Consider the following 57492-nt stretch of genomic DNA (forward strand, 5'->3'; position numbering starts at 1 on the left):
GCCAACCCAGGAATCGCTGTAACATTTTCTCATTCCAACTGATATTTTTAATAATCTGTATTACCTTTCTGATTTCAATCACAGGATATACTCAGTACAAAACTTGAAAGAGACATAGGCACTAAAGAAAAATACAGAATATATATATCCACTTTTACTATGAAAGTTTTCAGAGAAAAGTTAGATGGCACAGTGAACAATGTATATAGGCTCCATCTATATTCAATGTTAATTTTGCTTTTTTTTCTTCCGTTATTATTTGCTGAGCCACTTAAAAGTTGTAGGGGGCTTCCCTGGTGGCTCAGTGTTTGAGAGTCTGCCTGCCGATGCAGGGGACACGGGTTCGTGCCCCGGTCCGGGAAGATCCCACATGCCGCGGAGCGGCTGGGCCCGTGAGCCACGGGCCCTGAGCCTGTGCGTCCGGAGCCTGTGCTCCGCAACGGGAGAGGCCACAACAGTGAGAGGCCCGAGTACCGCAAAAAAAAAAAAAAAAAAAAAAAAAAAAAGTTGTAGGTATTCTGAGCTTCATCTCTAACGTCACAAAAATAAGGACAATGGTCTATATAAGAACATTACCATAGCTAAGAAAATAATTCCATTATCACCTTATTCCACTTTCAAATTTCCAGTTGTCACAAGAATTTAGTCATTTATTTTGCACTTGAGTTCTAGAATATCACACATTCTATACTTGTCCAATTATTTCCTCTTAATGTTTAATTTGTTCCTGTACCCCTTCTATTTCCTGTCAGTTGGAAGTCTAGACGCTATATTCAAGTTACCTTCTGGCGGGGGGGGGGGGGTGTCTAGGTGGTGGTGTGTTCTTTGAATCAACATCTCATCAGTAAGCACATACCAGGTTGTCCCATTAGTGATGCTACGTTTGATCACTTGATTACAGTGATGACAGATCAGTCCATTGTCAAGACTGAGCTTTTCCCTTTCGCGAGGTTTTTATACAGCAACATTTGAGCACTCTGCAAAGATTCTGTTCCTCAGGAGCCTTTTACTAAAGGTTTTGATATCCACTGATGATCTTTGCCTGATCAGTTATTTCGTTAATGGTTCACGCTCTATATTAAAACACTGAATCCTTTCATGGTACATGCCAAGTACGTGGAATGATCTTTGGGACAATGGACTCTCTAGGTAAACTTGAGTCGCCAGACTGCTCCCAATGAGGCTGGAAGATGGTTTGTCAGACTGTATTTCAGGCTGGAGCTGCCACGGATACACCCTTGTTGAGCCTTGCTTCCACCCCGCCCACTAAGAAGACCCATGTGGGAAAACCATGAATACAAGGCCAGATCTAAAGTATCTCCACTCTCCAAGGACATGAGAACAGCTTGAATCTTAGTCTAGTTGAACAAGACACTGTAGTCAGACCTGCTTTGCTGGTAAACCCAGATTTTATAAAAACAAGTAGATAACGGACAGAAACTGCTGGAAAAGTGGTCACAGAGCTGTTGCAAAGATGAACACCACTGCTCTGCTCAGATAGAAACACACCTCTACAGATCCAACGGGCATTTAATGCCACATACATTCAAATGGGAAAGAAAAAACGAAAGAACATCACAAAATGCCAGAAATACATTGTTGACAATTGTGTCTAAAAAGGCAGGGTGAAGGCTGAGGTTTTAAGGAATGGAGAGACTTTCAAATTTTCTCCAGAAAGTACAAATTTTCTGTAGAGCTCTTTGGAACGCAAAATTTCAAAATGGGAGATGATCATCAGGGACCAAACAGTTAACCAAAACTTGCTTCTGAGAGGTGGTATTCCAGAAGATCTCATTTTTATGTTACACAGCTCTGTAATTTTGAAATTTATTTTTCTGGAGGAAAATGAAACCTCCAAAAAAAATCTAGAGGCCAAGTGAACCTCACAGGGTCATAGAGTTGTGGGTGGGAATCTAGCCTGCTTGTAGTTGTCGTATCTGAAGAATGGAAGCCAGTTCATCCTGGAGGCATCAAGCAGCATGCTCCTGCAGGCTGAGTCTTGTTCACCACGATTTTTCTGAAGGCTTTGATTACATGATGAATTTACAAATGACGCTGATGAGGAGTAAACTGGATGGCAGAGTAAGAATTACACAAAGTGGAACAATACAGTGAATTATCAACTTGAAATTTGGCTGACTGTGGCCAAAAACACCAAAGGCAGAGGTACAGAATTGAGCAAACAGCTTCATGGGTTTCTGTTACCCAAAAACTTCAGGCACATCTGTGTGATAGCGGCCTAAAGGCCAAGGCCTTCCGAGGTCCGAGACAGAGATGTGAGTGCTGCCCCTTCAGCACTGGTGTGGCCACAGCTGCTGGCCAGAGTTGGGTCCTGAATGGTACAATGCAAGAAGGGATTTGGATGACCTGGGGACAACCCAGAGTGGAGGAAAGGCTTTCCCCGTGGAGTCTCAAATTGAAGGCTCCAAGTTACTGGGGCCGAGCAAATATCACTTAAATGTTCTCAATAGAAGGCCAACTGTTTACAATCCAAATGCGATTAAAAGCTTTCTTTCAGGGGCTTCCCTGGTGGCGCAGTGGTTGAGAATCCGCCTGCCAATGCAGAGGACATGGGTTCGTGCCCCGGTCCGGGAAGATCCCACATGCCGCGGAGCGGCTGGGCCCGTGAGCCATGGCCACTGAACCTGCGCATTCGGAGCCTGTACTCCGCAACGGGAGAGGCCACAACAGTGAGAGGCCCGCGTACCACACACACACACACAAAAAGCAAGTTTTCTTTCAGAACATATTCACCTATGGTAAACGGCAGAGGTCTTGTAACCTCCACGTCCGTTTCTGAGTTAATTTTCTAAAAGCAAAGACTACAGCATGCCTACAGCAAATACAACATATAAACCCAGCAGAAACGTGAACTGTGCAGGCATGTATAACAAGTATGCAGATGCCATTTATTTGGTCCATAAGTACAGTATAGTCGTATTTGAGTTTTACAAAACATCAAATATAAATAACCTGAAACTGGAACAATACACAAAATTGGCTTCTTACACAGACATACCAGGCAGTACAAGCTGAAAACTTGAGTAAATTAACAACTGTTTTACATTAATATACATAGTGCCAGTTAACATTTAAAAACAAGTTTCAATGCATAGCACTTGATACTTCTTTGAATCTGTTTCAGTCAATTAAGAGTATGAAAATGGTTAGATCTAGGCTAAAAATAATTCTTCTTCTAACCAAAAATAAAGGCATAATATTTATAACCAGGTATCAACTTTACTAAACCACAATATTGTAAAACTGTTAAATGATACCTAAGGGTATTTACATTAAAAAGGCAACATGCATTGTGTTGTTCCATCTCATGACTGGTTATGCACACACTTTGTTCAAAGGGTTTTAAAACTATATTCCTACTTTCAATACAGCATACTGCAATGTTTCTAATAGTTCTAGCAAAATGAATGCTTTCAAAGGGAGCAGAATCATCTTCAAGTCACTGGTGTCAATTTTTTCCCTTTGGAACAAAGGACATAACAAATAACCTGGTTCTGCCCAGAAGGCCTACTGCAGTAAGAGGGTTCTGTTCAGAGGCATTTCCGTTCAATCTAATGCTATAACATCATCAAGCTCCTCTGTCTGCTCTGTGCGTGACTTTTTCGCACTGACATTCTCTTTCTCATCTAATTTCCTCTTGCGACTTCTTTCTTCTTCACTGATGTCGGCATTATTTGAGGGACCTTCTTCATCTGAATCAACTATGAGCACATCATCTTGCTCTTGTGCTTATTTCAGAAAAAAAGGGAAAAAATGGTTAAAAGTGGGGGGTTACTAGCAGCTCACTAAAATTTTACGTATGTGAAAAACTAACTCTTCTAATATACACCAAACTTTAGAATGGCTACCCTTAGGACTTTGGCTTTATACATTACATATTTCCATAGTGTTTAAATGTTTTGTTACAAGCACCTCTTTCTTTTTCAATCAAAACAAAAATTTTAACCAAAACAAAAATTTTAACAAGCATTATATAATTCAAAGGAGTTGTTACAGTTCCTTGTTTCTACTTCTCCAACAGAAAAGAGGAGGGTGAATATCCTAATATTCGCAGCAGTGGTGGTAATAAACAACATATACATAGCACTTACAACGTGCCAGGAACTGTTCTGAGCCCTTTACATTTACAATTCATTTATTCATCACAACCACCGTATAAAGAAGATAACATTATTATCCATTTTCCAGAAAAGGAAACTGAGGCACAGAGACTTGCCCACGGTCACACAGTAGCAGAGGATGAGGTCAGGATTCAAACCCGCAGAGTGGGGCTCTACAGTGTAATGCACTTAACCCTAAACTATGGTTGGTTTTGTGTCACCCATCCCCTACCGCTCTACTAAATCAAAGGCAGAACACCTACCTTACTCATTGCTAGAGCCTCCAAAACCTACCCACAGCAGTGCATCAATAAATGCACATTTCAAATTATGATTTTTGAAAAACTACCAGTCCTTTCCTTAAAGGAGGATGATGAACCTTTCTATTTTCAGAGGAGAGAAAAGGTCATGAACCCATGGCCCACACACTGTGGACTACCTCAAAGTCCATCTTTAAAACTCTCAGAGAACATGAGAACCAAGGAACCACCATATTCCAAAGAACACCAAAGACACAGGGTCAAAGAAATGAAAACAAACAAGTGAAAAAGTAGTAACTTTTAGTTTCCTGACACTAAATGAAGAGGTAGGTAGGTAGGTAGGGTGTGTGTGCGTGTATGTGTGTGTGTGTGTGTGTGTGTGTGTGAGAGAGAGAGAGAGAGAGAGAGAGAGAGAGAGAGAGAGAGAGAGAGAGAGAGCGTTGGGGTGGGGTAAGGCAGGTAGTAAACCTTTACAGTAGCGCACAGTAAAGCACCAACACTGAACACCCAGGAAAAGAGAGCTTCTGGGGCACTTTACCGAAGTTACACTGGTTCTGAGAAAACTGTGAAATGCTAAAATGCTATACTTACCAAGCATCTGTTCACTCAAAATAATTAGATGCACTCACTGATTTACTGCCCCTACGAACAGGCGTAAAAAACCCAAAACTACTACTACTAAGAATGAACCATCTTTATACACCAGTAAACTGACATTTCCAGTCGTAAAAACAAACGAACAAAAAAATAAAGTGTCTATTTTCCATAAAAATTTTACCCAGTCTTAAATATCTTCATGGTTCATACATTCAAAGCTTAATTAAAACAATGCCAAACCAACACACACCTCTAGTAGTACTGCAGAGTTCTACTTTATGGTCAACCTTCATAAAATAATCAGTTTGTTCTAAATAGTCGTGCTTGGTGGGTAAATTAACAACCTGCTGGCCAGGGCCATGACTCACCTGTGGATGTGGAAGGCTGAGCTCCATCGTCACTGCCATTGGTTATGCTTTTGGCAGCATCTTCAGCTTGCTTGGGCCCCACTTTTTCTGGGGCATCACCAACAACTTCAAATTCAACATCTTTTCCTAGGTCTTCACTGTAAGAGAACCATGTACTATAACACTGGATCACTGCTACACTACTTACAAAAGCAAAGGCACACCAGACAGAAACTGTCCTCAAAGCTCAAAAAGTGTATACTACGTACACACCAAATATTTGGATTCTGATTTTCAAAGAGTAAAAAAAAACACTATATAACAAATTTTTATGATAATTCAAAATTCTAATTCCAATGGTCAATAACATTGCACTTTCAATTCAGGGAAAGGGTTTTTTTAAAAAATGTTAAGTAACTTTTATTGCTAAAGCAGAAAACGAGTTGAAAACTGTGAGGCCTGATGTAATTCTTAGGCATTATTTCTTCAGCTACTAGGTGAAAAGATTCTATACACTCTACTCAGATCTTGACCAGAGTCATTTAGTGTTTGGGGGCAGAGTTACATGGATTCTTGGTTTTCTCCCCATCTTTACAGGCAGCACCCTGCTTTTGTAATGAGTTCCCAAAAACATGTATAAAAGTTTAATGCATGAAAGTCAAACAAAAGACTTACATGTTATAAGGGGAGTTCTGTTCCCAGAGAGCTAAAAAATATGATAAAAAAAACCCTAATTATGCCTCCTTTTTTAGACACCATGTGATATATTTCCATTTTATTGTACATGTCCTTTCACAACTGAACACAAGCACACCACTAACATCCAACTGGTGTCTAATCGAGGCCAGATATCACTCCCTAGCGATATCTACCTTTCACTCCATTGTCTCATTTTATACTAATAACCCACATTCAGTTTTTCCTGTCATTTTATGCTTTTTATAAACTAAGTATATATATAATTTAATACTCTCCAAACAACTACACAAGTTCTAAATGTTTGGATATATAGATAGCAACATTGGCAAAAAACATGTGGATGCAGGTGGCAGCCTTTGCATTTTGTTAGATGCTACCTAAAATAATGAGTCAGGGTGCAGTTTAAGGGTATCAACGAGCATGTTACCTCATTCAGCAGATAAACGCACCAAAGTGGAGGACCACCTATATTTAAATTGTGTTACATATGTGCAAATATCCTGTAATGCAAGCACCCTGGATGCTTTTTTATAAAGTGGGCAGGATATAAAATCAAATAAAAAGAAAAAAATACATGACTCAGGAATCTATATAGGATAAATTTTAATGCTCTCTTGCTACTGTTCCAGATCACAATGAAATACTTGTTTTATGGGAAAAATATTTCTTCCAAATCAATCTTTAAAACTAATTAAAATTTTTTATTCTAGTTAAATTATCAAAATGAACGCACCCCTGATTATAACTATTCAAACACCTGGATTTCTACCCTCTCTAGGTCTTTCTGATCAGCCACCACTGATGAGTTAGTTAACCCTTAAACATTTCTTGCTTATTCCTTCCCTTTCTGGATTCTCAGACTTTTCTGTAGGTCAAACCTCAGGGAACTTAGCGGCCAACTTGAGCATATACATGGTGCAGCTTCAAATGAACAGTAAGGTTTAAAGGTAAGAAAACATTTTCTCTCCACTTTATCTTAAGTTTGCATATTCAAATAACTTCTTACACTTAAAATATTAATAGTTCCTACCTATGAAGGATGTTGATCAATAAAGTATAGTCCTGAAGGAAGTCGTCTGCTTGAAGTCGGCTCCCATTTCTAATTCCAAATTCTGATAACTTCTTGTGATTATTAGCTAGAAAATTTGAAAGAAATTTAGATGCTTTAGTTATATGTCCGTGGAGCAGTCACCTTAATTTTTAAAAGGTAAACCCCCTGCTATAAGCTGAACTCTATCTCCCGAAAATTCGTACACTGAAGCTCTAACACCAGTGCCTCAGAATGTGGCTATACTTCGAGACAGTGCTTTTTAAAGAGGTGATTAAGTTAAAATGAGGCTGTTGGAGTGGACCCTAATCCAATCTAACTAGTATCCTTAGAAGAAGCCAAGGAGGAAGGCCTCAGGAGAAACCAAACCCATCGACTACCCCCACCCTCCCAACACTTTGATCTTAAGAGTTCTAGCCTACAGAAATAGGAGAAAATAAATGTGTTATTTAAGTCACTTGTCTGTGTATTTTGATATGGCAGCCCTAGTCCACTAAAATATTACTCACTTAGGTACTCAGCCCTGAAAACTTAACTACCAAAATTTCTTCAAGGGAACCAAACTGTGAGAAGTTCTGAGAACCTTCTCCGCTTGAAACCAAATTAATCTGGAATCCTACAGGAGTCAGTGACAACTTTTAGAATCGTTCAAAATATACTCTATTTCTAAAGAGGTTATCCACAGAAATGCCAACAAACTACTTTTAGCAAATTTTACAATTCAGAAGTATGAGGAAACTGCTTATGTCAATGAATTTTTCAACATAAATTTTAATCATTTCTCAATGGACAGATAGCAGGGTCTCCAAAAACTAATCATTCCAACTTAGTTCTCTCTTCCACATGTCATTTCTGCTTCATCTGAATATCCCCAGCATGTAGCACACCATGCTTAGCACCTACTAGCACTCAATAAGCCTTTGCTACATGGATTATAAATACTCCAATGAAGAACAATCTCTCCAACCAAACTTTTGGTGTCACCACCTCCTCCTACCTATTCTAGGGCCATCCTGCCTTAACTATCCTTTCTCTCCTGCATGTTCAAATGCTCCTCTCTCCTGACCTGTAAAAGCACTGAAGTTTCATTTACAAAACTGCTTCCTCATTTAGCTGCCAATTTACACTCTCCCCTCACAACACTCAGTCAGCTTTACTGAGTATCTGCTCTGTGTCTACAGAATGTGTATAACCTGTTGACCTGTAGCCACCGTGCCTGGCACATACTAAGTAAACTGTATTTTAAATTCTACTTACGTTTAAATTTATGTAGTTTTTTACATAATCTAACAATCTTTTACGTTCTTAGTTTTTATTTATTTTACCTTTTTAGTCTCCCTGGAATGTCTCTGGAAAACAATAGTTTCTATCCAGACTTCCATCCCCAAGCCCTTTCACACTCACTAAAACTCCTCAGCCCAACATGTTCAAAAGGGAACCAGTCACTGAGCATTCTATCCTGGTGGATTAGCATCACCTCTGAAGCCAGAGTCTTGGCAACAGTTCTGTCCAAGCCTAACAATGCTACTCTTCTTCACCTGTGCTCTAAATTCTGCCTCTGCAAACCTCAAATCTGCCATCTGCTTCTGCCTTAGTAAAAATCCCTCACTTCCCTCCATTTTTTTCTGACTCCCTGCCTCTACTCTTACATCCTTATCTCACCCCCCTGCAGACTATACTACAAGGTAACTGCATTACTTCCCTGCTCAAACCCTGGTGGGAGCAGGATACTGGGGGAGGAGGAAGACAGACAGACATTACACATATGACACAGCGAATCCTCCAGCTGCACAGTCACTGCCAACCCCACAGCACCCCACCCTCCAGTGAAACAAAATAACTGGCCATTCCTAAAGCTTTTATATTGCTTCATAAGTTTATGCCTTTGTAGACGCTGTTCATTCTGCCCAAATGCAGACTCTCCCCTCTCAGCTCTTCTTCAAGAACTGGCCCATGAGTCTTCTTTCTCCTGGGACACCCCCCCACCCCGACCCTCCTTTTACAAAGCTTCAGTTCAAACTTTGTACACTTTTTCTCTATAGTATTTCTTAGACGGCACTAAATCTACTTGTTGATAATCCCTCCTCTCCTTCTAGGCTGTAAGTACTTCAAGCCAGGGATAATTATCTTATTCATCTTTGAATTACGAATATCTATGACTATGCCTGCAATACAGGACTCCAAACATATCTGAATAAATGCTCTCTCACCCTCAGTAGCACAAGTATTTTGTAGAAAAGGACCACATTTAAGCCACTGAGATTCTTGACCAGTTTCCATTTTTAAGGTCCTAGCCTTTAAAAGAAACAGATGGCTAGAATGGGGCTTAAATATTCAACTAGACTCTTAGACTATGACCCAGCCAAAATGCAACCTCCAATTACTCATGACCTAATATCCCCAAATTTCCTAAAAAGGAGCTATAGCCAGAAAGAATCCTGACACTCCCCATCAGGACAGATGAGGTGTGGGAACTTCTAAGTCCAATCAGATTGACCAGTGTGGTCTGAAGGAGGCATAACCACAACACAATTCTCACTTAGAAAGCTTAAACAGAATCTAATGCATTACACCTTATATAACAAATACATTAACAAAATGGATGAACTGCTTAAACGTCCGAAAAGGAAAAGCCAAAAAACCCCAAACTGGGCACTGATTTCAGCAATACTCTCTGCTCTATACCACGAGCAGGCTATCAAGGCTTCCCCACTCTTGGACAAACATCACCCCTGTCAGCTGAGGTACTGAGTACCATATATAGTGAATGGATAAACTAATGTGCACTCCTTCACACAGGCAGTGCATCCAAATGAGGGGGGTGAACACAAGCAATTATAATACCTTCTGTCTCTCCCTCTTCTGAAGATATTAGGATTGTTCCTTTTCCATCTTCAATTTGGACATCTGGTGCTACCATAGCAAATTTTTCTTTCACTATCTATAAGAAAAGAAAGATTCAAAATATTAACATGGAATTAAAAGACCATAAAAAGCCTAGACTTCTTTTTCATAAAGGCTCTTAACTTTCCCCTTCCATTGGAAATGAGTCAAGTTGCTCTTTAAGGTACCTTAGGGCAAGCAGGAAAGCAATGAGAATCTACCCAATTATCTCATGCCCATGTTTGACCACTGATAAAGATCAGGTAAAACTTCCTCCAGATGGGGACTGAGAACTCCTTGGCTGACTCTTGGTATTTTGTCCTTCCCAGCAGATTAGGTACTAAGCTAGACACTTGACATATTTTATCTTAGTCTCTATTCCAAACCCATACTGACAGATGTTTTAGATGAAAAATTTCTCATCAGTCTGATTCTCAGATGAACAGTCTTCCCCTTCCCAAGTTTCATCTCTAAATTCCAAGACGGATCAGGAGTGATAATATTGTTAAATCCTACCTGATCCTATAAAACAAACAAATAAACAAAAAAACCAAACAATGGAAGAACTCTCTAAAGGTCCAACTACCCTACAAATAGTGGAATTACCTTTAGCTTAAGAATGAGTAGATACCAACTATAATCGTTTCTTTCCTAAGAAAGAAGATGGGGCAACCACCCTCTCTGCTGGCCAGTATATCAAGTCCTGCTGCTTCCCCATCCAAAACATAAGCTCAAATCAACCCGCCCTGTGTAACCATTTCTGGGAGAAAGGCCATTCATTCTCAAGCAGCCATTAGGGCCACGAAGGTCTACTCCCCCATGTCAGGAGGTATATAAATATGTAAGACTATGATGGACATAATCAGAGGAACTATCTGAAATGATCCCCAAAGTGGGAAGTGGAACCCATTCAGGCCATTTAAAAAATCTTTCCTAATTTAAAAAAAACTAGGAGGAACTGATGGACCAAGCTATAGAACCAGACCATATCCTAACCCTCCATTTCTCACTCCAGAGCTCTACAGGTGAATCCAAGTGTGCAAACAATGCATCTTCTCAGGGACTAACTTAACAAACCAGAATCAGGACCGTCACTAGATCACGTAAGGACACCTCCTATGTGCCAAAAAAATACAGAATTTACACACTGCCTGAGAAACAAAGAACTTGCTTACTAAGATACTGTGCCACCAATGTACCACCTGTGCCCCATATTCTAGCCAAAAATGCCTATTCCCTTCTGGGATGTGAAGCACATATTCTGGAACCACAGACAGGAAAGACAACAGGACCCAGATGGTAAAGCAACCCAGGATATCAGAGCAACACACCTCAGTAGTTAGGGTAATTATCTGGCTTTTAGTTTGTTATCACAGTAACACTGTAAAAGGCAAAAGGGGACTTGTTTTTTCTTATAAAAAGAAAAATGAACAACCAGGAAGAGAAGGAGGCCCTGCACTTACCTTATCTTGTAAGGTGAGAACAGTCACTTTATGGACGTTCAGCCGCACAGTCACCTCTGGCTTGCTGGCACATACATAACAATTAGGGTTGGGAGGATCCAGTGCACAAGGCACAAGGAGCTTCTTTCTTGGGTTTGGTTGTTTATTCAAAAAAATCTTTCGAAAAAAAAAACACAAGCAAAAATCAAGAAATTTGAGTCATAATTTATATACCATACAGTGTTCACTTAAATACTCCCTTCCAAAAGGAAAATCAAGACCTTTTTAAAAATAGTTTGAGTATGTACTTATTTATTTGTTTGTTTATTTATTTATTTATTTATTTATTTATGGCTGTGTTGGGTCTTCATTGCTGTGTGCGGGCTTCCTCTAGTTGTGGTGAGTGGGGGCTACTCTTCATTGTGGTGCACGAGCTTCTCATTGTGGTGGCTTCTCTTGTTGCAGATCATGCACTCTAGGCATGCGGGCTTCAGTAGTTGTGGAACACGGGCTCAGTAGTTGTGGCTCATGAGTTCTAGAGCATAGGCTCAGTAGTTGTAGCACACGGGCTTAGCTGCTCCGTGGCATGTGGGATCTTCCCAGACCAGGGCTCGAACCCACATTCCCTGCATTGGCAGGCAGATTCTTAACCCATGCGCCACCAGGGAAGTCCCAAAACCTTCTTAAGAGACTGATTTTTCCAACCTTCTTTTTAAATTAGCTACCTTGTAAATAAGCCTGAGCTTACTGAAAAGAAATCTCCGTGTACTGAGGACTCTATAGACTATTCTGCAAACTAATTTAGCATGAATAAGGGCCTAACCATACTTGTCTCTGGTATCATCATTAAATCAGTTTTGGGGTTCCTTCCTAGTGGTTATTCTTATCAACTTTAAGCCAACTTCTAACAAGACCAATACACTAATTTCTCTAATTAATGATAATGCTTTCACAGATATATGGAACAAATGAGCTGCCTTTTAATCAAATTTTCAGATGACTATGATATTAACATTTACATAATTAAAGGAAAAATAATGTATGTCTGGCACTATTACCATTTCCCTAATACCCAAACAAAAAAATAATACGAACCAAGGGAAATAATAAAAACTGCACTGAAGTTAGGAATGTCAGAACACTGGAAGCTGATACACAAATTCTCATCATGGAATTACCATGTAGTATGGTATCTGCTAAGATGAATTAACTCTAAAGAAGAACTCCATCAACTGCCCGAAGCTTAAAGAAGTAAATCCCTTGACAGGCATTAAGTGCTAGGAAGAGCCCTACTGTAGCCTCTCCCCAGAATAAATACTAGGCACATACATTTGTACTGTCAGGGCTGGAAGCAGGGTACAATGAGAGAACAGACTTATTTGATCTTGATCTTCACTGGGAAGGTAGAAATCAACAGTAATAAAAACAACTGCTAACACTACTAATACTCAGGCTAACACTATTATTAATCTATCCTGGCATTCATTTATAAATGTGAACAAATGAAGCCCGGACATATGGGTTTCATTAGCCCAAGAGAAGAAGAGAGATAAGAAAGCAAAGAAATGGAAAGGATGTTACAGAACAAAGTAGACACTTGTTCAGGCTGCTATAAAAAGGTAGAAATCAAAAAATATATAGTTCTTATAAATTAAAAACATGACAACCAAAATAAAAATTTAAATAGAAAACTGAACCTAGATGGCAGGTTCACTGACCATGAGAGTCTACATTCCCTCACCCTGAAATTTCATGGAAACAATAAAAGGTATTTTAAGAGTACATCAATAGTGGCACTGGGTGGCTTCCCTGGTGGCGCAGTTGTTAAGAATCTGCCTGCCAATGCAGGGGACATGGGTTCAAGCCCTGATCCTAGAGCCCGTGCTCCGCAACAAGAGAGAAACCACCACAATGAGAGGCCTGCACACTGCAATGAGGAGTGACCCCCGCTCGCCGCAACTAGAGAAAGCCCGTGCACACAGCAACAAAGACCCAACGCAGTCATAAATAAATGAATAAATAAAATTTTAAAAACTAAATAAATAAACACAAAATCCTCTCTGAAGAAACACACCTTCAATAGGTCCTTAAAGAATTATCACAGATATAGTTTTAACAAATACTTATTTTTTTTAAAAAAATCAAGTATCACATAAGCAAACAAAACACTATGAGAGAGATCTAGCAGATGACTGTAAACTCATCCATAAAGATTTCAGACAGTAACATGATCAAATGTAAGTTTAAAATAAAAAAGACTGACAAAAAATGACCGAAGAACAGGGGACTATAAAATAACCAAATGGAATTTTAAACCAGAGAACTCTTAGAACTGAAAAACAATTGAGAAAAGTTAATATAAGGACCCACACAATGAGTTCTTCCAAGAAATCAGTAAAACTAGAAATGTTAGAAGCAAACTAGCTTGTGCAAATGTGAAAAAAATAAGAGAAGCAAATGTGTTTTCCTTTTTGTTATAATTTCCAGGAAGCTTACTTAAACATGCAACTCACAAGGTAACTTGAATAATTACTTTTCCATTGCTTTAAACCAATTTTATTGTTTTAATTAAAAAATTGCAAATAGAAACACTCACTGTTCTACACTGGTCTATTTTTCCTGATAAAATCTTCAATCCTTCCAATACTATCAACCCAGCAATCACTGCATTAGTAGTAGCGATAGCAGGAATAATGTTCCCTGCCATTGCTGGAAAAAAAAAAAAAAAAAAAAAAAAAAGTTTAGCTGTTAAAAAAAAAAAACCTTAGAATTTTGGATGATACAATTGAAGTACAAAAAAACTTACATTTGATATCAAATCTGCTCTTCATATTCATACTGAAAATATGCATCCTGAGGTTTGCAGCAGAGGTGACGAAATCCATTGCAGATGGGTCATCCTGCCAATAATTTAAACAATTTAACAAGTCTCCCCACAAATTTGCTACTTTGGCTAGTATTTCTTTCAGAACAGCAGTTTCACACATTTATAACAAGTCAAATAGAACAACAGATGGCCTCTCTGGATGAGAAGGGGGCAGGGGCTCATCATCAGCTCCTGTGATCCAGGAATGCAGTCTTCCCAAGAGCCAGCAGGTTCTAGGAATTCACTCCTGCTTAAACAAATGCACTGGAGACTAAGAGTATAGACCAGAATACCAATTCCATTTATCAATGGTGGCAATCCTTCCCTGGGTCCATCAGTCAACAATAAGGTTGTTTGACAAGTACAGAACCAGGGAACACAGGCTGTTTTGAGAAAGCTATTTCATTGAAGCCTCAGTAACAGCTGAACTACTCCTTTTGGCTTTCATTCTCCAAACTCCCTTCACGTACTCCACAGTCCTATATTGTTTCTTTTCAGATGTGGCAAGACAATAATTTTCCCTTTACAATTTCCGTTCTTCCTGAGCCTATATCCTAGTCTCTCTAATTAGATTTCAGCAAGGTTTCCTGCTTTGAACTGAGAAGAAACTATTGTAGCCCATAATTCAGAAACACCAAAGTATAAAAGAAAAAGCATTGATAGGATGTGGGTTCTTTACATACTTATTTGGCTGGCTATGTAACCACAGGCAAATAAACCTCCCTGACCCAATATTCATTAATCTGTTAAATAGGGAAAATTATATAAACATCTTGTAAGGTTGTGGTGAGGACTAAATATGATTATTTAAGAGTACCCAACACAGTGTCCATCAGGTACTTCCCCAGGCAACTGGCTTATCACACCCATTAGTTAGAGTTTACTCACAGAGGCTAACAATTCACAGTTCTAAGTTTTGTTATGTAGCCCCTGTGTGTAGATGAAAACCTCCCAAACCACTATAACAATGAAAAAAAATTTTTAAGTTACTCCTTATAGCACACAAACCCTAAAGACTAATGTTTACAAGACTCCCCCAAAACTAAATTTACCAGCTTTATTTCAGATGTCTGATTCAATCAACCCATCTCAAAATTTACACATAAAGTTACCTTAGTTTTCTTAAACTGAACTTTTCTCCTTACTTTAAAACTCACAGCAAATCTTTACCAATATATGAACATATAAACTTTATCAGATAAATCATTTACAGCCACAGAAAATATTGACTACAATTAAAAATAAGTAAACTCACCAAATCTCAAAACGTAACATTTAACTGCAAAATAGTATTAAACATTGTTTTAACTTGTAAGAAAAATTACATCTCATTTTTGAATTGAGAAGTCTCTCAGACCTTTGAGTTAAAAGGCAATTTTATTACTTTCAAGGCCAAATTAGGCCTATGAGCTATTGTCTCCAAAAGGATATTATGACTTCTATTAACAAATCACTATTACGTAAGAAGTTCTCTTAAGCCTATTTGCCTAAGTCAGATAAACATTTTACTCCAGGAAAGTCACATTTATAAACCATGAACACATGAGAATCTAAAATGAGGTTTTGTGATATTGCTTAAATTCACATATAGAAAATTCATAGTTCAATGTAGTAATTAGAGATGAAAACATCCAAACAAAAATCAACATGTCCTCAAAATCTGGTAGAATAAACAATATCCCCAAATTACTAGGTTCTGGTACAGCTCAAGAACTAAAATATACATTTGATATACAAGTAATTGCCACACATTTTCAAAACAAACCTTGTCCCATATAAGCTCAGCTCCATCTCCCTTTTCTGCTAAATGAACTCTCAAAGTCTCAATGCTCTTTGAAAAAAGACGTGCATAGCTCTTTACATCTAGAACTTGCTGGTCTCTCAGACCTAACTGGGGTTCATTTTGTTGATCTGATGCATTGGTTTCTTCTCCTAAAGAAAAAAAATGTTAGAAATTTCACTATTAACACCATTCCTCTGCTTTGTTTAACAATTCAATACCCGATGATAAGAAAATCAAATAATATGAAACAAATTCCATTGAAGTAATTACCACTATGATACACTTATGTGTACAAGAAAATCGCCAGTATTGATATGGGAAAGGTGTAAGACTGTCTCAGAACTTCATAGGAGATTACTGGAGGATTCAAGAATATAATGTAGATAAGATAATAAGCATTATGCCCAGAACATAGTTAGCACTCCATAAGTGGAAGCTATTAGAGCAATACTTGAATTGGGCCATCAAGTGAAGTATCCGTTACTGTAGATAACTGTAGAAAACTGCTCCAAACTGACATCCTAAGTCTCCTGGTACCTTTTAAGTTCCACTATGCTGAACACTGCTGTGCAAAACAAGCTGAGACACAATGTGTTGAAGGAGAGTGGGTAAGGAGGCAGTCACTACTACAATCGTTTTTCTTGCACTTAAAGTTATAAATATGTTCCTAAGTTAAAGGAACACTTTATGTCAGGGAAAATATGAAACAACTAAATGTTAACTGATAAGGGACTAGGTAAATAATACTGACCGAAAAGAGCAAGTCAGAGTATATAAATAGTATGATTCCATTTACGGAAAGTACGTATACAACTGACTGCATCTACCCGCACGGAGTTATCACCAAGGCATTCCCTAAAACATTAATAGTAACTATTTCCCTAGGTGATGAGATTTCCAGTTATTTTCCTTCTTCATACTTTGCTGAACTGTCTGAATTTCTTACCATGGGTGTATACCACTGTATACCAAGAAATGATAGGGCTATTTAAAGACTTTAGGTTAGAGAATTTCCAATTTAGGTATCCCAAAGACAAAAATGTATCCTTTACCTTGACTTTGCACTTCAGCCCAATCCAATGGAACCGGAGGTTTCCTTTTCCGCCACAGTTTGTCCATTGTCAACAGATACCTGATATCATCTTTAAAAAGCTAAGAGGGAAAGAAGGAAAGGAAGAAAGGTAGGTAAATTCCATGAACCCTACAGTCCCTATGCTGATAAAATGTAACAAAATTTCCCTGCTGATTTATTTTAAACATTACACTATAAAATCTGATTTAAAGAACACATGTTATCTACCAGTAGATTAACAATTCTCAAAGGGGCAGGGGGAGCTTAAACCTTTGTGTAAAAGGAAATTTTACACAAAACCCCTGTATGTGAAACAGTTAAAATCAGAGATGCTGATGAAAGCAGAGTAAGGGAACTCTGAACTGTGCTGACTGACCCTGTCCTCCTAAGTCACCTCCCCTCAATTAGCTCCTCAGATCAGTCGGAAGCACGATCATACCATCCAAGCAGACTAAGTGAATACACACCAACTCCACAAGAATTGAGCATATCTCCAAGTTTGTGGGTACATACCAATAAAATACACATATTTAAAAAGGGCTCAAAAACAAAATTTCTTAACCATCTGCAACATCTTTGAAATGTGCTCCCGCCCCCCCAAATAACCTCAAACACACAAAACAATTCCTATTTTGAAAATAAAAACATAAACATTACCACATGTAGACTGAGAGACCATCACATGAATCACACTTCTATGTGGCAGAATTTCAGATGATTTTAATAGTTTTACCTTAGCTATAATATTTTCTATTGTTGACTTATTTATTCCACAGGTTTGTTGTATGTACCGGGTATGAATTTAGATGTGGCTAAGTTAAAAGACCTATTTCTATCAAAATACACTCAATTCAATAAATATTTATTAAGCATCCTTAATATTTGAAAACCAGCCAAATATACAACTAATTGGAGTACAATTCAGTGTGAAAACCACACAGCTCTGAGTACTGTAAGTTCTTTTAAAAATTTATTTATTTTTGGCTGTGTTGGGTCTTCATTGCTGCGCACGGGCTTTTCTCTAGTTGCGGCGAGCGGGGGCCACTCTTCATTGTGGTGTGCAGGGTTCTCACTGTGGTGGCTTCTCTTGTTGCGGAGCACGGGCTCCAGCTGCGCAAGCTTCAGTAGTGGTAGCACGTGAGCTCAGTAGTTGTGGTGCATGGGCTTAGTTGCTCCGAAGCATGTGGGATCTTCCTGGATCAAGGCTCAAACCCGTGTCCCCTGCACTGGCAGGTGGATTCTAACCACTGAACCACCCGGGAAGTCCCTATCTTCACACTCCTGTCTCTTTCTATAAACCTATGAATCTCAACCAAATCCCTAGTCTAAACTGCTCTACTTACCTGTAGAACCATCTGTCATCTCTCTAATATCCCAGAGGAATCTCAAAATTAATACTATCACCTTCCCCTCTTCCCCAACCCCCACGCACACACGTTTCCCACCCTACCTATCTCAGAGAACGGAACCTCTGTTCACCTGCTGCCCAGCAGGAAACCAGGTAGTGTTATTCTTCGTTCCTCACTTTATACATACAAAGTCCTGTTGAGTCTAATTTTTCCTCCACACTCCACTGGGAATGCAGATGGGTTGTACCTCAGATTACTCTGGCATTGCACAACTCCAGAAGGCACTGTCCCATATTGGTTACAAGAGGAACACCAGGTCCTACAATAGTGCACTGCATACTTTCTATACCTTATAGACTACCCTCTAATGGATCCCCACTGTCTTGGTATTATAACATCCTTATCGTGACCTAGAAAGTCCTGCCAGATCTAACCTCAGCTTACCTTTCCAGTCCTCTTTCCACTCTCCCGTTTAATGGGAATTATTTCAGTTCTTCAAACTGAAACTTTCTTTCTATATGCTGCACACTCATCCCTACCCTTATTCTTTAAAGTCTTGAAGTCTTGACAGCCTCTGGACAGCCTCTTCTGAACCCTCATACTAGGTCTAATAATGATGTTTAATAATAAGTGGGGTTAAGTTTACTTATTATTAGAGGGTTCCAATGCATCAGAACTTAACATCATAACACCCTGAACTTGAAATTCCTTGTTCAATGTTTGACTTCCCTTCTAGATGCTGAGTTCCCTCCCTAAAAAGAACTGGGACCCTATTTTCTGTCTTTCACTACTTAAAGTAGCCCGTGGCACACAGCAGATGCTTAAAGTTACCTGTTGAACAACGGATTGGAGATGTACTTCAGATTATACTGGCATTCAACTGTTGCTCAGGTTGGAATGGAAATAGGTATATGGATACTAGTTTGGAAAACACTGTCGATACACATATCAGAGTTAAGTGCATCTGATTTTAAGTATAATCAAAATAAGGTAAAGGTAAAGGTAAAGCCTTTCTAAGGTAAAGGCTGTAGTGAGGAAATAAATGCAGTACGTTTAATAAGAAAGTCAACCTGTGACATGTATTGTCACTGAGGAAAGATGAAATAGAAGCTGGAGGGAGCAGTAGGCCATTTGCTTAGGACAACAGGACGTGTGCATGTCAGAAAGCAGACAGGAGGAGGCAGGAGACTCAAGATGCAGGGCAGAGAGAAAATACTATTTGAAGAAAAAGGTACAAGACAGAAAAATAGCAGGTGGAAGCGTTAGCCTTTACTCAAAGGGATTTCTCTCAAACAGAAAAGAGCTAATAAGAACCTGCTGTATAGCACAGGGAACTCAGTACTCTGTAATGACCTATATGGGAAAAGAATCTTAAAAAAAGTGAATATACAGATATGTATAACTGACTCACTTTGCTGCACATCTGAAACTAACACAACATTGTAAATCAACTATATTCCAATTAAAAAAATTTTTTTAATTAAAAAAAAAAGAAGCAGGGAAAAGAGAAAAGACTTTTGAAACACAGATCTGAGGGTCTAGATGAGCCATAACTAGGTAGACCTAATTAAAGCAATCTTACAGATTTCTCTAAAAATACTGAGCAAACAATATATAAAATGAAGAGGAATTACCCAAGAACACAGGCTTAGGGATTCAAGAGCAATTTAGAACATGTCAACCAAACTCTCAATAGAAGATTTGAGCAGCAAAGGGATATAAGACGAGAAACAGCAGGAACCAAAAGTCAGTTGTATAAAGAAAATCAAGAAGTTCAGGGGAAGTGAGCTAAGGAAAGACAACCAAGAGCGAATAAGCAAGCCTCTGTATTTTACCTTCTATAAAGATGCTATGCTGATTTAGTATTGATGTTAAAATTTCAAACCTGTTTATCCCACCTGCATCAATGAATTCACTAAGACAGCAGGAGGCATAAAAAGAAGTGTAATTCAATCATGTACTAGTTTAAAACAAACAGAGTAACAAAAATCTATCCACAATTATAAAAAAAAGTAAACCTAACCTTGGTAAAAAGTTTAACTGGATCATATCCAGTTGATTTAGCCCATTCCTTGGTGGAAATACGTTTAATGTCACCATCTTCATTAGATGCTCTGGCTCTGGCTTCGGCTTCCATTGGTTCCCCTACAAAACAAACACCATTTTATTTTCAACTGCAGTTAGTGTAGAACTAAGCTCTCATCTACCTTTAGGGGAAAAAAGAGTCACTCATGGAGGTCACCAGCATCTGACACATTCTGAGTTCAAGGAGACAGAATTATAACATGCTCATCACCATCTTTTTCTACCTCAGTTTCTGAAGGCTGTATGTAGAGCAGTTCCAAGTATAGACCTATAATCAGATCTGGGAACAACTCCTGGCTCTATTTACTAGATGTGTGAAATTTCCCTGCACCGTGTTTCCTCACAAGTAAAATGGCAGTACCCATTTTTAAAAACACATCTTAAACACATAATATATTATCTAGCACATAACAGCAATTATTTCCCCCCACCTTAAGCTATCAATATTAAATTAGCAAAATAAAGATAGTGCTCACCAATAAGAAAATATACCCCAACTGGTTTACTCACAGGAAGCTTCAGGGTCAGCTCTGTCAGGAGACACTTCTTGATCAGCATCTTCTTCCCCAAACAACTGGCTATAATTTAAGAGTAGTAAATATTTATGTACAACAAAATACTCTGAACAAAGGTTAACTTTTCCTACTTTCCTCAAAAACAACTAATTTAGTTATCTCAAATCTTTAGTAGGGATGAAAAATAAACAATTGACAAATTATGTTCCATAAACTTAAAAGTATTAAAACAATCTGTTTAAAACAGCTTGCAGGGACTTCCCTGGTGGCACAGTGGTTAAGAATCTACCTGCCAATGCAGGGGACACGGGTTTGAGCCTTGGTCCGGGAAGATCCCATATGCTGCAGAGCAACTAAGCTCGTGCGCCCACACTACTGAGCCTGTGCTCTAGAACCCACGAGCCACAACTACTGAAGCCCACATGCCTAGAGCCCATGCTCCACCAGAAGAGAAGCTACCGCAATGAGAAGCCCATGCGCCACAACTAGAGAAAGCCTGCACGCAGCAATGAAGACCCAATGCAACCAAAACTAACTAAATAAATAAAAAACAAAAAACAGCTTGCATCCTCATTTCATCTACAACACAGGCAAGGCTAAATTTTAGTAGACCTAGATTCATTTCTGCCAGCTAGGTTCTGCAAATTCCTATGTTAAAATCTTTGATCAAGAGACAGGTAAGCAGCTTTTACATTCCAACATGGATAATATTCCACTGCCAGAATAATAATTGTGAAGTATACCTGCAGCTAGCTGTTAAACAAATACTGACACACCTATTATGTGCGAGGCACTGGTCTAGATGCAAGAAACTCAGCAGTGAATAGGACAGTTTTCTTTTATAAGAAATAACAGAAAAGTATTAAGCTGAAATTCTCTTTTGTTAAGCAAGTTATCCTAAGAATTGTTTAATAACTTTCCAACCATTCCTCAAGCACATAACATATAATAAAGCTACCTTAAAAAGCTATCTGTTTTTTTTTTTGGCTGCGACACGCGGAACTTCCCCGACCAGGGATCGAACGTGTGCTCCCTGCATTGGAAGTATGGAGTCTTAACCACCGGACCACCAGGGAAGTCTGATAATAAAGCTGTCTTAAAGAAATCCTTTGTACAGTAAAAATCTCAAAGTTCCTGATACACTTTACAAGAAAATGGCCATTTGTTTTCCACACTGGTTGTGCCCCCAAATACAGCCCCACAACAGCACATAAGAGTTTCTATCGACTTACTTCCTCTCCGGACTTAATGTTCTGCCAAACTAGCAAGTATAAAATAGTATGTTACTGTGGCTAAAGTTCAACACTAACTTCATTTGCTTATTGCTTATTTGGGTTTCCCTTTAAGTGAAAAAATGTCTGTTAGTATTATTTTGTCAACTTGTCTTTTTCCTATTGATTACAGGAATATATTCCAGATCACAGTTTTAGTTGCTTATATGTTACAGCTATTTCATCCCATATAACAGCTTATTATTTATACATCATTTAATGTCTCTTGATGATGAGACACTAAATGAATTTGAATGTATCAATCTTTTATTTTATAATTAGCACTTTGGTATCTTCAGAAATTGTTCCTTAACCCCAAAGATAAAGATTTTCTCCTATATTAGAAAAATTTAAAGTTTTGTCTTTCACATCTGAATAATTAATCCACTTGGACTTAATTTCTATATATTTTTAATTTACACATATCGTTTGAAGTAGAGAATACTATTTTTTTCCACATTGGTAGTGAACTGCCTTCCCTTCTATTTAGTCCCTTCTTTCATCTGGGATCTACTGTGCAACCTCAGTTACAGTCTGTTTTTCTATCCCTGCACCAGCAACTCACCTAATTATTTTTACCTTATATTAAATCTTGAAATCTGTTAGAGCAAGTCACCTCAACTTACTCTTCTCCAAGAATGTTTTGGTTCTGCTTAGGCTTTATTCTTCCATATAAATTTTAGAATCAGCTGAACAAGTTCCAATAAAATCCCCGATGAGATTTTAATTAGAATTACATTGAATCATATCAATATTTTATATACACAAATTAGTATAAATATATTTTTTGCTCTGTCAGCTAAGAGGGCCTAAAAGAAATGGCACCCCAGAACTATGCCTAAGCACTTGCATCTTGGTTCCTAGTATCATTCTTCAATTAAAGGAACCAGGGCTCCTTGAAGAAATGTCTAATTCTGGGGCTGAAGCAGGAAACATACAAGATGAGCGTGGAGCATCTTGTAGTACCAGAAAGTAAGGAATTGCTCCAAAAAAACCCCACACATTGATGGCAGTATATCAAAGAGCACAAAGCCAACTGAAGAGCTTCCAGTGGCCAAAGCTGGAATAATTTGAGCAACAAAATAAAACAGCATTAGATTATAACCGAAACTATATTCAATATCAATGAGTCCACACTGATATCAATAAATGGGTGAGAAGAGACAGGACAATATAGAAAGGAGGGGGAGTAACTTTACAGTGGAGAAAACAGACAAACACTACCTTAAAGTAATCAAGGTCTACATTAAAAGTCATACATGTACCCTTCATATATGATATGATGAAAATGGCACTTTACCTCTGTGGTCTTTCTCCAAAAATCCATGACCAAGGTATTATCAAGAGAAAAACATCAGACAAATTCCAACAGTGGGGCATCCTAAAAAATACCTGACCAGGGACTTCCTTGGTGGTGCAGTGGTTAAGAATCCACCTGCCAATGCAGGGGGACACAGGTTCAATCCCTGGTCTGGGAAGATCCCACGTGCTGTGGAGCAACTAAGCCCGTGTGCCACAACTACTGAGCCTGCACCCTAGAGCCCACGCACCGCAACTACTGAGCCTGCGTGCCTAGAGCCCATGCTCTGCAACAAGAGAAGCCACCGCAATGAGAAGCCTGTGCACCACAACCAAGAGTAGCACCCACTCACCGCAACTAGAGAAAGCCCGCACGCAGCATTGAAGACCCAATGCAGCCAAAAAAAAAAAAACCCGACCAGTACTCTTCAAAACTAACAAGGTCATCAAAAACAAGGAAAGTCTTGAAAAACTGTCACAGCCCCCTTAAGGTGGGCCTAAAGACATAACTAACTATAATGGGGTATCTTGGAACAGAAAAAAAGACATTGGGCAAAAACTAAGGAGATTTAAATAAACTATGGACTTTAGTTAATAAATAATGTATCAATATTGGCTCATTGTTATGTATGTATCATACTAAGGTGTTAATAACAGAGGAAACTGGGTATGGGAACTCTGTGCGATCTTCTCAAGCGTCTGTGAATCTGAAACTATTCTAAAAAGTCTATTAAAAAAGAAGAAAAACATTTGCCAAGTAAATAAAGCTTGCAAGTGTATTTCTTGTGAAATTTTGTTGTTACACCATTATATGTGTACTTTTCTGAGTGATTATACCTTAGTCAAAAAGTAAAGAAAACTAATGTTTGCTGTAGATTTCTAGAAAATATTTTTTATCAGGTTGATACAGTTCTCTTCCTAGTTTACTAAGAATTTTTGTCAATGAAAAGGTGTTTGCTAAATTTTACCAAATGCTTTTTCAACATCTATGAAGATTATATAGTTTCTCTTTAAATTCTTAATGAAGTAAATGCCATTTATAGATTTTTCTAGTATTAAACCATGCTTGCATTCCTGGAATAAATACAGCTTGGTTTTGGTATACACTCTTGTTTTATACCATTCTAGATTTGTACGCTAATGTTTTGTATAGGATTTTTTCATCTACATTTATGAATGAGAATGTCTCGCAATTTTCCTCTTATAACAGCCTTAACTGTTTTGTTTTGTTTTTTAAATAATGTATGTAGGACATCCCTGGTGGTGCAGTGGTTACAAACCCACCTGCTAATGCAGGGGACACGGGTTCGAGACCTAGTCCGGGAAGATCCCACATCCCGCAGATCCAGGAAGCCTGTGCACCACAACTACTGGGCCTGTGCTCTAGAGCCCACGAGCCACAACAACTAAAGCCCACGTGCCTAGAGCCCGTGCTCTGCAACAAGAGAAGCCACTGCAATGAGAAGACCGCACACCACAACAAAGAGCAGGCCTCGCTCGCTGCAACTAGAGAAAGCCTGTGCACAGCAACGAAGACCCAATGCAGCCAAAAGTAAGTAAGTAAATAACAAAATGCCCTCTTAAAAAAAAAAAAGTTAATTATTTATTTACGCAAGCATGCAGTGACTGGTCTTAGTTGCGGCAGGCGGACTTAGTTGCAGCATGCATGTGGGATCTAGTTCCCTGACCCAGGATCAAACCTGGGCCCCCTGCATTAGGAGTGCAGAGTCTTACCCACTGGACCACCAGAGAAGTCCCCAGCCTTAACTGGTTTTGCTATCAAAGACATGATAGTCCCAAAACATGAAGTATTCCATTTTTAAAAAAAGTTTCTCTGAGACTTTATATAAGATTAGAATGATATATTCCTTGCAAATTTAGTGGAAATCACTTATAAATTCACATAGGTTTGTGCATCAGTCAGAGAATTTAAACCACTGATTAAATTTCCCTAGGGAGCCTTTTATTTCTTTTTGAGTCAGTTTTCTAAGTTTTAAAAATGAATTTATCCAATCATTAAGTTTTTTAAATGTACTGACATAGGGACTTCCCTGGTGGTCTAGTGCTTAAGAATCCACATTCCAATGCAGGGGACGTGGGTTCCACCCTTGGTCAGGGAACTAAGCCCGCATGCAGCCTGAGTATGCGGGCCACAACTAGAGAGCCTGCATGCCACAGCAGAGGATCCACGTGCCTCAACAAAGACCCAACGCAGCTGGGGGTGGGGGTGGGGGGAATATGTACTGGCATAATCTTTTATTATGATCCTCTTTTTTCCCCTTATAATTCTAATCTGTGTTGAGATTATATTCCCCACTTAGTTATCTATCCCCCTCTCCTTTTTATGATCAAACTTGCCAACTTATTTTTTGCTCTTACCTCAATTATATCGTTCCTTCTAGTTTTTTTTTTTTTTTTTTTTTTTTTTGTGGTACACGGGCCTCTCACTGTTGTGGCCTCTCCCGTTGCGGAGCACAGGCTCCGGACGCGCAGGCTCAGCGGCCATGGCTCACGGGCCCAGCCGCTCCGCGGCATGTGGGATCTTCCCGGACCAGGGAACGAACCCGTGTCCCCTGCATCGGCAGGTGGATTCTCAATGACTGCGCCACCAGGGAAGCCCCCTCCTAATTTTTTTGACTTTATGTTGTTCTTTTTCTAACATAACTTGGATCCTTTGCTCATTAATGTTCACCTCTCTTCATGCATGTAACCCTGTATCTTTTCTTCCAACTACCACATTCAATGTATCCTACAAGTTCCACATGTAGTACTTTCAGTATTATTACAAAGTATTTTCAACTTCCATTATTTCTTTTTTAACCAATGAGTTACTTCTAAGTATGTTTTAGTATTTCCATAGATTTGTATTCATTTAGTTACATGCCTGTCTCCAGTCAGACTAAGCTTCATCATCGTAAGTACAATTTCTCCAAAGTACTTAAATAAAAATGACCCCACTGTCCATCATCAGTACTAAAAATATGCCCAGAAATATATATACTCTTACTTGAACAAATATTTTGCCCAAACGATGCAATGAATAGGTTCTGAAGGTGTGTTACGAATTGTACAGCCAGGAAAAGTTCTCTGGGTTGGTTTGGGATGACATTCGTAACACTCAGTCACACCCTGCAAAGTCAGGATATGAGAAAAACATTTATCCCATCATGGTGGTTTCTCAATATTGTAATATAATCATAAACATTTCATTCCTTCGTCTATATTCCAACTGTCAAGAAAATTTTAAAATATTAGTGACTCCAAAATCCTTACTTTACATATAAGGAACTACAACATAAAAGTTAATTGAATCTATCATAGTCACAGCTAAGACTAAGCCAGGACTTCTCTGATTCCTGGCCCAGTGAGGAGAAAATACAAGTTTACCTTGATCACACTAAACAGACAGGGAAAACTACTAGAAAGACAAATAACAACTTTCCAACCAATTATCTCTCAAAGTTGTGAAACTCAAGTTATTTAAATATTATTTATAGATTTACCTTATAAGCTCCTGAAGATTAAGTGAATTTAAAGCATTATTTCCAGATCTAACCAGATACGTGGAAAAATCCTATGTATTGCCAAACCAAATACTCTTCATTTCGTTGCTAAAGGGTTATGTTTAAAGTTATACTGTAAGGAATCCTTGAAAGAAGTCCATGGCACCTGAGATAATTTTCTAAAACTTAGAATGAATATTCTTTATCTTGGCAATTCTCAATCTCAGTCTTAACACATACTACTGTCTCGGGATCATGGTAATGAGCAATGTCTTTCTAATAATGGTTAAAGACCCCAAACCTGCAAATAATATTTTAATATAAATTGCAGCGGATGCAGTATTTTCTCCATAATGCCATTTCTGGTGTCCTTCCAATATGCTTTCCTGGGGGCAGCCATATGGCAAGCAGTCACCCCTCATAAACTGATATTTATAAGTCTTTGTAGAATGATATAAATTAAGTTTTCGAAGAGTAATATTAAACAGTAAAAACAACTGAAGCACGGCCACAATTTTCAATATGGAAAAACTGCCAAAGAGCAGACAAAAATACCAAATTTCAAGTAGAGTGTAATTCCTTTTAGTTTCAAAACCTGCAAAATGATTCTTCAAATGTATCTATGTTTAATTTCTTAAAAGAATTCAAAGAAAAAAGATTTGAGCAGCAAATGAATAACAATGCTGAGATTGTATAAAACTGGGTTATGAACACACATGTATTTGTTCTTATTCTCTAGTTTTATCTAAATATTTGAAATATCAATACTCACAAATACTCCAAAATTTTGTTTCAGAGTACTCTTCAGATCTATAAATCCAGACTTTAGACAACAAGTAACTTTTTAGAAGGCTGGTTTACCATATATCAACTACGACATGACATGCAGTCTCATGGCTACTAAGAATTTTTAAAGCCAAGTTTATTACGCTTGCCAGCCTAAGGATTTTAATATATAAGCTACATGAAACCAAGTAGCACAGAGCTAAAAGACCTTTGCCTGTACTCTTTTTGGTACGTTTATAGCATCTAAGTTTTATAGGAGCACAAAATAATCCTTACATCCTGGATGCTGACAAGCCCATGTCATATATATCCAAAGTTTACTTCTTCCCTCCTTAAGGTCCCAAATAAATATTTGGGAAGCAAAACACAAACCAAACCAAACCAAACCAAACAAGTACTTTACCTTTTTGATGGTGGTTACTTGCCCAAGATAACCAGCAGTTCCACTCTCAATAAGAGGGACATCAGCTGCTAGACACATTCTATTAACATGGTTTCGGGCAGCTGGAAGAAAAATACTAGTTAACAGGAGTTTACCCAAAAAAAAGAAAAAAAGAAAAAAGAAATTATGTAGTTACCTTTAATTAGGATAAAATTTACCCAAACCATTTTTTATTGTTTTTATTTCATGTACAACTTTCTTATAGCTATGACCAGAGTAATACAACTGTTATAGACATTTAAGAGACACTCAACAGCAAAATTTCAAAGATAAGAAATTTATATCACAAATTTACTGTAGGAGAAGCACCCCTATATACTACTTTTTAATACCAAAGTGCCATCTTCCTCTTCTATTGCTGTACCTACTTCTATTAAATATGGCTAAAACATTGTTTCAACGTTTTCCAACCCCTTAATTTGTTCTTATTCCAATAAAATTATCAGGTAATACATGGAAGTAAATGGAGAATGTGGAATATCAACTTTGGAACTTTTTTTTTTTTTTTTGGCCGCACGGCATGCAGGGTATTAGTTCCCCGACCAAGGATCAAACCCACGCCACCTGCAGTAGAAGCTCAGAGTCTCAACCACTGGAGCACCAGGGAGGTCCCAACTTGGAACTATTAAGGCAGTTTAAGGTGAGGGGAAAAAAGATGAGTCTGGTTAAAAGAGTTATCCTCTTTCTCATGCTACTTTCTATGTTTTTTCTTTTGATATTTCTGGCCCCAAATTGTTACAAACTCATTTGACAGATGGACTTTTACATGTGGAAGTAGTTACAGAAAGAGTATTTTAAGTATTTTCACCCCACATTCCAGACACAAAGATTTGTTAACAATAACTGGCTATATACTTGATTACATGAAATATCACCAACTTGCGTAAAGTTTAAATGGTCTAAAATGTGTACACGTAATAGGATCCAGTCTGATATATTACAGCACCAGATTTCTATGCTAACTTTGACATCCTATTGCCTTACTCTCAAAACAGTGGTTTTCAGCCCTAATTGCCCTTTAGATCATCTGGGGAACTGTGAAAAAATATGATCTTTAGGTCCCATTTACAGAGTTTGACTCAATTGGTTTTGGGTGAAATTTAGGCACTGATATTTCTTAGATCTCCACATACACGAAGGAAGCCACACTGTGCTTAAGTGCTGGGATAATCTGAAACAAATATACATGCACGCAACCTATGCATCATCCTCTTTAATGATTTTAACTTCCCCTATATTCACACTAGTTCTAGTTAAAATTACAATCAATTGGCAAGCTTTAAACCTGATCTTACTTCCCTTTAGGTCTTTAAAGTTCTAACTCATAAGGAAATATTTTAATTAACACTAATTGTGTAAACAACCTTGTTATGGAGGAAGGGAAATACTTAGAATTAAAAGTATTAAAATAATCTCACCTCTGTTATCTAAAGCATTCATAACCAATATAAATTGTCGAAAAAATTCCACATTATAGTCAGGGCTACAAAGTAAAACAACAACAAAAAAAAAAGGTCACCAAAAACAACCGGCCTTACACATGAGCTTCACAGTATAATACAGGGTCCTAAAAAGCATATTAAAGTAATAAAAGTACAAAAATAACTGATATTAGGGGTCTCTACAATATAGAAAGGTTTGATTTTTCCCCAAACACCAGAAACAGATTGAAACCACACATCTGTTTTGGCCAGCTACCTCGGGCACAGAGCAGAATCTCAAACTGGCATGACTTTGAGAGTCCCACCAGGCCTTCTTGGGGCAGCAAGTGCCTGGGAACATACAAAGAATACATTCCCAGGATCTGCCTGGCCTGTAGCTTCACCTCACATGGTCAGGATCAGGCAGGGTTCAGGCCCCTAGGGTCCCTGCTTTTAGCAGCACTGGGAAAGCAACACAGGGTAAGGAGGTTGTAGGGCTATAGGCAAGCTTGTAGAGCAAACATCCAGAGAATGAAAAGGAAACTGGAAACACAAATTCCCTGAGAAAGCATAAGACTTTCTCTAATCCAGGCCTCAAACAAGAACTCATTATTTTTAAAACCACTTACTTGTGGACAACATCTATAGATAAAGGACATTTTAGACGCAGGGTTCCTTTGCCCCAACGCCTCCAAAATTATATTTTTACTCTATCTTTACTGAGATCAGAGTATATTTATGTACCATCAAAACTACTGCCCCATCACAATTCCCAGTGTTATATTACAGAAGTCACAGTTCTAATAAACAAATTATTTTGAGAGGGAACCTTTTCAATTGAAAAAGGCCACAGCTGAAATCGAGCAGAATGAGAGCAATATATTTAGAGAAGTCTGAAATCAGGTATATTGATTTCTTATAGTTTAGAATATCTCTTTATTTAAAACAAGAATATAAGGCCCTTTTAGGTTTCCAAGTAACTTATTTATTGAAAGTATTAAAGTAAACGACCTCTTATCTAAATCATTCAAATTATATATATATGTATATATACACACATATATATGAACTGTTAAAAGAATGTCACTTATGTGGACACAACCTATTACATTTTAATTATTCTAGAAAAATCATTTTTAAATAAGCAGAATGACTCTGAGTTCATATATTTAGCTAATAAAAGTATCTTATACTTTAAAGGTTTAATTAAAACTTCACAGCAAACACAATTTTGCAACATAATAATTAGAGCATACTTCATGATGCTGTCATGGTAGGCTATGATATTAGCTTTCGGGTAAAACTGCAGTACACTTTCTTTGGCAACCTGGAAAAACAAACAACACTAAATTACTAATTTACTAAATTACTATAACATTTCTATCTGAATATGAAATCTATCTATGGCAGACAATAGTTATTTCACCTACTTATATACACTTGTACATGAAAGGCAAGCTTCAGCAAAAATATCAAATGCAGTAACCAAGTGTCATTCATCCATTCAACAAATATTTACTAAGCATCTTCCATATATCAGAAACTGTATATAAGGCACTTGGTGAGCAAAAGTGACATTAATCAAATAACCATCCAGATAAATTTAACTACAAACTATGATAAATGATACACAGAAAAAGTAGAGGCTGTAATGAGTGGAAGATATGATTTAGTCTAAGAGATTTAGGAAAGCACCCCTAGAGAAAATCTGAAAAATGAAAAGGAGAAAAGTGAAAGTTTGCCCAAAAAGCTGGGAGAAAAGCAAAGAGAAAGATGTTTTAAAACCTTGAATCAAGATGGAACATTCAGGGAACTAAAGAAAGATCAGGATGACTAGAACCTCAGGGAAGGCTGTCTTCTTCTAAAGGGAACAATGGCATAAACTGTAGCTTCTCTTGCCCACAAACACAGGAGCAGCCAAGCTCTAGGGAATGTAGGAACACAAGGATCATTCTAAGTAAACGATCAGAAATTTAAGAAGGGGACACCATTTACAGGATTGGGTAGAGAACTTTTATTTCCTCTGTAGATAAGAAAGGATGGCACAGTCTTCTGTCCTTCTCTAGACATCTTCTTATTCTTCATAATCCCTCAGCTAAAAAGAGATGGCTTCCCCCATATTCTCCCTCCTACTATAGAGTCCAAATTAACCTAATACCATAAATAGAAGATCCACCAAAGGGCAGAAATATAAATGAATAAATAGAAATGATATGAGAAATACAAAGTTACCTGGGCCTTTGATCTTCCAACATGTTTCTTTTGAAACAAAAACTGCCTGTTGAGGTTGCTGACATCAATAGTATCCAGATCAATCTACAAATGCATAAACCCCAGATAAATCACAAATTTCCTGGTGTGTATGAGCAATACGTATCACTATCCTCAGCATCCATAACCTAGAACTTTTTATATTTGCTACGTTAGTGGAGAAAATGCTTTTTGACCAATATACTAAAGTTGTTAAATTGATAAAAATAATTTAATGTGTATTAAAACAAAACAAGATTTAATTTCAGAGACAACTTTCTCAAAAATATTTTAGAAAGGATGCTTTTTTTGTTCATTTGTTTAATCATACTGGCAAATATGTTAGGAAATTCCTTAGATGACAAAATGATGCTGAAAATGCATTATATTTCCATCATTTCTCTATCAGATTACTCTTTCAAATCCAACATAATAGATTTAACTGTGCCCTGTTCTTTTTCTTAAATGATACTTGGCAAATAGATTTATTGAATTTTTGCTGCTTTCTTTAATTCAAAAGTCTTTACCACACACAATTTCATTTACAATCATTACTTGAGGCCTGTGGAGGGAAACTTCTACACAAGGTTAGAAGTCTCACGTTTTAATTCTTATCTAACTGCTGCTTCAAAGTAAATATAAGAGAAGAAATAATTATAACTAAAACCATTTTCACTCCATTTCAATAAATTTACATGAAGAGTAATCAAATGTTCTAACTGTGAAACACCCTAATGGTTTTGGTGAAAATCACCAAAACATATAATCACCTAACATTTTTAATCTGTGCTTTCTAAATTTACTACAAAAATTAAACCAAATAAAAAAGGATCAGCATTTATTTTCAGGTGCCCCAATTCACTGTCTTGTCTATTACAAAATGATCCTTTTGAAGGAGTATTAGTAGGTGTTAGCTATGCCACATTCATATTTGGGATACAGAACTGAATGGAAAGACTAACCCTATAGAAACCAATGGAAAATGCGTAAATGCTTTTCCCCCCAGTCATTCATTTATTAGTTCAGTCGGCCACCTCTACTTTTTTAAAAAAAATTCCACGTTTCCACTACACCTTAAGATGCTATAAACTCACATCCAAATTTCAGGTTACAACTCCAATCTCTAAAAAGTTTACATTGATAGAAATGACTTGACTCAGAATTACAGTAGCTTCCCGTCACTGTTCAACAATGCAAAAGTTAAAATCCTAACCAATACTTTTAACGAAATAATCTACGGTGATAACAATGACTGTCACGCAGATTGTACCCAGAAGAGAGGAGCCGCGAGCCACAAAGTAGTCCTAGGTAAGTTACTAAACCCCACCGTACCTCACTTTTCCTCTTATCTGTTAAAAATAAAATGGGATGAAGACAGCGTTTACAAGCCTATGATGGTAATGAAGATTAAGTGCGTTAAGGCGAGTAAACCGCGCAGGACAGCGCCGGGCTCGGGACAAGCGCTCAGTAGGTCCTGGTTATTACCACCGCCATCCTCTGCTCTGCATATTATTTGAGTTAAGGGGGACTACGAATTGAACACTCACAACATCCCCAAGGGACTCGAGACAATCCTCTCCTGCCTCCGGTCAAAGCTGGGGAACTGCTCTGAAGCGAAGACACGAGGACTCTTCCACACCCCAGAGCCGCCACAAATTGGCGCTGCCTGGGAGGCGGGGGACGGCTCTTCGCGGGACGCCCGGAAGACCCGGGCCCTTGGCCTCCTCAGCGTGAGGAGCGGGACCGGCGTGCAGCGGCGCCCGCCCCGTAGCCGCCGAAGAGCTCCCTCTAGGCGGGCAGAGACGACCCCAGGGCCTCTTGGTCCGCCCCCGCACCCACAGCTCAGGTCCGGACCTCCGGGCCCCGATCCCCCGGCCCCGGCTCTACGGCCCGCCATTCAGCCCGCGCGCACGCCTGGCCCTCACCAGGTCGATGTGGGAGAAGCCGGTGAGCACGAGGTTTTTGAGGAGCTCGCAGCCGATGCCGCCCGCGCCCACCACCAGGACCCGGCCCCCGGCCACGGCCTCGGCCAGCTCCCGCGGCAGCCCCCGCGACAGTGCCATGGCGGGACAACCACGAGCCTCGGCGCAGGCGGAGGCGGGAGAACTGAGCCGCGGCCGGAAGTGAGTGGGGGAGGGGCGGCCTATCTTCCGTTCCTGCGCACTGCGGCCGCCTGGCGGCGCTGAATGGGCGGGGACTGGGGACCTGGCCAGTCCACGAGCGACCGGGACTGGGCTGGACTGTGAGCGGAAGACACTTCACACCTCCGGCTGTACTCCAGACTGGTAGCGCTTCGCACCGAGGCGCGTAGTTCTGCTATCCGGCTTCAGATTTATTAGATTTTTGATGTGTATTTAAAAAAAATACTTTGCAGCATATATGTAACCGAGCAAAGACCTCTTATGCCCCAAGTGAAGAAAGTCAAACTTTGACAAGGGGAGTTTGCCGCAAAGTAAGGACTTACTGCAGGGTGCCAAGCAAGGGAGTGGGAAGCAAGCCTCAGATCCACTTCAGCTTGGTCTCTGAGTTAGGGTTTTTGTTTAAGGGTGAGGAATGGAATATTTCCTGCCACATCAGTAAACAAAGGATGTCATAGTCACCAGCAATTGCAGCCCTCCATCCGTGAGCTGGCGAGCACCAAGGAAACTCAGGAAGGAAAGAATACCTGCCATCTAGCAGCCATCAGACTGCAGCCACTCCCTACCGTGAGCCCTGAGGGAACTGAGGATGTGAAAACACAGGATTCTGGCCCCAGACAGCTGAGGTGCATATCAAAGGAATGATTTCAGTGAGCCCAGACTCTTGCATCTTCCCATACACAGAAAAGCTCTAAACTCCTTAATTTGGGGTATCCGGTTTTCTTTAATTTAGAATAATCCTTTGATATTCCAACTACCTGCCCTTTGTTGCAAAACTTCTATATAACCTGGCTCTCCACCCCCCCCCCCCCCGCCCCCACCGCCTCCTCAGAGCAGTTTTCTCAGGGTTACTTGAGATGCTGCCTCCCGGGCTTGAAGTCTTAAAACTTCCCGCCAAATAAAATACAACTTTTAAATTATTTTAGGTTGTGAATAATTTTTTAAGTCCACAGGGGGAAGAACAAAGAGGCTGGGATTAATCATCATCTTGTGACATTTCTGTGACTTTTTTTTTTTTTTAATTTTTTTTTTTGTGACATTTCTTAATTGTAGTTTTGGGAGTTAGGATGTCTCTGGTTTACAATTTTCTGGCCACGTGGTCCATGGTTCAGGAGTCTGTTAGCTCATCTTCCTCTGGAGAAACAACATGAGTTTATACCTTAATGATGACATCTATAATAGCAAGGTTAGTACATTAACGATATTATCAACAACAGCAATTTTAGCCATCTGACTGGGTGATTAGTGTTCAGTTAGCACAGGATTGAGATCAGAGGGGATAAGAAAGGGAATAAAGTTTTGGAGAGAGAGATTTATCATAAACTCAGTAAAAGAACTCGATTTCCAGGGGACTCAGTTTCAGTTACAAAGTACGTCCTGGGAAAATACTGATGGTGGAAACACTCATAATATTGAATGAAAAAGATACAAGGACTTCCCCGGTGGTCCAGGGGTTAAGAATCCGCTTTCCAATGCAGGGGACGCGGGTTCCATCCCTGATTAGGAAACTAAGATGCCACATGCCACGGGGAAACCAAGCCCGCACCTGCAACTACTGAGCACATGCACTCTGGAGCCCCGGAGCCACAATGAAGAGCCCGGGAGGCAAAAAAAAGAAAAGAAAAAGATACTAAACCACACATATGATTAAATTTTGTTTAAAAAAACTTTTTTAAAACAGGAAGAAAATAACCATGGTTAATATTTTTGTGTACCTGTGTGTGATGAAATTGTGGACAATTTTTATTTCTCCTCTAAACTTTACTGTATTTCCCAGATGCTCATGCTCCTCAAAGAAAATGTGAATTTTTAAAATCAGAAAAAAATGGGCTTCCCTGGTGGCGCAGTGGTTGAGAGTCCGCCTGCCAATGCAGGGGACTCGGGTTCGTGCCCCGGTCCGGGAAGATCCCACATGCCGCGGACCGGCTGGGCCCATGAGCCATGGCCACTGAGCCTGTGCGTCCGGAGCCTGTGCCGCAATGGGAGAGGCCACAACAGTGAGAGGCCCGTGTACCACAAAAAAATAAAAAATAAAATAAAATCAGAAAAAATTATTAGAAGAAAAAAGGAAAAGATGGTGTGAAAGGAAAATTAAAATAGAGTATTGCTAAGAGAGCTCTCTAAAATGGAGCTGGAAGGCCACTGACAAAGTAATTTATGCACGGCTCAGCCTGGATGAAATCTGACATTTTGACCACTTAGTGTCCTAATGAAGGCAACCAGAACATCTGCCAGAAACTTGATACTTATTACCCTTACCCTAATATAACTCATAGCCTATCTATTTATCAGATCCTTAACCTAAAACAACTCGTGACTGCCATCCCCAAGGACGGGTATTTCTTTTCTTGTGTCAGAGTACAGTCTCGTGACTTTTGCCTTTATAAGCCCGACTTTTTCTTTTCCCCAGAACACTCCTTCCGTTTTAATCAAATCCATGTCTTCCGAATTGCAATTCTTACGACGCCAAATATACTCTTTTCTTATCTTCTTTCTTCGTTTTGTTGGTTGACAGTGGAAAACAGAGGAAAATGCTTTTGACTTTTGTGGTCTTTCTCATCCGTTGCTTGTTTCACCAACCACACACCAAGCCTGATCTGAGGAGTACTGTCTGTTGCCCTGATCCATGAGAGGAAGGAAGGGCCAGGGCACCCAACCAAGGTTGGGGTGGGAGGCACCCTTGCATAGTAAGCTGCTGATGTTCCTTCCCTACTACTGGCTCTCATAAAGGCACCCTGTGGCAGCTAAAGCTAACAGAGGTCTTCAACAAAATGCTGACCTTCCTTCTCCCACTAGACACACAGTGGATAGAGCCACCTTCCTTTGCTTCTTTCCTGCCTCCCTCCTCTTCCCTTTGCCTGGGCTGGACACCTAACCCTGAGGTTTTGGTTTTCTTCGTGGGTTGGTGTGTTATTAAAAACAAGATACAAGCTCAGAATGGAGTCGCTTATGCTAAGCCCCAAGTCACCAAACTGAGACTTAATTACAGTTTCGGCTCTCCCAGAAACAGAATCTTAAACCATCAATCAGGAATCACCGGATCAGCACTGGTTAGGTAATCTACCTGAGAGACCCCTGCCGTCCCCTAAAGGAAAGTAACTTGGCAATAACCAACCCCCTTTTTTGCTGATATAACTTTCTTTTTCCTGTCCCTTTCTGCTTGTAAAAGTCATTTTGTTTAGCTCCTTGAAGCTCCTTCCCTTCTGCTAGATTGGGTGCTGCCTGGTTCCAATTGATTTTTGCTCAAATAAATTCTTATGCCTCAGTGTATCTTTTAACAGTGTGTATAAAGTATAAAACGCCTGCCCACCTTAACAAATTCAAGTAGGATGCAAGTGCAGGAAGTAAAAACTGAAAAGCACCACTCACAAAATTGCACATCTAATCCTACTCCTCAGGGCCTTGCTGGTGTTTATATTTCCAGATCTAGATCTTTTACACAGCACTATGAAGAGTTTTACATTTAAGTGGGTTCACACTAGACTTGTTTTCTCATATCTTGCTTCCTTAACAATATGTCACAAACATTATTTCTATGGGATCATGGGAACGCCCCTGCTAATCTGTACTCTTTTTAGGTAAGACCTCATATAAACATGTATAACTAGATTCAAGAACATGTGTGGTTCGAAGCACAAGTTGTCTCCACCTAAAAGTCAGCCACATCACACCTAGCTCAGATATCTGCAAATGTCTGTATCAACGGTTTAAAGCAACAATTCTACCCCATCCTCTCATCAAAGGAGTGTACTCTCTGGCCATTGAAATAAATCCAAAGTGATACACCTGCAAACATAAGCAGTATATTTTCTGCTCCAGTTGGAGTGAGTGGTCTGACAGTCTGAGGGATTCTCCACCCACAACAGAAGTGCCACAGGGGAACCGGTGGTCACTTCTCCAGCATGACAAACAGGAGGAATCAAAACCTCTCTCTCTGGGCTTCCGTGGTGGCGCAGTGGTTGAGAGTCCGCCTGCCGATGCAGGGGACACGGGTTCATGCCCCGGTCCGGGAAGATCCCACGTGCCGCGGTGCGGCTGGGCCCGTGAGCCATGGCCGCTGAGCCTGTGCGTCCGGAGCCTGTGCTCCGCAGCGGGAGAGGCCCCAACAGTGAGAGGCCCGCGTACCGGAAAAACAAAACAAAACAAAACAAACCCTCTCTCTGCAGGTCCACACTCAGCCTCGGCCCTGCAAACCCAGTGACCCTGAAACATCACTGACCAACACCTTCGCTTTCTTCTACACAGCCAACCACTTTCCCCCAGGTGCCTCCCACCCTCCCACGAAAGGGGGAGAGGGCAGGGCAGCATCAGATAGGGTTCTCACCAGTCACACACTGCCCAGGAGAACCACATCTCATGATAATATGGGCCTAATGTGTTATTTACCAAAGTTTATGTTTACTAACATAAATCAATCAAATTGTTTATGTTAATACCCAGTTTCCTCATCTATGCAGGCAAACGGCAGGTCTGTACACAGCTGGTGGAGGTGGTTTCATGGTGCTGTCAAGGGGTAGCAGAATGGAAGCAGCTGATAACATAAAAAGTAAATGGAGAAAGGGGAGATTGGATAGGTAGACAGCTGGATGGAAGGACAATGTTTGGAAAAAAGAAAGGGTCCCCTTCCTGTGACGCTTTAGGGGCAGGAGGTGAGGGCGGAGAGCCTAGGGTGGGGGAACACCAGGCAGGTCTAAACAGCTCATGTCACAGGGCAGAAGCCTCAAGCAGCTGGAGCAGTTCCAGTAGTTTGCTCTGTCAGCACCCAGGGACAGCAAAAGTGCCAAGGCTGCAGGGGTAGTACGTGGCTGGCTGCGCTCATGGCTCTCCAGCTGCTCTCCCTCCTAGAACCCACCGGTCTGCTTACATAGGATCACCTGCCCTCTGGACTACAGAGGAGCCACATTCTGAGCTGCCACTGTGGACACAGCCCAATGACCCTGGAAGGGTTAACCAGCCCACAGCTGAGAGGTTCCAGTCCTGGCTCCAGACCCATCAGGGGTGCCAAAAAGCAAAAAGAAACAAGAAACAAGAGCTAATAAATTGTGAGTCAAAATGAGGTAAAAACACAATTTAAACATTAAAATTTGCTTTAATTTATATAAACAAAAGGAAAGGGCTTCCCAGGTGGCACAGTGGTTAAGAATCCACCCTGGTCCAGGAAGATCCCACATGCCACAGAGCAACTAAGCCCGTGGGCCACAACTACTGAGCCTGCGCTCTAGAGCCCATGAGTCACAACTACTGAAGCCCATGTGTCTAGAGCCCGTGCTCCGCAACAAGAGAAGCCACTGCAATGAGAAGCAGAGTAGCCCCTGCTCTCCGAAATTAGAGAAAGCCCACGTGCAGCAACAAAGACCTAACGCAGCCAAAAATAAATAAAAACAACAAAAAAACACAAAAGGAAATGCACTACTTAAATAATAATTCATCTGGGTCCTCTTGGATAATACAAAATTCTTCCACAGGAGTCCCATGATTTTGAGGCCAGCAACTCTTCTCACATGTGTATATTAGAATGGTTCCAAATTCCACAGAAAGGCCTGAAAAATACACCATATTCAGGATTCCAGCAAAGAGAAAACTTATGCAATACACTCAATATTAAAAGTTTGCCCTGTTTAGAGAAAGCATCTTAGGAACTTGTGTAGAAATCAGCGATTTTTAGAACATGGCTGCTGTCATCTGCCGATGATGGCCTCCAGCTGCAACATTTCCAGCCTCCAGCCAATCCTGCTCACTTCAGACTGGTCCCCACAATCTGAATTGGTTCTGGCAAGTCCATCCTGTTACTAAAGGCAGTGGTTTTTGTATACTGACTGACTCCCTCAGTTTGTCTCACGTCTGAAGTCAAGGGGAGATTCTGTCAGCAACCAAAGACCTCTGTTCAGTCCTGAATGGCAGCTTTTTCTTCCAAGTCCAGGGCTTGTTCCTGTACTTGGTGCTCCTAAGTGTATAGTCATACCACCCCTTCGACTGTCTAGTTGGTGAATATATTGTGCAGTGTTAAATACATCGCACCTTCAAAGCTGTTTGCCTATTTTGTCTTTATTTCAAAAATATGAACAAATGGCTAGCATATTCTTGAACTCATAGTGAAATTTAAATGTTAATAAAGTAGTATACCCATCAAAAAAAAAATTCAAAGTTTGCTTAGTGGATAGAGCCCAGACTCTGGAACAAAACTGCTTGAGTTTAAAGCCCAGCTCTACCACCCAGAGCAAGTGATTTCACCTCTATGTTATAATGACTATATTTATCATGAGGATAAGATTGCCGTAAGGAGGAGTAAATAAGCCAATACATGTAAGATACTTAGAACAGAGCCTGGCACATCTTAAGCGTTAACTGTTAAACAAAAAGGTTAAGCAATTAGAAGATAATACAAAGGAAGGAAAAAGATGGCTCAATATCAGGGTAATTGGCGTTGCCACAGGGAGTGAATCTAACTTACACACTGAAAAAATAATTACTTAAAGCAAAAACAGTGCTCACTAGTTTTCAGTCACAATACAGTTGCAGTATTCCTACAAAAAGTGACTGCTGATTGCAAAAAACCCCCACAGATTTATCAATAAAATATACTACTTTTAAAATAAATGTTTATTTATTTATTTGGCTGCATCGGGTCTTAGTTGCGGCATGTGAGATCTTTAGTTGTGGCATGCGAAATCTTAGATGCAGCATGTGGGATCTACTTCCCTGACCAGGGACCGAACCCAGGCCCCCTGCATTGGGAGCACAGAGTCCCAGCCACTGGACCACCAGGGAAGTCCCAGTAAAATATACTTTGAAAATAAACAAAAAATCTCAATTAGTCTTCATTACAAATGTCTAGACTATCTGACATTGAAGATCATTTAAAAATATGTCACACTGACAGAACACTACCTCCAAGAAAGGATACAGGCAAAAAGTAGAAAATAAATCCTAAGAATTTATAGAAGTTTATTGATGGATGGAGCCACGAAGAATGTCATCAAGAGAACATGAGCAACAAGAACTCCTCTTGAAATCAGAATAGGAAAACAGAAGTCAAAAGGAGGAGTTGGGCAACTGGTTTGCAGCAGCAAAAGAGAAATACTTTAAAAAAATGTAGACAGCAATAATGGAAAGAAAATCAAAGACAGTACAAAGAAAGGCCAAAATAGAGCTGATTTTGAAAAAATAATGTGGTGAATTTGAGATAATTCCCAACTAGAATGAGCAACAGGCAGTTTTCAGAGGGCATTAGAAGGCTGAAACTCAGTACTAGTAACCACCAGGAGAGGAAAGAAGGAGGTGTAAGGAATTAGAATAAAATAGCAAGTAGCTGAGTACTATACACGAGCCCAGAGACCTGCCACATTTGGGGGATGAGGGAGGGGGAGGAGAAAGACACGGCATATGGAGATCAAAACAGTCCCATTGGGCTTCCCTGGTGGTGCAGTGGTTGAGGGTCCGCCCGCCGATGCAGGGGACGCGAGTTCGTGCCCTGGTCCGGGAGGGTCTCACGTGCCGCGGAGCGACTGAGCCCGTGAGCCATGGCCGCTGGGCCTGCGCGTCCGGAGCCTGTGCTCCGCAGCCGGAGAGGCCACCGCAGTGAGAGGCCCGCATACCGCAAGAAAAAAAAACAAAAAAAAACAAAAAAAAACCAGTCCCATTACACATCCAATGAAAAACATCAGAAACCACAAGAAACAGAAAAGACAGGTGAAACAATTACAGATAGAAAAAAAGGCTTGAGAGAATCTCAATGAATGTAGAGGGAAAGGGAAAAGCATGCATTTGAGAGGAGAAAGGTGACCAAAGCAACTAGAGCTGCTTCCGTAGAAAAGCTACAAATTCAATAGAAAAGCTACTCAGAAATAAAAAGGAAGAAAAACTAAATATATAGGTCGGAAGACCTATCCTGTCCCACGATAAAAGGATTACTGAACAATGGGACGGCAAGACTATATATGTTAGTTCAGTGCCCAGACTTCATAAATAAAATTCTACAGGCATCCTAGCATAAGGTTAGTTACAAAGGTGGTGGCGGTGGAGGTGGGGGGTGGAAATCAGTCCACCCTCAGACTTCTTCTACAAAGCAACATTCAATGCCAAAACGTACTTCCCGGTGAGACGCAGCCATGGGAGATGACAGGAGGTACCAGATAAAAGGACTGGCGGGGCTCTCACTGTTGACAGCATGGGCGATTACAAAGTTTTGAAGAAATAAAGTGGGGCTTAAGAACTTTATACATAAGTTGTCCTTCAAATATAAAGGCAGACCAGCACACACATTCTAAAGTAAGAACAACACCTACGAGCCCTCTTTAAGGCTATTACTTGATAGATTCCAGCTAGGAGAGAACAGTCAAAATAAAGAATTCATAGGCTAAACAGCTGTGAGAATTATGGCTATAAAATACAGACTTATAAACCTTGATAAGGCAAAAATTATACTAAAATATTTGGAGATGGAGTAGGGTATACATTTCCTTATCTATTATAGTAAAGGAGCCAAATGCATACTATTCAAAATTGAAATGTACGGAATGAATATAATTCTCTTAATTTCAGAGGATCTTTTAGAAACTAGGGCCTCTTGAATAAAGAACCCATTACCTAGGAACTTCCCTGGTGGCGCAGTGGTTAAGAATCTGCCTGCCAATGCAGGGGACATGGGTTCAAGCCCTGCTCTGGGAAGATCCCACAGGCCACGGAGCAACTAAGTCTGTGCACCACAGCTACTGAGCCTATGCTCTGGAGCCCGCGAGCCACAACTACTGAAGCCCATGTGCCTAGAGCCCATGCTCCTCAACAAGAGAAGCCACTGCAACGAGAAGCCCAGGCACCATAACGAAGAGTAGCCCCCGCTCACCACAACTAGGGAAAGCCTGCACGCAGCAACGAAGACCCAACGCAGCCATTAAATAAATAAATAAATAATAAATAAATTAAAACGAAGTACATGATAAGGATTTCCTGGATATGACAGCAAAACACAGGCAACAAAAGTAAAAACAGACAAATTGGACTATATCAAAATTAAAAACTTATGTGCATCACAGGACACAATCAGTGGGATGAGAGAAAATATTTGCAAATCATATCTGATAAGGAGTTAACATCTAGAATATATAAGCAGCTCCTACAACTCAACAAAAATAAATAAGCTGATTTAAAAATGGACAAAGGACTTGCATAGACATTAACATAAAGTGATATGAAAATGACTAATAAGTCACTGATACGAAAAGATGCTCAACATCACTAATAATTAGGGAAATGCAAATCAAAACCATCAGGTAGCACCTCACACCCATTAGGATGGCTACTATGAAAAACACAGAAAATATGTGTTCGTGAGGATATGGAGGAATTGCAACTCTTGTGCACTGTTGACTGGGAATATAAAATGGTGCAGCCACTATGGAAAACAGTATGGTGGTTCTTCGAAAAAATAATATAAAATAGAATGACCAGCAATTCCACTTCTAGGTATATAACCAAAAGAAGTGAAAGTAGGATCTCAAAGAGATATTTGTATACCCACGTTTATTGCAGCATTATTCACAATAGCCAAGAGGTAAAAGCAAGTGTCCATCAATGAACAGATAAACAAAATGGGTATATCCATATGATAGAATATTTATTCAGCCTTAAGAAGGAAGGAAATTCTGACACATGCTACCATGGATGAACCTTAAGGACATTATGCTAAGTGAAGTAAGGCAATAACAAAAGGGCAAATACTATAATTCTACTTATATGAAGTACCTACAGTAGTCAAATTCATAGAAGTAGAAAGTAGAATGGTGGTTACCAGAGGTTGTGGGGAGTTGTTTGATGGGTACAGAGCTTCAGATTTGAAAGATGAAAAAGTTATGGAGATCCGTGTCACAACAATGTAAGTAAACTTAACATTGCATGGAGTAATGATTTAAATATTTTACAAAGCCAATCTTCTAGAAAAACAACTAGGAGATAGACTTTTTGACTTAGAATTTTAAACAGAAAAGAAAAAAACAACAATAAAGACTGAGAGAAACCCATATATTTTTGAACTGTGAAAACCTAACACAAAACTAGTTAAAAAAAAAAAAAAGAGGAGGATGTGTAACAAACAAGGAAGAGGCAGAATAAATACCTCAGCAAGAAAAATATGAAGATCTCAAAAAGTTAAGGGCTCACAGGATTGGCATCAATAACATTAATTTGTAGAAATACTGGTTAAAAAAACATATGCAACAGGAAAAATTTCAACTACATATTATCAATACATAAAAGGGCAAAATAAAACTAACGATTTTTCCTAAAGAATGAATGTTCATTATTTAAGTTGGCTTAATTACCTACATTGGGACTTCCGTGGTGGTCCAGTGGTTAAGAAACCACCTTCCAATGCAGGGGATGCCAGTTCGATCCCTGGTCGGGGAACTAAGATCCCACGTGCCACGGGGCAACTAAGCCCGTGCACCACAACTACTGAGCCCACGTGCCACAAGAGAGAAGCCCATGCACCGCAACAAAGATCCAAAGTGCCGCAACTAACACCCAACGCAGCCAAAAAATAAATATTAAAAAAAAATGTTTTTCCTCCATTAAACCTAATTGTTATAATGATCACTTTGCTGTCATAATTGTTGTTCCTGTCATCCTTATAAGGATCACCAAAGGCATTATGAGTTTGTGCAGCTGCTTACACGGTGTTTTTCTTAATTAAAATATGATTCACATGCCATAAAATTTACCGTTTTAAAGCTACAGTTCATTGGTTTTTAGCATATTCACATAGTTATACAAACAGCTCCACTATCAGACTCCAGAACATTTTCATCACCCCTAAAAGACACCCCAGGCCCATACCTGTTAGTAGTCACTCCCCATTCTCTCCTGCCTCCAGGTACAAGCAACCACTAATCTTCTGTTTCAATGGATTTGCCTATTATGGACACTTCATATAAGTGGAATCATATAATTTGTAGCCTTTTGTGTCTGGCTTCTTTCACTTAGCATAATGTTTTCAAGGCACAACTATTTGTAGCACCTTTATCATGTAGTACTTCCTTTCTTTTCATGGCAGAATAATACTCACTGGAGATACCACATTTTGTTTGTACACTGATTTGTTGATGAACATTTCAGTTACTTCCACTTTTGGGGTATTTTGAATAATGCTGATACGAGCATTTGTGTACAGGTTTTGGTGTACATATGTTTTCAATTCTTTTGGGTGGAATTGCTAGGTTACAAAATGACGTTTTTAACAATATTTGCAAAACTTTTCCAAAATTTTGTACCAGATGCTGGGATATCAACAACCTCCTATGTGGCTGATGGCAACAGAAACTGGTAGACAACTACCATGCAAAAATTTGTTAACATGACTTAAATAATACTTGTATACACAGCTATTAAAAAGAACTCAAAGGGACTTCCCTGATGGCACAGTGGTTAAGAATCTGCCTGCCAATGCAGGGTTCACAAATTCAAGCCCTACTCTGGGAAGATCCCACATGCCACGGAGCAACTAAGCCCATGTGCCACAACTACTGAGCCTGCGCTCTAGAGCCCGTGAGCCATAACTTCTGAGCCCACATGCCACAGCTACCGAGGCCTGTGCACCTAGAGCCCATGCTCCACACCAAAAGAAGCCACCACAATGAGAAGCCTGCACACCACAACGAAGAGTAGACCCTGCTCACCACAACTAGAGAAAGTTCACGCACAGCAATGAAGACCCAACGCGCCAAAAATAAATAATTAAATAAATTTGTTAAAAAAAAAAAAAAGAATGCAAAAAAATAGGATTAGACAGGCACTTCTTCAACCTGATGAGAGCATTTACAAAAAACCCTACAGTTAACAAGTTACTAAGTTACCTAATGATTAAAGACTGACTGCTTTACTCCTATGATCAGAAATATGACAAGGATGTCTGCTCTCATATTTATATTCAACACTGTATTGAGGTTCTAGTCAGTGCAGTAGGCAAAAAAAAAGAAGAAAAGAAAAGAAAAAGAAAAAATGGACAGCCAGCTAAGGAAAGGAAAAAGTAACTGTCTTCATCCCCAAAGGACATGATTGTCTATTAGAGACAAAACTGAAAAAAGATGTGCAAGACTATACACTGAAAAGTATAAGACCCTGCTGCAAGAAATTAAAGAGAACCTAAATAAATAGAAAGACATACTATGTACATGAGTTGGAAGACTCAACATTAAGATATCAATTCTCCCCACACTGATCCAGAGAATCAATGCAATCCCAATCAAAACCCCAGAATGCCTTTTACTTTTTAAAGAAATTGACAAGCTGATTCTTAAAAACAAAGAAATGCAAAGGACTTGGAAGAGTCAAAATATCTTTGAAAAGGAAGAATAAAGCTGCAAGATTGACACTACCAGATTACATATCCTACAAAGCTACAGTAGTCAAGACAGTGTGGCAGCGGTGTCAAAACAGAAAAACAGATTAATGGAACAGAATGCAGAATAGAGAGTACACAAATAAATTAACACATATATGGACAACCAATTTTCAACAAAGGTAAAAGATAATTCAGCAGAGAAAGCATATCCTTATCAATAAACGGTGCTGAAACAACTGGATATTCACATGGAAAAGAATGAAGTTGATCCATACCTCACACCACATATAAAATTTAACTCAAAATGGACATAAATCTAAATGTAAAACATAAAACTAGGAAAAAACTAGTGTCCTTGGGCTAGGCAATTATTTCTTAGATAAGACATTAAAAACATGATCCATACAAGAAAAAATTAATCAATTGTTCTTCAAAATTAAAAACTGTTTTTTGAAAGGATACTGTTTAGAGAATAAAAAGACAAGTCATTTTATTCTGATTGGGGGGAGAAAAAGGAATTGTTTCCAAGTGGAGAAACCTGAAACACCAGGTGATCAAGGCTAACGTCAACGGTCAATGTGTAAAGATGCACCCTTGATATCATGTGTGACATGAAGAAAATGGCACTTTACCCCTGTGATTTTCCTCTCAATAACCCATAATCTCATTCTGATTATAAGAAAAAAATCAGACAAATTCCAATATAGGGGCATCTTACAAAGTAAGTGACCAGTACTCCCCCAAATTGTCAAGGTCTTCAAAAATGAGGAAGTCTGAAAATCCATCACAGGCCAAGAGACACAACAACTAAATGCACTGTGGTATCCAGGACAGGCTCTTGGATATCAGGTAAAAATTAAGGAAATCTAAATAAACTATGGATTTTAGTTAATAATGTATTAATATTGGTTCATTAATTGTAACAAAAGTACCATATTAATGTAAAATGTTAATAAAGGGGAAACTGGGTGTGAGGTATATGGGAACTCTATGTACTATTTCTTAATTTTTCTGTAAATTGAAAGCTTCTAAAGAATAAAGTCCATACCAAAAAAACAGAAAAAAAAAAGGCAAGCCACAGACTTGGAGAAAATATTTATAAATTATATACTAAAGGACTTGTATCCAGAATAGATACAAAACTCTCAAAATTCAATAATAAGAAGACAAACTACCCAATTTTTAAAAAGAGAAAATGATTAGAACAGATACTTCACCAAAGAAAACATATAGTGGTAAATAAACATGAAAATATGCTCAAAATCATTAGTTGTTAGAGAAATGCAAATTAAAATGATGTGACATCACTACACACCCGTGAGACTGGCTAAAATGAAAAAGACAGACCATATCAAGTGTTGCCAAGGATGTGCAACTCTCATGTATTGCTGGCTGGGATATAAGTGGCACAGTCTCCTTGGAAAACAGTTTGGCAATGTCTTAAAAAGTTAAACACACACCTACCATATAATTCAACCATTTTTCTCCTAGATACTTACCGAAAAGCCTATGTCCATATAAAGACTTGTACACAAATGTTGATGGTAACTTTATTTATAATAGCCCCAAATGGAAGCAACACAAGTTTCCTTAAAATAATTCTAATTTCACTGTAGGGCAACTAAGCCCACACACCACAACTACTGAGCTTGCGCGCCTCAACAAGAGAGCCCATGTGCCGCAAACTACAGAGCCCACATGCTCTGGACCCGGCATTCCACAACTAGAGAGAGAAAACCCTCATGCCAAACTAGAGAGAAGCCTGCATGCCTCTACGGAGATCCTGCATGCCGCAACTAAGACCCGATGCAGCCAAAAAAAATAAAGAAAATTTTAAAATAAAATAAATATTTAAAAAAATAATAATTCTAATTTCCCAAATTTTCTGTAATATGCTTATATTTTATAAGGAAACAAAAATGAAACAATAGTCTTTCATTTTTAAAATAATTCCAAATTAGTGCTAGAAATCCACAAACTCAAACAAACAGCTTATTACCTAAATTAGCACTTCTGAGCATGCTGACCAGCGCTGGCATAAGCTGAAACTCAAATATCCTTCGGATTCCACAGTGACTGCAGGCTGGGAGCTCAGTGACTTCTGATGTAGGGCAGGTCAAGAAAAGTGGTTCTCCACTCCAGGAATACCTAGAGCAATGAAATAAAGAACTGTGAATCAGGGCCATGTACAAGTCACATTCCAACATCTAAGACTACACTTTGCAAATTTTGTTTCTTTCTTGGAGAGTATCCGGAGCAAAACCAGAGAGCAAAGAAAATCCAAAGGCCCAGAAAACTAGCTGCCAGGTTGTATATCATAGAAAGATATCTGAATTCTTATCAATGGTTACCAAGTCTAGATGAAGGCACTAAAGCTAATGTTGAACTGAATCTAACTAAAACTGCAACAAAGCCCAGACTCAGCTCAATTGCAGATTAAAAAGACTCAGCCCGCCACAGTACTGGCCTTACAGAAGAACAGGCATACACCCCTAAGGAATAAATATTAACTTCAGTATCTACTGTTCTTCAACATACAATTTCCAGTAAACAATTTTTTTAAGTTACTAGATATTCAAAGAAGCAGAAAAAATTGACCCATAAAGAAAATGAATACCAAGAGATCCACAGCCAAAATGATGGAATTATCAGACTTTAATTTTTTTAATTTTATCGAAGTATAGTTGACTTATAAAGTTGTGTTTAACTGCTTCTGTACAGCATAGTGACTCAGTTATACATATATATATATTTTTTCTTTTTCATATTCTTTTCCATTATGGTTTATCATAGGATACAGAATATAGTTCCCTGTGCTATTCGGTAAGACCTTAATCGAAAATACTTTTTTTTTTTTTTTTCTTTTTCGGTACGCGGGCCTCTCCCGTCGCGGAGCACAGGCTCCGGACGCGCAGGCTCTGCGGCCATGGCTCACGGGCCCAGCCGCTCCGCGGCACGTGGGATCTTCCCGGACCGGGGCACGAACCCGGGTCCCCTGCATCGGCAGGCAGACTCTCAACCACTGCGCCACCAGGGAAGCCCAAAAATACTTTTAAAACCACCTCCAGGTTAAGGTCTCTCACTTCAATCACTCTTGTACTTTAATATTTGCAGATTCAGTTATTTCATTTTGGGGAAAATTTCCTATTTCATCTATTTCATCTTTGAATATTGTTTTTCATCCATTTGTTGAGTTCTCTATTTTGGACACCAATTATCCTTATAGTAGTTATATTTATCAACCTTCCATAGATATCACCTTCTTTCTAATTGCTTTGTCTTTTTCTTCTGCATTCACTAGATTTTCACAACTCTTTTCACGACGTCAGTACTTCGATTTTCAGCCAAGTTTATTATTTCTAAATTTATTCAATATGTAATGTGTGGCTTGGTTTCTTTAGCAATTCAATTTCCCTTGGCATCTCATAGTTACTTCATTTTCTCAACTTTGAGCTCTTGGGTTTTACTGAATGTATTTTCTTACAAAGTTCTTCTATATCTTGAAGACTCTGCTGGGAATTATGTGTTCTCAGATCATGTTTTCTTCCAGATATGGTTCTTGGCTCATTTTTGTTTGTACGATTCATTTCTTTAATTTTACTGTCGATAATATGATTACAGGGGTGACGTGCCACTTTTCATCTAGCTCATGCCTGAAGGGGGCAACTCTGTTTAGACCACCTGTTTTCTCCAAAAGTGTGTGGGCTTTCTTACTGATTTTCTGTCTATCTCATATCAGAGGTCTGCTCTTTTCCCCTTCTCCAAGCATATTTTTCATTTCTTCTACTTTTCTGTAGGTGAAGTGGGGTGGGGATATGGTTCTATAAGACTAGATGCAATCTACTAGAACACCTGAGTTTCACTTTTACTTCTCAGATAGTATAAAATGTCTTACATGTTGGGAGATCCCATTTTAATGGGGAGGAAACTGCCCTTGACCTCTTTATCATTACTGTAACTAGTCAACAACTTTTGCTTCTGAGAGGCAATTCCTAATTCCCTGCATCATCACCCCACCACACCCAGTTCTCTGGCCAACAGCCCTACAGCAGAAGATACAGATTGTTTTCCTATTTGCTTCTTTCCAGATTCAAGATTATTACTGCAATTCTCAGGATTTTGTGGGCTAATCAGTATATTTTGAAGACGTGAAAGAAGAAGGCTGTATGCTTAGAACTCACACTAAACCATTCCGGAAATTTATCTACCTTCCTCTGTGAAAAGTAAATTAATTACAAAAATAAATATTTAAAGACATGTGAGGTACCCAGAACTGTATTAGACATTTAGTGATATAATATCCTGAGCTGCCACTCTGAGGTTTATGGTATTAAGTTCCTTTCCTTATTTCAATGTTGATGGAAGGGATTTTCTTTTCTTTTTTTTTGCAGTACGCGGGCCTCTCACTGTTGTGGCCTCTCCCGCTGCGGAGCACAAGCTCCGGACGCGCAGGCTCAGCGGCCACAGCTCACGGGCCCAGCCGCTCCGTGGCATGTGGGATCTTCCCGGACCGGGCAAGAACCCGTGTCCCCTGCATCGGCAGGCGGATTCTCAACCACTGTGCCACCAGGGAAGCCCGGGATTTTCTTTTTAATACTTGTTTTTTTTCTATTTTATTTTTGGCTGACTTTTACCTTTTATATTCATCATATCAGGTATTAGGGGAGAAAGACCATTTGATTTTCTGTCCACTTTATCTGGACCCATTTTTCCAAGTTTTCCCTATGTCATTATTTTTATATACTATAACCTGCTGGGTATGTCATTTCCTCTGAGGCCTCTCTGCCATCCTACTTATAATAGCTATGTTTTATTTTCCTCATTTATCACTTGTGGAAATCATACAACACGTCTATTTATTTTTAACCTCCTTCACTAGAAAGCTAAAGCTATAAAAACACAGACTTTGTGTCATTTCCTGCTGTACCTGCAGCATCTAAAACAGACTCAATAAATATTTGCTGGATGAATAAATACGTTCACTGAATCCTTCCAAACATGCTGTAAAGTAGGTATTAGGCCTATTTTACAGAGGAGAAAATAAAGGTAAAGTCACCTGCCCAAGGCCAAGTCTTCTAAGACCTAAACCAAGGTTCTTTTCAACCATACCACATTTGAAAGGTGTTGGCTCCACCAAATACCTACTATACATGGGCACTCTGTTTTGCATGAGAGTTATATACTGTCCTTATCGCCAAAGAATTTACAGAAATTAGGTGATTCAGTAGACCCCTGTCCTAAGATGATGAAGAATACATAAATATGCCAGTGCTATTAAGAGATCCTAGGGAATTCCCTGGCGGTCCAGTGGTTAGGACTCTGCACTTTCACTGCCGAGGGCCCCGGTTCAATCCCTGGTTGGGGAATTAAGATCCCACAAGCCACGCAGCATGGCCAATTAAAAAAAAAAAAAAAAACAAAAAGATCCTAACAGATCTCTGCTTCCCCAAAACATAGCACAGTGGATTTCAAACAACAGCCAGTATTTATGTATATTTTACAGAGTATTTGCCTCATCATCTCATTTAATTCTCATAGGAATCCTATGAAATAGGTAGTTGTATCATCATCCTCACGTTAGAGATGAGGCACTAAGGATAAGAAAGGTTAAGTGACTTACTTGCCCATGGACTCACAGGTAGAAATGGAAGACCTGGGCAATGAACTTCCAAGACCTATGATTCAATATCCTATGAGCACTTGTTACTTACTACAAAGTATTACGTCTTCAATATATGAAACTTATAAAGCAGAACGCACAGGGGAAATAAAATCAAAACTATTATAACTAACAAAGATTTAATTACAAAGATGGAAGTCAAACTGATAAGGACACACTCTGTAGTTCAAGAAAAATCAAGACCCCACACCCCAGAAAACGCCTCCTAAACCCCCATCTCAAGAACAGCATCAACACTCACCCAATTTCACAAGCCAGAAGCTCAAAACCACTTCTGTTGCCTTCTTTTACTCTCATATCCAAGGGTCACCAAGAACTGCCATTATAAAAATATCCCACAGGAACTTCCCTGGTGGTCCAGTGGGTAAGACTCCGCACTCCCAATGCAGGGGGCCCGGGTTCCATCCCTAGTCAGGGAACTAAGATCCCACATGCATGATGCAACTAAGAGTCTGCATGCCACAACTAAGAAGCTTGCAAGCTGCAACTAAGAGGCCACATGCTGCAACTAAGAAGCCTGCATGCTGCAACTAAGAGCCCACATGCTGCAACTTCACATGCTGCAACAAAGATCCCGTGGGCCACAACTAAGACCCAGCGCAGCCTAAATAAATAAATGAATATTTTTTTAAAGAAAGAAAAGAGAAAAATTATATGACCCCAATTATTTTTTTAAAAAAAATACACAAAACCTACTTACATGTGTGCATACAAATGCATAAAAAATAAGTGAACTTAATAAACTAAAATCTTAGGGCTTCCCTGGTGGCGCAGTGGTTGGGAGTCCGCCTGCCGATGCAGGGGACGCGGGTTCGTGCCCCGGTCCGGGAGGATCCCACATGCCGCAGAGCGGCTGGGCCCGTGAGCCGTGGCCGCTGAGCCTGCGCGTCCGGAGCCTGTGCTCCGCAACGGGAGGGGCCACGGCAGTGAGAGGCCCGTGTACCGCAAAAAAAATAAAAAATAAATAAAATAAACTAAAATCTTAGCTTCATGGTTTGAGGAATACTGTAGATTTTGGTTTTCTTGTTATGCTTTCCTGTGTTTCCTGAACTAATATACATTACTTTTACAATCAAGAAAAACAATTTTAAAAAATGTGCCTTTACCTCAAAATCTGCTCCTGACAAGCAGCAATTCTCTTCATGAATTTGTAAAACATCTTATCTCCACTTTTAATTATGGTCTTCTCATATTTTTCATCACCATCACTAGAAAGACTAAAAAGAGAAGCAAAAAATACTTTTGCCTGTATATATCCAGCGAATTACAGTATTTAGAAAAGTACACAATTTTTAAAAACTTTACCAAAGTAATATATACACATAATGTAAATATCATATATTTACTAATTTATAATGAATATCAGTAACCTCCCGCAACCCTTCTCTCAAGCCCTGCTTCCTAGCCATTTTCAACTCTGGATAATTATTTGCAATTTAAAAAGTCATCTTGGGCTTCCCTGGTGGCACAGTGGTTGAGAGTCCGCCTGCCGATGCAGGGGACACGGGTTCGTGCCCCGGTCCGGGAAGATCCCACATGCCGCGGAGCGCCTGGGCCCGTAAGCCATGGCCGCACAGCCTGCACATCCAAAGCCTGTGCTCCGCAACGGGAGAGGCCACAACAGTGAGAGGCCCGCATAATGCAAAAAAAAAAAAAAAAAAAAAAAGTCATTATGTCCAATGACTCTCTCCATTTCTTTCTCCATTATGGATTATTTTCAAACACCAACACTTCTTCACACACTCCAACAGTATTCTGAAAAAGCTTACAAATGATACAGCTCTGGTAAAGAACCAGGTCAACTCTCCAAATATCCTATTGTAATTCTATTATGATAGCAAAGTGATTATTCTTACTTCTTTAGAGGGTTTTGGTTTATAAAGCCTTTCAAGACCTATTCTCTCACTTAACTCCAAAAACCATGTGAAGAGATACACCACCCAGATATCAGTATCACTCCCATTTTACAGGGGAGAATTGAGGCTCTGAGAGGGTCTCTGAGGTCCTAGGCCAGTTTTGAGCCACAGCCAAGAGTCAATAAACAAATGGCATTTTTCTAATTTACCTGTCTCTGTTATACGTTTAAAAACAGAAAAGTTAAAGAGATAGTAAACACAATCTTGTGTAAATACTTGGTATCCCTAACTTCTGTTTGTTCACTTTCCTGAGGGTCCCTATAAACAGAACAAGTGTTTTCAAGCTAACTCAAGGGTGGCTGGTAGGATCCCCTTGTCTGTCTCCCTTTCTCATCTGAGAGGTGTGAAGCAGAAAGGTCCTACACACACAAGTGCTGCCTGAAAAAGTTTCCCCAGGTACGAGGGTAAAACCAAAGGGTACCTACTGTGGCAGCTTCCTGATCAAATCACCTCTCACGCTCAGCAGTACACATTCTCACCTTTGGGAAAGCAACTGTTCCATATCAGTTCCCTCTCTCTGTTGATACTCCCTCAGAAGGCTCTGAGCATGATCTAGACTGACGAAGTCCCTGTAGTCATCCTCCTCAACAACACAGATGTAGTAGGGCAGGAACTGCGGCAGCACAGAAGGCAAGGCCATCCCTTCCCCAGGAGGCACAGGAGGAGCAGCATCCGGGACAGTATCCTGCAGGCGGAGGTCTTGGAGCTGGGCAGGCCAATCTCTGTCTTTGGCACTGCTGGAATCATTTCCGAAATCTGAGATAACCTGTAGTGGAGGCGCCTCCTCACCATCACTTCCCCAGTCATCTGCACCTTCACACCAATCCTCAGCTGTGAGGCCATCTTCCTGCTTCTGGAAAAATATCCAGTGAATGTGGTTCAAGCACACTTGGGTGATCTCACCTACTCCCTTGGCTTCCTGAGCCACCCATCCCTTCACCTTCCTGAGGGAGCCTTAACACCAGCACCCCCCGCCCTCCACTCTGGCACACTCTGATTCAACTTCCTGGACCCCGTTTACTCAAAAGCATGTTGGAGGTGACAAATATTGTGTTTCCTTTTCAGGGGCACCATGGCAAATGCAGTACAGTGGTTTCTTCAACGTCTCTTTCAGTTGTGCTTCATGTATTGCACATGGTAAGAAAGAATTACATTTCCCAGACTCCTAAGCACCTGGGGTCCTAGGTGTGATGGCGGGGGGGTCTGTCTGTGTCTAGAGAGAGACACAAACTTGAGACAGAGTGAAGTGGAAAGAGGGGCCCTGAAGCAAAAGGTAGCTGATCTGTAGATGGAGACAGAGCAAGGCTCTGGAGTCAACAGTTCTGACAAGGGCAGCTTCCATTCTCCGGAACACATCTCAGCTTCCTGACTGCAAGAGAGGTTAGCAGCTCCTTGACAGGCCAGTTCTGAGGTGTGGTTCCGGAGGTCACTCCTGAAGTCATCTCCTCCAGGCTATCCAAATAAGTTAGTAAAAACCTAATTTTAAGTCTGTCTCAGCTTTAAAAAGTCAAAGTGCTTTTCTATTATCTGCAATTGAACCCTGACAAATATAGGCAGACACCATCTTTTTATTCCCAGTATTGCTATTACTGTGCTTGGCACACATTAAGAATTCAGTGTATATACAAAGCAGCATTCACAGGCAAAGGGAAGCTGAATTTTGTTCTGTAGCTACCAACTTGCCTGATTTTTTTAATTTAATAAATTCGAGTTTTGTCGTATTAAATGTTTGTTATATACACATATACTTATCACAGTAAGTATATTTACTATAAACACACACATATATAATGATGTGTATGTACACACCCATACCTTTTCCCAAACGGAAAAATCAGTCAGCTATGTGCTTCCATACCTTCAGTGCACAACTAAAACAACTAACAAGACGTTAAGGAAGTACCAAAAAAAAAAAAAGCAAATTGTGGTGTGATGAATTGGGAGATTGGGATTGACATGTATACACTGATGTGTATAAAATGGATGACTAATAAGAAAAAGTAAATAAACATTAAAAAAAGCAAAAACCATTCCAAAGCACTTCAAAGAACATGGCTTAAAGTGTGTCTTAAACGAAATTCTGGAAAATACCCTCAAATTACAGCAGATCATAATATGACAGTCACAAGCGCTTTACCTGAGCGTCCTGCGTCTCTTTCTCTCGCATTTGCAGGCACTGGGAACGAAACACCTTCCAACTTCATAGTAAAGAAAAACTGCGGTGAAGGGTCCATCGCCGACTGCCAGACGACTGACCAGTCCCCTCCGGGTGCGCCGGGTGCTGGCCCTCCACCCGCGCTCCCGCCCACTCGGTATGAAGTCCAGTGGGCAGTTCCGGGACTTGTCCGCCTACCTGCGCGCCCTGCCACTAGCGCACCCCGGATGGGGGCAAGCGAACACGTGCAGGAGCCGATGAAACGGGGAGCCTTCCAGAGGGCAGTACACCTGCACGACCAGGGCAAGCGGCTGCCTGCAAAGTTCACACACTGGCCTCGGCGCTGCCACGGCGGGCAGGGCGTCCTGAGGGCAAGGGAGGCACTGAGACCCTGACTCTTACCCGAGACCTCGCCCACTCCCTCACCCCGTAGCCCTCACCAGCACCCGCCGACCCCGGCTCCGGCGCCCCACCTCACCGGAACGCCGCCCAGCTTGCTCGCGGTCCAGGCGCCCAGCCCCGTGGGGCAGCCGTGCACTGCAGTATCTCGAAGCCCGAGCAGCACCGGCTTCCGAACGGCCGCCATGACGACAAGGCGCCCACGTGAAGAGGCGAACTACGGCAGCCGAGAGGGTGCGCCTCTCTGCGCAAGCACACCGCCTGCGCCTGCGAGGCGGCCCCGCCCCCTTCAGACCGTTTATTTATTATTATTATTATTTTTTAAATTTTTATTAGAGTATAGTTGATTTACAATGTTGTTAGTTTCAGATGTACAGCAAAGTGAATCAGTTATACATATACATATATCCACTCTTTTTTTTTTTTTTTTCAATACGCGGGCCTCCCACTGCTGTGGCCTCTCCCGTTGCGGAGCACAGGCTCCGGACGCACAGGCCCAGCGGCCATGGCCCACGGGCCCAGCCGCTCCGCGGCATGTGGGATCCTCCTGGACCGGGGCACGAACCCGTGTCCCCTGCATCGGCAGGCGGACTCTCAACCGCTGCGCCACCAGGGAAGCCCTGCTCTCTCTTTTTTCTTCTTCTTTTTTTTTTAAAGATGCTTTTCCCATATAGGCCATTACAGAGTATTGAGTAGCGTTCCCTGTGCTGTACAGTAGGTTCTTATTAGTTATCTATTTTATATGTAGCAGTGTGTATATGTCAATCCCAATCTCCCAATTTATCCCTTCCCCCCCCAGGAAAACCCTAAATTTTTAGAGAAGACACATCG

General features: G+C 40.0%; 2 protein-coding genes across 6 annotated transcripts; both read right to left on the bottom strand.

The window, feature by feature from the left end:
* Positions 1-2888: 2888 nt before the first annotated feature.
* On the bottom strand, positions 2889-34173 carry UBA2 (ubiquitin like modifier activating enzyme 2). 4 transcript variants are annotated; one of them, XM_059044360.2, is made up of 17 exons: positions 33965-34173; positions 32022-32105; positions 31046-31116; positions 29787-29851; positions 28330-28430; positions 26645-26766; positions 21063-21130; positions 20491-20612; positions 17099-17198; positions 16029-16195; positions 14204-14297; positions 13994-14106; positions 11419-11574; positions 9917-10013; positions 7055-7160; positions 5347-5483; positions 2889-3749 (listed from the first exon to the last, which is right to left on the bottom strand). In XM_059044360.2, the coding sequence occupies exons 1-17, from the start codon at positions 34100-34102 to the stop codon at positions 3568-3570; spliced, it is 1923 nt and encodes a 640-aa protein (XP_058900343.1). In that variant the 5' UTR covers positions 34103-34173; the 3' UTR covers positions 2889-3567. The 4 variants fall into 4 exon arrangements, with proteins under 4 accessions (XP_058900343.1, XP_058900344.1, XP_066875575.1 ...); XM_059044361.2 differs by having other exon boundaries at positions 33587-34156; XM_067019474.1 differs by lacking the exon at positions 29787-29851 and having other exon boundaries at positions 33965-34123.
* A 5073-nt stretch (positions 34174-39246) lies between these two features.
* PDCD2L (programmed cell death 2 like) lies at positions 39247-56872 on the bottom strand. Of its 2 annotated transcripts, none has more exons than XM_059044400.2 (7): positions 56741-56872; positions 56461-56627; positions 56245-56305; positions 54587-54960; positions 53298-53408; positions 48511-48659; positions 39247-39717 (listed from the first exon to the last, which is right to left on the bottom strand). In XM_059044400.2, the coding sequence occupies exons 1-7, from the start codon at positions 56846-56848 to the stop codon at positions 39587-39589; spliced, it is 1101 nt and encodes a 366-aa protein (XP_058900383.1). In that variant the 5' UTR covers positions 56849-56872; the 3' UTR covers positions 39247-39586. The 2 variants fall into 2 exon arrangements, with proteins under 2 accessions (XP_058900383.1, XP_058900385.1); XM_059044402.2 differs by having other exon boundaries at positions 54587-54957; positions 56741-56866.
* Between the last annotated feature and the right edge of the window lie 620 nt (positions 56873-57492).

This window comes from Kogia breviceps, chromosome 18 (genome assembly GCF_026419965.1).
Source record: "Kogia breviceps isolate mKogBre1 chromosome 18, mKogBre1 haplotype 1, whole genome shotgun sequence".
NCBI lineage: Eukaryota > Metazoa > Chordata > Mammalia > Artiodactyla > Physeteridae > Kogia > Kogia breviceps.

Coding starts and splice junctions, on each gene's coding strand:
- UBA2 (XM_059044360.2), bottom strand. CDS start 34,102: ATGGCACTGTCGCGGGGGCTGCCGCGGGAGCTGGCCGAGGCCGTGGCC. Junction 14,107..14,203: donor GAGCAGATTTGATATCAAAT/GTAAGTTTTTTT, acceptor TTTTTTTTCCAG/CAATGGCAGGGAACATTATT. Junction 11,575..13,993: donor AAATAGACCAGTGTAGAACA/GTGAGTGTTTCT, acceptor TTTTTTCGAAAG/ATTTTTTTGAATAAACAACC.
- PDCD2L (XM_059044400.2), bottom strand. CDS start 56,848: ATGGCGGCCGTTCGGAAGCCGGTGCTGCTCGGGCTTCGAGATACTGCA. Junction 56,306..56,460: donor GCTAGTGGCAGGGCGCGCAG/GTAGGCGGACAA, acceptor TTTACTATGAAG/TTGGAAGGTGTTTCGTTCCC. Junction 53,409..54,586: donor GAACAGTTGCTTTCCCAAAG/GTGAGAATGTGT, acceptor TTCTCTTTTTAG/TCTTTCTAGTGATGGTGATG.